The sequence below is a fragment of the Schistocerca piceifrons genome, chromosome 2 (genome assembly GCF_021461385.2).
Source record: "Schistocerca piceifrons isolate TAMUIC-IGC-003096 chromosome 2, iqSchPice1.1, whole genome shotgun sequence".
NCBI lineage: Eukaryota > Metazoa > Arthropoda > Insecta > Orthoptera > Acrididae > Schistocerca > Schistocerca piceifrons.
This window is the reverse complement of record NC_060139.1, coordinates 563,262,868-563,334,956: the sequence shown is the minus strand read 5'-3', so window position 1 is coordinate 563,334,956 and position 72,089 is coordinate 563,262,868. Positions and strand designations below refer to the sequence as shown.

Sequence of the window (72,089 nt, the reverse complement as noted above, 5' to 3'; positions counted from 1 at the left end):
GTTCGGTGGCAGGAGGAACAAGACTTTTGGTCAGGCGAATACAGGGTTATAAATACAAAGTCAAATAGGGGTAATGCAGGAGTAGGTTTAATAATGAATAAAAAAAATAGGAATGTGGTTAAGCTACTACAAACAGCAAAGTGAACGCATTATTGTGGCCAAGATAGACACGAAGCCCACGCCTACTACAGTAGTACAAGTTTGTATGCCAACTAGTTCTGCAGATGATGAAGACATTGAAAAAATGTATGATGAAATAAAAGAAATTATTCAGATAGTGAAGGAAGACGAAAATTTAATAGTCATGGGTACCTGGAATTCAGTAGTAGGAAAACGGAGAGAAGGAAACGTAGTAGGTGAATATGGATTGGGGGTAAGAAATGAAAAAGGAAGCCGCCTGGTAGAATTTTGCACAGAGGACAACTTAATCATTGCTAGAACTTGGTTCAACAAAAATAAAAGAAGGTTGTATACATGGAAGAAGCCTGGAGATACTGGCAGATTTCAGATAGATTATATAATGGTAAGACAGAGATTTAGGAACCAGGTTTTAAATTGTAAGACATTTCCAGGGGCAGATGTGGACTCTGACCACAATCTATTGGTTATGAACTGTAGATTGAAACTGAAGAAACTGCAAAAAGGCGGGAATTCAAGAAATGGGACCTGGATAAACTGAAAGAACCAGAGGTTGTAGAGAGTTTCAGGGAGAGCGTAAGGGAACAAATGGCAGGAATGGGGGGAAAGAAATACAGTAGAAGAAGAATGGGTAGCTTTGAGGGATGAAGTAGTGAAGGCAGCTGAGGATCAAGTAGGTAAAAAGACAAGGGCTAGTAGAAATCCTTGGGTAACAGAAGAAATATTGAATTTAATTGATGAAAGGAGAAAATATAAAAATGCGGTAAATGAAGCAGGCAAAAAGGAATACAAACGTCTCATAAATGAGATCGACAGGAAGTGCAAAATGGCTAAGCAGGGATGGCTAGAGGATAAATGTAAGGATGTAGCGGCTTATCTCACTAGGGTAAGATAGATACTGCCTACAGGAAAATTAAAGAGACCTTTGGAGAAAAGAGATCCACTTGTATGAATATCAAGAGCTCAGATGGAAACCCAGTTCTAAGCAAAGAAGGGAGAGCAGAAAGGTGGAAGGAGTATATAGAGGGTCTATACAAGGGCGACATACTTGAGGACAATATTATGGAAATGGAAGAGGATGTAGATGAAGATGAAATGGGAGATATGATACTGCGTGAAGAGTTTGACAGAGCACTGAAAGACCTGAGTCGAAACAAGGCCCCAGGAGTAGACAACATTCCATTAGAACTACTGACGACCTTGGGAGAGCCAGTCCTGACAAAACTCTACCATCTGGTGAGCAAGATGTATGAGACAGGCGAAATTCCCTCAGACTTCAAGAAGAATATAATAATTCCAATCCCAAAGAAAGCAGGTGTTGACAGATGTGCAAATTACCGAACTATCAGTTTAATAAGTCACGGCTGCAAAATACTAACACGAATTCTTTACAGACGAATGGAAAAACTAGTAGAAGCCGACCTCGGCGAAGATCAGTTTGGATTCCGCAGAAATATTGGAACATGTGAGGCTTTACTGACCCTACGGCTTATCTCAGAAGCTAGATTAAGGAAAGGCAAACCTACGTTTCTAGCATTTGTAGACTTAGAGAAAGCTTTTGACAATGTTGACTGGAATACTCTCTTTCAAATTCTGAAGGTGGCAGGGGTAAAATATAGGGAGCGAAAGGCTATTTACAATTTGTAGAAAAACCAGATGGCAGTTACAAGAGTCGAGGGGCATGAAAGGGAAGCATCGGTTGGGAAGGGAGTGAGACAGGGTTGTAGCCTCTCCCTGATGTTATTCAATCTGTATATTGAGCAAGCAGTAAAGGAAACAAAAGAAAAATTCGGAGTAGGTATTAAAATCCATGGACAAGAAATAAAAACTTTGAGGTTCACCAATGACATTGTAATTCTGTCAGAGACAGCAAAGGACTTGGAAGAGCAGTTGAACGGAATGGATAGTGTCTTGGAAGGAGGATATAAGATGAACATCAACAAAAGCGAAACGAGGATAACGGAATGTAGTCGAATTAAGTCGGGTGATGTTGATGGTATTAGATTAGGAAATGAGACACTTAAAGTAGTAACGGAGTTTTGCTATTTGGGGAGCAAGACAACTGATGATGGTCGAAGTAGAGAGGATATAAAATGTAGACTGGCAATGGAAAGGAAAGCGTTTCTGAAGAAGAGAAATTTGTTACCATCGAGTACAGATTTAAGTGTCAGGAAGTCGTTTCTGAAAGTATTTGTACGGAGTGTAGCCATATATGGAAATGAAACATGGACGATAAATGGTTTGGACAAGAAGAGAATAGAAGATTTCGAAATGTGGTGCTACAGAAGAATGCTGAAGATTAGATGGGTAGATCACATAACTAATGAGGAGGTGTTGAATAGGATTGGGGAGAAGAGAAGTTTGTGGCACAACTTGACTAGAAGAAGGGATCGGTTGGTAGGATATGTCCTGAGGCATCAAGGGATCACAAATTTAGCATTGGAGGGCAGTGTGGAGGGTAAAAATCGTAGAGGGAGACCAAGAGATGAATACACCAAGCAGATTCAGAAGGATGTAGGTTGCAGTAGGTACTGGGAGATGAAGCAGCTTGCACAGGATAGAGTGGCATGGAGAGCTGCATCAAGCCAGTCTCAGGACTAAAGACCACAACAACAACAACATCTCATGCTTACATTTGTCTGTGATCTTGCGAAGGTGATCACTTAAGACAAATGTATTCAAGTATTTTCATTACTCTACATTAATAATTTTTTGGCGTTGCAATTTTTTTTCCATCAGTGTACATCAGTTTGTGTAAAGCTACTGATTTTCCTCTTCAACTACAGGGCTGACATTTTTATCTAATACTTCTATAAAAGCACTTACGTAATTTTCTACGGAAGATTATCAGTTGTCTGTATACAGGCAAAATCAAGCTCTGTTTCACACAAATATTGGATTTAAGCTGAATTTATGTCTGTGATACAAAATACTCTGATAACTTATTTAGTGAAGGCTTACAAGCAGCCTGCTTTCAATAGTTAATAAGTGAGTCACTAAATTAAATCATGCCATACTTCTCCTGATGATAATCGACACGAAAGGAGTCCCAAAACAGCCACCACATATGAAAACACCGAGAAAGGAAAGTATGTAACACAGCGCAGGAGAGTCAGAGTTGAAAAGAAGAATGCGGTATATTTTATATGTAGAGCTAATCACGAAAGACTTGTGGACATTCGACACTTGCAAGAAGCACATATGGAAATGTTTTGGCCACTCTAATGAGAATTCAACTGATGCTGGGTGTCAATTGTATACAGTGAATGCAACTATCATCCACCTCTTCAGGCCAGAACCAAACAAATAATCGAATCATTGGTGGATTTCATCTTCCATAAAGTTAGTGGCCAGTGTTTTCTGAGTTGGAGTTGCGGAAGGGATCCTTCTCATTCATAACCTTGCAAAGGGCAAAGCAACACTGGCAAATCATATGGAAGTCTTCTGAATCAAATGAATGAACAAAATACGTACGAAGAGATCTGAATTAGACAGTCAGTCACCTTTTATCAGGGCAGTGCATGCCTCTGACCAGGCCCGCAGAGACCCAGGACAGGTGCTAGTTAGTGGTAGGTCTCACAGGGTCACCCAACTCGACCACAAAAAAGTACTTCATGTGTTTGTTAATTTCTTTTATAAAGCCCTGTGAGTTGGCGATGAAACAATTATTGAGATGAAAGAAGCTCTATGCCATTTGCATGTAACAATATGTGGACAGCACAGAAATCACACATTAGAAAGGTATGTACTGTATGAAGCCAACACTGCATTCCACAGTATGATTTAGCCATGTACTGCTTCTCATGTATTGTAACACATAATGTACAGTCATAAAAGACTGTAACAGAACTGTGTTCACAACAGATTGTTAAGCTCATAAAGCAGCTTTCCTTGCTCTTTGCTGGGTAAATGCATCAATTCTATCAATGAAGTTTAATATACAACCAGAAGTCTTTTCTACGGCAGGTATGTTATGGATCTTAGAAGACTTAGACTACTGTTTATTTGTTCCAGTTTGCTAAACAATCTTGCTGCCTCAGTCACAGATACAGATACTGGCCAGTCATATTACAGTTAAAAAACTTCATCACACGGACGCTGCCATGCATTAACACTCAGACGCAGGTATCATGTGCCCATCTGATAGCAATGTCATCACCAAAGCACCTGGTTCCTAAGAAAGATAATAGGTTGTGTAGAGACTACCATAAGCTCAATGCATGTACTGTACTGCATGCAGATGAATTATAGGCTGTCTGTTAACCTTTTGCATGATGTAAGCTGTGACATATTCAAATATTTTCCTGCTTTAGTGGACATGTGTCCCAAGCGCACTGCAGAACATGGAAGTTGTGTGCGTAAAGCCCAGTCCCTCACATTCATGTCTTTGCACAGCAGCTCCACAGTGTGCAGCTCTTTTCTTTTGCTGACTGTCAAAAAGCTTTCCACCAGATACGTATGCACAAGGACGATATTCCAAAAACTGTCATCATCACGCCATTTGGCCTGTTTGAGTATTGCTTTATGCCTTATGGTCTGAAGAATGATCACCCATGACAAGTCACAACTTCGACACCATAGCGTTAACTTCCTCAGCCACATCCTCATTTCCAAAGAAGTCCATCTGACTGCGTAGCTTTCATTATTGGATTGCTTCACAAAAACTTATTGTAACATTAGATAGTTTCTTGGCATGGTGAGCTTTTCCTGGTGTCATATTGCTCACTCTGCCTCTATTCAGGGCTCTATGACAAATAGCCTGGCAGGCAAAAACACTTCCAGCACATGGAAGTGCAGTGGTCCGAAGGTATAACTCATGCTTCAATGACCTCAAGACAGCTCTTACAAACGCAATCACTCTATTCAGGGCTCTATGACAAATAGCCTGGCAGGCAAAAACACTTCCAGCACATGGAAGTGCAGTGGTCCGAAGGTATAACTCATGCTTCAATGACCTCAAGACAGCTCTTACAAACGCAATCACTCTCATGCATCCAAGCACTGATGTTTGCATCTCCATCACTACAGACAACAGCGAACCTTTGATCAGCGCTTTTTGGTAACAGCATGTTGGTGACACCTCACAGCCACTATACTTCTTTTCCAAAAAATGTTCCTCCTCACACTACAAATGGTCAGGCTTTGATAGAGAATTGTTAGTGATTTTCATGAGGACACAGAAGCGAGAGGTCACAATTTTCACCCATTACCAACTGCATGCAGATGTACTCCACAACCCTGCAGCTTACCTCCCCCACGACGTTTCCAGCAGTTGGACATCATCTGTCAATACACCACAGACATCCGCTGCATTGAAGAAGCTGACAACTTCGTGACTGACTTTATGTTGCATGTGCATGCATGCTATTTCCTCCTCACTCAACTTCAATGAACTAGATCACCTGCAAGCACAAGACCCCAACATCCAAAACTTATTACATGATACCTCTTCCTCTTTCACTGTCAACCACACCTCCTCTTCAGTTCTTTATTGCCAGTTTTGTGTGACACATCCATGGGTACACCTCGACCTGTGGTTTCCACATCCCTACGGCATAAGGTTTCGCATGTGAGCTGGTTCCATCCCCACATCAAGGCTACCATGCACCTTGTGAAGGAACTTTTGCCTGGCTGGGAATTAAATGTGACTGTCACGCTTGGACTCACGAGCATTTATGCTGTCAATGGAGCAAACTTGGTCGTCATGTCCAATCTCCTCCGGGATGTTTGGAGATCCCTAAAGGTCAGTTTTGTCATGTACGTCTCGAACTCATATGCCTACCCCCTTCTGATGGTTCTAGGTACATTCTATCCATGATCGACCATGGAAGGAGTGACACAGTCTGACATTTCAGCCGATTCAGTTGCATAAGCTTTTGTTAACAAAAGGGGCCACTGAGAGCCAGGGCTGGGCAAGATCTGTGACTGGACCTCATCTCCAAATATGGCAACCCAATTTCATTGTTATTTTAAAGAAGGTTTGACAAGATTTAAATATAATGTGATTTGGGAAATATTGGAGATGCACAAAAAATACTCATTGGGATGAAATATAGAATAAATATAATTTCTTACTAAACACTAAATATATCTTCACAAATGCAATGGGTTTGTGCATGACAGTGCATGCTACCAATATATTCTAAAAAGCCTTACACAAAAATGCGATGTATCAGGGTGTCATGTCTCAGGTTCTACGGATCACAGGGATAAGCCCTCGGCCTACCAACCAATTGTATACCTATTTGAAGAACTGACATACTGTATCTATCCTTCAGTGCAGGCTGAAATTTAAACATAACACATTTTCTCCAGCCCAGGCAAATTGGTTGGTTCCTTTGCATTAGGTATGGACTAAAGTGGACCTTAGGTAGCTAAAATTTTACCATATGTTCTTAAGATAATATTTTCCATGGACTTTGAAACTTTTTTCAATGCTATTGTCTGTTACCAATATCCAGAGGTTCAAAATTACTGTACTTGTGCAGAAAACTGCAAAAATCCATTTTCAGCTGCTTTTCCACCATAGGTCACAATTATCTAGATAACTAACCATAGCATTTGAGGCCAAATTTGAGCTGTACATTCTTTAGGCATTCTTGTGGAAATGACATTTCCTGTTGTTGAAAATATCTATCCTTTAGCAAGATGCACCCGAAAAACCACGATATGTGGTTACCAAAAGTACCAGTTGTGGGGCTGACCCCTATATAATTTATATTGATTGCAGACCGTCAGAAATTTTACATGTTCTAAAGCTGATTTTCTAGGGAAAATTCAAAACTTTTTTTGATTATGTTATCCATTACCAAGACCCAGAGGTTCAAAGTTGCCATCCTTATGCAGTAAAATATGCACATAATATCTGGTCTGAAGCATAAATGTGCTTATAACTGATGTTGTGAACACATGGCAAGGGTTCTAGGGTCATTGCAAGGGTTCTGGGTCATCAAACTATGTTTTTAGTCGGCATTTTTTCACCAAGAGGCCTTTGTAACTCACTGTCTCTGTATATCGAGCATTTCTCACCTATACAGATATATCCAGAGTGGTACTGCAGTAACAAAAAGCGGGCTAAAAAGGGTCTAACTTCAACATGCCTGAAAAGAACTTAAAATGACTGCAAAAATTATGTAAAATTGGAAAGACTGCAAATTAAGTAAAGACTTCCATAGCATTTTTATTCTTTTATGATACAAATTATAACTGGGTGTTTTCAATGAACTGCAGTCAATAAGCAAAGTATTGAGACAAAACGTACAGCAAACGATTTTGTGTTAACCTTATATTATGCGTAATTATTTGTTGTTTATATGTGTCAAGAATATGAATGTGTCAACGTACATAAATAAACTGTTAAACTTCATTGACCTATAACATTCGTTTTATGTAAGCTGCCTATGCTGCAGTAGCAGGAAAAAGAAGGGAACTAGCAGAAAAATGCTCCCGCTGGAATGCTTGAAGGCGAATGTGTTCCTCTTTAAAAGATTGACAGGAAAGTGAGGAACCAGCTGCCTCGATCCTCATTTCACCTTCCTCACCAAAAATGCTGGCAATTGAACATATTTGCTCATTTTTGTTCTGAAAGAGAATAACAGAGAGTCAGTGCCAGAGACAATGGGGGCGGGGAGAGAGAAAGCTACAGTAAAAGAGAAAGATACATTGATTAAGGGAATGGAGAGGGAGGAGATTCTGTTGGTGAGAGAGGGTCAAAAAAAAATTTAAAAATTTTTTTTAAAAAGTTGGGGGGGGGGGGGGGGGGGAAGAGAGAGGAGAAATGAATAAAAGAGATGAGTGGACACCATACATAGGCTTGGAGGGGGAGGGGGGTCTGGACCCTCACAGACCAGTGAACTTTTAACACATAAGGATACGTGCATTTTAAATGAAAATCTTAAACACGTGGGTTGGGTCTTTCACCACCCCCTTCATGTCTTCGTCATCGCTTTTGCTTCCACTGTTATTCTTACCACGGAAACAATGAACTACTGAAGTTAGTTTGTTACTATTGGTCACAAAACATCCTCTAAGAAATTTGTTTACTTAGTTTCCAGTACTAAAATACATGGCATTGTTTTTCTACAAAATGGAGAAAGACAGGCTTTCTAATTACAGAATTAACACAAAGTTAAATTTGCTGCCTCCAGTACATAAATTTTTTACCGAGCACATTTTCTGCATTCAGATTTCTGATTTCCAAACATATTCTGAATCAGACTGTGGTAACTACAAATTTAAATAACATTTATAAACTTAATCACAATTTTCACTGTATTTAATTATAATAATTTTACAGAAAGAAAACAGTTAGTTGCATACACACTATATGGCCTTGTTATGATCCCGCTCTAAATTTCACAATCGTTTTGCAATAAAGTCCTTCCAGAACTTTTGTTACAATATATAGCATCCTTCATCCCACTGCAAGTTCAAAACAACACATTATTGGACACAGCTTTATTAATCAAAATTATTAACTTCATGTCCTCAGTTATTTCAGGAAACCAGTCTTAATTATTGTAATACACCTTGTATAATGTTCTACAACAATTAGAATTATTTGAAATGCAGAAAACAGAACAAAAATTGTCATAAACCATGTCTCCAGTTTCCTACTGCAGCTCTGAAAGAATTAATTCACCAGTCAGACAAATCATGAATGAGTGTGCAAAGGTTAAATATATCGAGGAAGGATAGTAGTGTCAAGAGTAGGGTACTGAAAGAACAGTAATAAATTGATCTGAAGAATAGTGAAGAAGACATTTATCAGGAACCCAAGACCATCACAGCTTTGGAACTAGGTGATAGCTCACCTACTAAGCTAAACAGAAAACTGATATGAATGACAAACTTGGCTTCAGATGCTACTCAATAATGAATTATTGTAAAATGTATGTATGCCCCACTTAATTTTATTTTTTAAATTGGTTTAATTTACTTTCACTTTACTTTAAAACAAAAGGCTAAGTGTTATACTGACTTGTACATTAACAAAATGTCTGGTGCCAGTAACAAGCCTTATGGTGTTCTGTCCCCACTCATTCCCTGATATGTCCACACATTTAAGTAAGTAGGTATCAGCACCCCGGCAAGTAAACTGCCATGAGTCGTACAACATGTAGCATTATAATAGCCCACTTGCCTATAACACTGTCAATGACACTTAGTAAGCCTTTCATTCAGAAAATATTTGAATCACCGCATCAAGTCTAGTTCTCCTGCCCAATTATATTCAGTTGCCAATGTTCTCAGATACGTGGGATGTTGTTGATGCATAGCTGATTGGAGACCCCTTTTTAACATGAGTCACAGTGCTCAATGACCTTTCTGCTTCAACTACTCTCACTGGAAGAGTGTAAAAGATGAAACTAGCTTAAATTTTTGAGCCTGTCAACACATGGCTCACCCATTTCAGCTGCCCCTCATCCACATGTGCTTTATGTGGTGCCAACAAATTCAGCTCAATATATGTCACCCTCAGAGCAATGGGTCAGTTGAGCATTGGCACTACACTGTAAAAGTACCCTTACATGTCACGGCTGAACCTGGTCCTAAGTGCTATCTTGGGTGTTACTCAGTGTACATACCACTTTTAAGGGCGATCTCAACTCCTGGTTGGCCGAGCTCCTGTATTGTGAACATTTTGTACATCTGGCCAAGTTTGTCAAGGAGTCTGCTCCCCTTCATCTGGCCAAGTTTCCTGCACTAGTCAAGTGCATCTGCTCTTACATCACCCACATACCACTCACTCCATATGTCTCGTGTTTATCCGCATGGAAATCAATTTGTATGGGTTTGTTATGCTCCCCGATGACTTTGTTCACACAGATTTGCAGCCTCCATACTCGACATCACACAGAATACTTCACTGTACAGACGATACAACAGACATTTACCTGAATGGGAAGTGCCAAACTGTATCACTCAACAGAGTCAAACAGGTGAATATCTTGGCCTGTGGTCACCTACGTGCAGCTCATCAAGTGTGCCTTCAGATTCAAGTGCTGCATGTGATGTCTCCCCCCCCCCCCCCCCCCCCCCCCCACACACACACACACACAGTGGTCCTTCTTCTACGTGCCCTGGTCTAGAGGTTTCCCTGACCCTCCCGTTCAGTGCGCCCAAAGATATGTACGCTGCATGTGAAGTGCCTTCACCACCTCACACTCCATCCAGTGCAGCCACCTTCTGTGTCAATGTTTTGTTATACTACATATGGTACTATGCACTCTGCCTTACTGCCATCATACCCCTCACCTCGTACCCCACCTCTACAACATATGACCAAATGATTCCACTTTCCAATGTGGGTTGCCCCTTACATCCACCATGGACTATGTAATCCACCATGGATTATGTAATCTTGGTCTTCAGCATCGAGTCACAGCCATCTCCACAAGAAATGGTCCACTCATGTCTCCCCACAGAGCCAGCCACATAAGTGGTCACACAAACATTCAAGGACCCCAACCGGTCACCATGTCTGCCAGACGCCCTCTCCACATCCTCCCTTATCAGTGTAGTGTTGTTTACATTACTTAAATTAGTGTATTGTGTAATAACACCCCAATCTTGCAATCAAGTGATGAATCATTCTACGAGGGCGGTTCAGAAAGTAACCTCCGATTGGTCACAGTGCGGGTTGTGGGAGGAGTAGCGACACCATCTGTGCGTTCACGCACTCAACAGGTCGGTCGGCATCAAGCCGTGGTCGAGTGAACGTCGTACCTGCGCTAGTTTAGTTTTTGTGGCAGTTTGAAATGTGTGCTGCAATAGAAAACCCCGCCAAATGTGAAGTGCGTGCTGTCATAAGGTTTTTTACAGCCAAAGGATATTCTGCAGCAGCTATTCATCGTGAGCTTTGTGCCGTGTACGGACCAAGAGTTATGAGTGAAGGAGTTGTTCGTGAATGGGTACGTTTATTTAAAAGTGGACGAGAAAACGTTCATGATGAAGAGAGGAGTGGTAGACCATCATTGGTGACTGACGAACTCGTTCAGACAGTTGATGCAAAAGTTTGTGAAAATCGACGTTTCTCAATGTCGGGGTTGTCTACTGGTTTTCCACAGATTACTAAGACTCTCTTGTACGAGATAGTGACAGCAAGATTGGGTTACCGTAAGTTTTGTGCACGATGGGTGCCCAAAATTCTTACCGACCACCACAAAACTCAAAGAATGGCCTCTGCATTAGACTTTCTGTCACGTTATGAGGACGAAGGAGAACCATTGTTAAACAGAATCGTGACCAGTGAAAAACCTGGATTAAGTACGTGAACCCTGAGACAAAAGAACAATCAAAGATGTGGGCACATTCAAATTCGCCTACCAAACCAAGAAAAGCCTCGCAAGATTTTTCTGCCAGAAAACTGATGGCAACGGTGTTTTGGGATGCCAAAGGGGTGTTGTTGGTTGAATTCATGGAACGTGGTACGACCAGTAATCAAGACGTGTACTGTGAAACAATAAAAAAGTTACGACGGGCTATACAGAACAAACGCCGTGGTATGCTGACTTCCGGTATCGTTTTTTTGCACGATAACGCCCGTCCTCACTCTGCTCGCAGAACAACGGCCCTTCTTGAGTCCTTCAAGTCGGACGTTATCAACCATCCACCTTACAGCCCAGACCTGGCGCCAAGTGATTATCACCTCTTCATGCATTTGAAGAAATGGCTCGGGTCACAGCGGTTTGATGACGACGAAGAGCTCAAAGATGCGGTCACAGGCTGGCTCCAGGCACAAGCGGGTGATTTTTATGCAGAAGGAATTTCAAAGCTTGTGAAGAGATACGATAAGTGCCTCAATCGCTATGGAGACTATGTATAAAAATAGTGCAAAGATGTAGTTGTAAGATGTATATATTAAAATATTTTTATTTAACTTGGTGTATTTTTTTAAATCAACCGGAGGTTACTTTCTGAACGGCCCTCGTATTTTTCAGTGAGTATAGGACCCAACTTCCCACACATTAATGATATGTGACTTTTTTGTATGGTTCAGGTGCTCTAAATTCACTTGTGTCACTCCCGAATATTAGCACTACATAGCACTATGCTCTCATAATGGCCAATCGCATGCTGGGCAAGACAGGCTGTACAAACCACCGTCACAAGCAGTTCATAGTCAGACAAATATGAGTAACTTCAACAATTTTTAAAAAATACTTGCAGTGTGTCTTAGCATCTAAAATTTTGTCAGTGTGTTTCTTTCATTGTATTTTTCCTGCATACATAATCTGTGAAAAGAGATAATTATATTTCAAAAGATCCATTTTTTTTTAATTTTTGATGGCTCTCGTAAATCAAACAGCTTTACTCACAGTGAAATAAAATTTGTATCAGTGCGAGGATTGGAATCCTGGCACTGGCACAAATTTTATTATTTCTTCAGCCTACACTATTATCATAAATAGAGGTGAGACTCAATACATATCAGGAACATGAGCTTTATATGATTAATATATCACCTACACATGAGGTAGAGGCGAGATTAACTCCATTTTGCTAATTGTTAAGGCACTACTCCAATACTGAAGAGTCTTGGCAATACTGATGCGAGTTCAGAAGGGGAATAGCAATGGGCTGAAGTATTAACTGGAATTTGTGTTGGGGAGGGAGACTTGTAATTTGTGCAGCTGTGGTAGATGCAGTGCCAGTGTGGCGCAACAGTTAGCGCATCTGTCTACTAAGCTGGAGACCTGGGTTTGAATCGTATGCAGTGCAACTGCATTGCTATCTAAATGGGGCACTTTCACAGTCTCCCCTCCTCATTCTCAGACAGTGTGGTGCGGCAGTGGGGGAAGTGTACAACCAGGCGAGAGAGCTACGACACACAAACAAGAGCACTGCTCGCATGCCAAATTCTTGGCTGTCCCTACTTTATACATTCTGGCTTACTTCAAACTGACAGTGAATTTATACAAACATATGTGTGACAGAGTAGGATGCGAGTTAAGTCTGTGAATATTACAACCATTTTTGTAACAGGCAGCCAGCAGAAGCTGCTCTCTCCTGTCCCTCACTCAATGCCTCCCACCCAGTACTACCACATACTTTCAGTTCCAGATATTTATGTGAGATGGCCGCCTCCCTTTGTGCTTGGTTAAGCCCATATTGAAAGTCTTCTATATTCTTGTTTTCATAATGCCCATTCACCACTTTACACTTTATACTCGGTTTGTTGGTTTTTGACCTGTTTCCACATCAAGTTTTGTCAATGTGACTATACTAAACTATTTTGTGGTTAATACTTCAGACTGAGATTATAATGTCCTTTTTACTGATTTGTTTATACTTCACAGAGCACATCTGAAATTAGTTCTACATCTGTTCTCTGAGAATAAACTGTAGTTTCACCTGCCAAGACATATTCGTTTCAATCACATTTCTCACCAGGTACAGCACTAATGCAGTACAACACTGAAGCTGTTGGAAGACCGATTAACATGAAATCTTGCTAGTTACATTAACCCAAGGTTCCTGAATATATAAGTTGTGAAAAGAGATAATTAGATCTTCAAAGATAAACTTACTTCATTTTTGATGGCTCTCGTAAGTAAATAGCTTCACTCACAATATTTTAGTTTAGATTGCAGCAGGTACCACCTCAATAATATTCTGGGTAGTTGCATGTTGCAAATTGAAGTTATCTATGTTGCATTTCAATTACTGGAGACAAATTCTGCTCAAGGGGTTTTGTAGGAGATTATGGTTAAGGGTGGAGGTAATATGGTAGCAAGCTCAACACAAGGCTGTGACAGAGATTCAATTGGTTTGTAACAGAAAACCCATTCATTGGTGAGTCAACCCACACATTAACTATTTACAGAAATAAATTGAGGCCTAATTTATATAACATGTAACCCAAGCTACACTGGCAGATTCAAATTTAACTATCAATCTAGTGAATACTGGGAGTTCTTGGTTGCTTACGTGTGGCTATGGGACTGGGGACCTCATGGATTGGCCCTCTTCAGTTTTCTTCATACTTATAAGATTTTAAATTCAGTGACCAGAAATCAATTTCCTATAGCGATGATGATAATAATAATAATGATGATGATGATGATAACAACAACAACAACAATAATAATAATAATAACAATAATGATAATAATAATAACAATAACAATGAAAGCTCTAAATTTATTATAAATGAAAATGTTAACAAACACTGAATTATAATTTTTTAGTCAAAAAGTAACATATTTATATTTGTAATTACTAATTGCATGTAAATGCAAATATTCACAATTCACCTGTTCCGCACCAAGAAGTCCATTCCATATGGCCTCGCCACCCATGGTCATCACATCTGCAGTCACGAGCAGACCCTCTCAAAATATACCGAGGTCTCACTGAAGCCTTCACTGACCATAATTATCCTCCCAACAAATCTCCCACCACCTCCCAAAGTCCCGTCCGGCCACAGACGAGCATTCCCCTCATGACTCAGTTACCACCCAGGACTGGAGCAACTGGATTATATTCTCCACCATGGTTTCCTTTACCTCTCGTTGTGCCCTGAAATGAGGAATGTCCAGCCCACTGTCCTTCCCACCCATCCCGCAGTGGTATTCCGCCGTCCACCAAACCTACACAATATACTCGTCCATCCTCACACAACCTCTGCTCCCAATCCCTTACCTCATGGCTCATACCCCTGTAATAGACCTAGATACAAGACCTGTCCCATACATCCTCCCACCATTCATTCTTTGTCTTGATTTCCGTGTGCTTGTTACATCACAGAAACAGAAAGCATATTCTGTGAGTGACAAACTAAAAATTATTGATCATGTGAGGAATGGTGAACTAAACCAAGTTTACTACATGGGTGTGGTGTACCAATGGAACAATCAGAAGGTAGGTGAAACAAGAGAATAAACTTAGTAGCTTTGTAAACTCAGTTGAAATTGGTTGGTGAATGGACAGAAAAAGGATTGAATTAGGAAAAGACAGTGGACTTGATGAATGCTTTTATAGGTGGCTTTTAATATAGAGAAAAGCCCAAGCTGGAAAATTTGACTTTGATCCACATGTCAAGAAATATTTTATAGTTTCTGACAGATGGTATTCAATATGGAAATTTCATCATGGAATTCACCAAATGACCATTGCTTCACAGTTTCTTGAAATTCTACACAAAGTGATGGTAGATGAAAATTTGAATGATAAAGTGCTTAATTGTGACTAAATGGTGCTTTATTATCACTTTCTTCCAATGCTCAACACAAAAGAAAATATCAAGAAAGAGGGCACAACTGAAAATGAATACAGACAGAATAACCTCCTATTTCACACACAATTTAATGCAGACATGTTGCTCCTCTAATTCTGCCATCTTGGTGTTCACAAACTGTGTGACAACGTTTTTCTCAATACAGCACTGAACAATAACTAATAGACATACAACAATGAAACTTTCAGCAGTTACACATTAAACACAGGCGTGTGTAGAGAAGCCAACCGCATTTCGCTCCAACACAACACTGGCACGAAATTCCAATGTTCTGAAACTTTTTTGAACAGACCTTGTACAGAGAAAAAATTGGAATCAGAAACCACGTTTTGGATGCTTTGAGGAAATGAGAAGTCCTGTATGCCTGAAATGTTTACAAGAATACTAGGCAACATGAAATGAGTGGATGATGATTCAAGTCAGTAAGTTAAAGGTGCTCAGAAAATGAAGGAAAAATGAAGTGAATTAGTTTCAAGTTTCTTCGAAGTATCATTTTTAATCAATGTTGTGGAAGGAAAGTTTGTAGAAAAAGACATTTTCATGGAGATGAGAGTAATCTTCCAAATGTAATGTTGCAAACATCTTGTTGAGAAGAGCATAAATGTGTTAAAGGAACTACGTATATTCAAATAAAAGTCTAATTGTAATTGTTGGAGCCAAATAAGAAAGAGACCTACCATAGGAAAATAGACTCACTCCAGATCTCTCATAAAATTTGACAGGCACTGAAGTTTATTAGGTTGGTTGATTTGGGGGAGGGGACCAAAAACAGCAAGGTCATTGGTCCTGTCAGATGAGGGAAGGATGTCGGCCATGCCTGTTCAAAGGAACCATCCCGGCATTTGCCTGAAGCGATTTAGGGAAATTACGGAAAACCTAAATCAGGATGGTCGGACGCGGGTTCTAACCGTCGCCCTCAGGAATGCAAGTCCAGTGTGCTAACCACTGGGTCAACTCACTCGGTGAAGTTTATTAGATTGTGTACGTAAAGGTACAGGAGAATAGTATAACTACAAATGCAATAATGACCAAAACCACGAGATAACAATTTTTTTTACATCCAATCTATTGTCAGTGACACACTTTGCATCCTAAAACTTTCCTGCACTAAACTCAGCATAATAAAGTGTACAAATGAGTAAGATGATGCAGAAATAAAAACACTGGAGTTATATTCAATGAACTTTAGGTCTCAAAACCCCATACAGCTGCCCTGAATTACTTTTTAGGTGATTTCCTCAATCATTTGTGGTAAATGCCATGATGCTTCATCAACAAGCAATGATACACTTCCTAACCTGTTCTAATTTAGCCTGGTCTGAACTACTGCTGTATCTGCTATCACCAATGCTGAGAGGCCATTAAACTTTATCCCTACTTCAAATAGCACCTGGGGTTTCACACTTTTTCTAAATTATCAGATTGACCATTGATTCATGCACTGATAATCTAGTCTGTTTTGAGGCTGATCCAATGGCATATCTGGGGGGGGGGGAGGGGGGGTTCAAATGGTTCAAGCACTATGGGACTTAACATCTGAGGTCACCAGTCCCTTAGAACTTAGAACTAATCTAAGGACATTACACACATCCATGCCCGAGGCAGGATTCTAACCTGCGATCGTAGTGGTCGTGCGGTTCCAGACTGAAGCACCTAGAACCGCTACGCCACACCGGCTGGTGGAAGAGGAAGAGGAGGAGGAGGAGGAGGAGGAGGAATGGGGAGGGGGAGGTAGATAAGGTTAATGTGACATAGCTTCTGAGTTGACAAGTTCTTACAGTTGCTGATCATCTGCCAAGAATGTATTTGCTTACATGAGGGCTAAATAAGGATCAAGCCAGTATGCTCCACCTCTAATATAGGCAGCCATGGTCTGCCCTATCAACTTGTTCCTCAGTCAATTGTTCACCTCGATACATATTGGCAACAGCCAACAATTTTCGTGGTTTCAACTTCTCCCAACCTAATATTTATTGTGTAGCACTAGGCTTAATATAATTTCATATTCTGTCTTCTTTTTTGTATTTGTATTGGTCTGAGGAAACCTCAATGATTTCGATGTATTGGTCAAGTTTTACGAGGATGACCTTCTTGAGAATAGCGCATTCATCATTCATCACTGAATAATTACACAGTGAATATTTGTTTTGGAAAAAAAAGACACTGAATGACCAGTTATCAAAATATTAATTAATTGTGGGAAAGAGATGTTTCCGAACATACTTGAGCTTCTCAGAATAGTTGCAGTAATGTGTGTTACCGAAGCAATGGCAGATAGGAGGGATTAAAGACATAAAGTAGAAGTCTGCAATAACTCAGTTGTCGGGAGACATGCTTTAATGCTTTACTCCTGCATTATAGCATACCTGATTTATATCAAGAGTGAACTGTTTAATGACAAACTACACGTGGAAAGTTAAGAACAACACACAATACCACACCATACAACACTGTATTTAAAGAAACTTACCAGATAGGATACAGCAATTAGACAAACTTCATCACATGTTGATCAAACATAACATGAGTTTCAATCTGGTATTTGAAGTACACTATCAAATACAGTATGATAATTTACCACAATGCCTGCAAGCTGCAGAACATGATTATTCTCCTGCTTTAAAGGATTGTCAGTTAGCTTTCAGGGCAGGTCATTCCGCGCATTTCTTTGTTTTGTTTCATACTCTTCAGGTGCAACGACTCATTTGGTTTGGTTCACTTTATTGCTCCATCCATGTAATCACTTTATTTCATCCAATATTTCACACATACTGGGAACAGTATCTATACTTTTTTCTTCAGTTTCTTCACTCTCATCCTCGACTATTTCACTACTCTCATTTCAAACATCATTCTGACAACTACCCAATGGTTCAAGCCTTCCAGACCAATATTGTACTGTAAAACACGATATGCAAGTGGATTTCACTGCTGTTGAAATCTATGTCACTGAAACATTTGTTGCACTTTCTTCAATGGAACACTTGTTCCAGCAATTCCTAATTGTGGACCGATGTTTTGCCACTCCAGGCCTTCTGAATATGCAACACTAAAGATTCACACGTTTCAAGAACATTTCCATTTCTTCATCTGAATTTATTATTGCAGTGAGCAGTTCACAGCAATAATGACCCTTAAATGCTACCCTTGTACAAAATGTTGCTTTCCATCTTCACTACCTGTTTTTGTTGGTCTCTTCTTTACAGTTTTATTCACTGATTTTATAATGTTGAAAATTCTGGTATCAATGACAGTGATGATGACTCCCGTGTCTCTACCAGTTTGCTGTGCCTCGAAAAGCTCTTCATAAGAAATGCCTTTGCCAGGGGGGACATTCAAGCATTCCTTGCCTCTTGTAGTTGGTGCTACTATATCATGACTTGTACTTTTTGTCTTGTATTCTTTATATTTTATTTGAAACACTCGTCCACCAAGTTACGTGTGTTGCCATCCTCCAAGTTAGATGAGAAATGAGACAGAACGTTAGTGTCTAGTGGGCACACACCAGTCTTCGTAACACCATTTTTAAACTGCTACATCCAACCTCTTCCATCTTTTGCATAAGCTTGTTCAAAAGGGATGGGAAGGTCTCCTTTGGTACAGTAGTCCATTTCAGTCCTCTTGTTGTATCTTTCCAGTGATCTAAAACCATTCTCTACTGACATTTCAATGGTCTAAAGAAAGCAATGTCAAGAGATTGTAGAAGGTGTGTAGGGTTGAGAGGTAGAGCAACGAAAGCAATATTATTCTCTCTGCACAATCTTAAGACCTCTAAGTTTAGCTGTGAGCTCAAGTTCTCAACAAAATTTTCCTAGCATGCTGTTTCTTTAAAATTGGTCACAGCAGATGTGAAAACCGATCTCGTTTGCAATCGAACCGTCTAGATTTTCTTGTTACACCTGGCAAGGGCAGACCACTTTCTGTCCAGGTGCTCTTTAGTTTCTCCACTTTGTATAAAACATATGAGGTGCTATTGTCTTTCTGCATTACCACACATCATTAGCGATGTAAATGTCTTTTTGACATGTTGCAAATTCTTTCAGGATATTTAGCATCATGTTTGGTCATGGTTTTTTGCCCCAAGATCACCTACCAAGTTCATTTCGTCATAATTCCACACACGACAGAGGAATGCTTACTAGCGCCCTTGACAATTGATCGAAATACTCAATGCCTGTCGCCTCATGAACATCTGTTCTAGCCCTTGTGATGTTTTGGGTAAACTCGCTACTTATTTTTTTGACTGTGCCGTGCCACATTCTTTTGTCTGGCAATTTCTTTTGGAAGAATAATCCTCTGTGGTCACATTGGTCAAAATATGCTTTCACTGTGGGCCGCAAATCCAACAATGGGAGTGGGAAACAATAATCATACATTGTCACAGGATGTGCAGCCAACACATGCTCCTCTTCTTTACTAAATGCAGTATTTTCATCATCTGGTGCATTATGCTTCCTGTGCAATTTGTTCATGAAAGTATTTCACTGAATACCATATTTGTTAACTGCTGCACGAACTGAGATTTTCTCACATATTTCTTGAAGAGCATTTTCGAACAAATCATCAGTGTAGGGACAACAACTTGAGAGTTTTTATACGCTCGTGGCATTTTCTGCAACAATACCATACATGGAAAATCAGTATTATTGACACGGTGATTTGTAAAAAAAAAAAGTGGGTGGGGGCCTCTGGCATTATGACCTTCCAAGAGGGGGTGTTGCTGAATTGAAACTTTTAACTCTTTCCTGCCCATTTTAAATGTGTGAATATATTTGTACTGGTAAAAAATTCAGTTATATCGTCCCACATCCCGAAGTCTGTGGTTCTCATTCCCCCCCTCAGAGGTATAGGTATAGGGTACCTGTGCATACCATCACAAAGTAAAGATGGCACACAGTCACCCCTGCATCTTTCAATTTTTAACAACACTACCTAATGTGCAAAAACAACGAAAGATCATTAATACTGTGGCATCAGACAAATGAATAATGTAGCAAACCATTTACTAATGTCAGTTTGCTGATATTCTTCCTCCTGTGAGATGCAAACAAAATTTTCCGACAGGCGCAGGCATGCTCACACAGCAAAATACTCAAGAGTGCTGTGAACAATTTGGTGGGACCATCGAAACTAGGATGCAAATTATGAATAAACCTGCACATAGCAACACTATCCAGCAAAATTTTAGGCACTTCAGCATTTCTGATGGGGACTTTCTGAATTGCTAAGACACACTTGTTCGAAAAAAACTGCAGAAGTCACCCGTCTGGCATACAGTCACCCTGGTTTATGGTAGGCTTTTGCCTGTAGATGAGCAACAACTTCATTCAGTTACAAAGGAAAGTAGTGTGCAGCAGGTTGTTAATAAAAATTGAACAGACAGGTTGGAAACTACATTGAGAAGAAACATTGGCCAAGAATGTACAATACTGTGCCCACTGCTTCGCTCGCGTAGACTGTATGGCCGGCAGAGATTTATTTAATCAAATTTTTATGTTGCTCATAATTTGCAACACCTCCCAAGCTTTTCACATTAATTAGGCCATATAAGCACAGTATTTTCTGACTGTATTTCTGACCAAAAAGTGATTCTGATAGCTGGAGTCCAAAGTTTTTGTTAATCATGCCGTTTGCACTCTTGTGGGGATATTTACACAGCAACTTTCAACCCTTAACATGTTTCTTTACATCCAACCAAGAAGTGAAATACCAATTTTCATAAATTTAGCTTTAAATTTTTTTAATGTAATGAAGTATTTTCTTAAAAATTTTCGTCCTCTATTGCAGTCCCTTAGAGGTTGAATTTCCAGAAACACTGAAATATTTTTTTTTTTTTTTTTTCTGGGCTGGTCACACTACAGTCTGCAGCTACTTCGGCGCCTCCGATGCCATCACCTGTACCCACACCATCACCGACGGCACCGCCACTTCGTGCCTTCAATCCTGATGTTGAACGCTGGCCAGAATACATCGCCCAGCTCGAGGCACACTTCACAGCTTACAGTGTACCAGGTACAGAGCAGCTTGCTTTTTTCATTGCCAATGCGGGTGTTGTGTTGTACCGTGTGCTCGTGAAATTGTTTCCCACCACCCTCCCGGAAACTAAAACTTACGATGAAGTGATTGAAGCTTTGAACTCCCACTTCCGTGACAGTGTAAATGTGGTTGCTGCACGTTAGAAATTCTTTTGCCTCCAGCGTGGCCCTACTCAGTCGAATAAATCTTGGTTAGCGGACCTTCAGGGACTAACTTCTGATTGTGACTTTAATTGCTCGTGTGGACTCTCATACGCAGATATAATGATTAGAGACGCTATAGTGCAGAATGTGTCGGATCACCGCATCCGCGAACACATCCTTATATTTAAAAACCCGTCTTTGCTGGAAGTAGTGGACTTGCTAGACAGAAAAGATACCTTAAACATGGCTACTTCCACGTTCGACGTGACTCCGGGTATGTGTACTGTTAGCGGGACACAACACGTGCCCTCCCAGCCAGCCGCGCGCCGCTCATAAACATGGTTCAAGCCAGGCACCCACTAAGAAACTGAAATCGTGTCCGAACTGCTTTCGTGCCCGCCCACGGGACAGTTGCGGATCCCTTCAAGCACAGTGTTATTTTTGTAACAAGAAAGGACATGTGCAAGATGTGTGTAGTAAGAGAAACTCTGATTCACAATATGTCTCTTGTTAGCATGACTCGCGTGGGCGTCACCGCAACAGACACCGCCGTGACCGTGATTCACATCAGCCTATGGACATTAATGCCATTTATTCAAAGCCTTCTGCTTCACGTGCTTCGACAGCTTGTCGTGTGAATCAAGTTTTACCTGACGCTTCCTCTCACATTCAGCGGGATGCGAGGAAACTTTTTGTGACTTTGAACGTTTATGGATGTTCTGTTCACATGCAGCTGGACATTGGTGCGTCAGTTTCTTTACTGAACAAATCAACGTATGACTTGCTTGGTTCGCCCCTGCTTCGCCATTCGCATTCCACGCTGACTGCATTTACTGGACAGGAAATCTCAGTGCTCAGCGTGTGTAGTTTGCCACGACCCGTACAATGTCTTTCCATGTGCTCCACTCTAGTGATGCTACAAATATTTTTAGCATGGACACATTTGAACTCTTTGCCCTCGCAATTCAGGACAATTTACTTTGCATCAACGCTAGTAACCATGCAGACAGTGTTGTCGCACTATGCGATGATTTTGGTGAACTCTTTTCTGATGGACTGCGCCACAGACTTTCCAGCGCATGCCATATCTATTTTTCAGCGCACACACCCTGTACCGCACGCACTGTGCGATGCTGTAGCTGCTGAACTTACGCATTTGCAAGACTGTGGTGTCATTGAACCTGTTTCTGCTTCGCCATGGGCTTTGCCTATAGTGTGTGTGAAGAAACCCAATGGTCCTCTCTGTATTTGTGCTGACTTTAAGTCTACAGTAAATCCCCAGACAGTGGTAGCTACATTTTCCTTACCGCGTCCTGAGGACATTTTTGTTAAGCTTAGCGCGGGAAAATTCTTTTCCACGACCGACTTGCAGGACGCATACTTTCAGATCCCGCTTGACGAACAGCCACAGTGCTATTTTGTGATCGACACCCACCTTGGCTTTTCCAAGTTTCGCTGCCTTCCATTCGGTTGTGCTTCAGCTCCTGCTATTTTTCAGTCTTATTTGCAACAGTTGTGTGCCATTGTCCCTGGTTGTGCCAATCATCTGGATGATATAGTTGTATCAGGTTGCAACCCTGACGAACATTTGCAGAATTTGCGTACCTTATTTACTGTACTTTTGCAGGCAGGACTAAAGCGTAACAGGGACAAGTGCAAATTTTTCAAACTATGATTCAGTATTTTGGACATATGAGTAATGGACAGGGCATCCACCCCTCGCCGTCACATCTCAGTGTGATTAGAAACTTGCCAGCGTCCAGGAACTTGAAAGAACTTCCAACTGTGTTGGGCAAACTCACTCACTATATTCGGTTTACACCAAATGCAGTGCAGATTGCAGCGCCTTTGCATTGCCTTCGGCGTAAGAACATTCCTTTTGTTTGGTCTTCGGAATTTGACGCTGCTTTCCACAAGCTCAAATCTGCTTTGCTGAGTGATCGCTGTTTGATTCCTTTCGATCCCTCCAAACCAGTTGTTTTGGCTGTTGAATCTTCTCACGGCATTGGAGCGGTTCTCTCACACCGCATTAATTCTGTCGATCGCCTGATCGCTTTTGCATCTAAGTTGCTCAATTCTGCCCAGCAAACTATTCTCAAATTGAGAAAGAAGCTTTGGCCATTGTATATGGCGTAAGTAAGTTTCATAATTTTTTGTAAGGTCGAAAGTTATATTTGGTCACTGAGCATAAGCCTTTGACGTCGTCGTTCCACCCGCCAAAGCCAGTTCCAGCCCATACTGCACAAAAGTTGCAACGTTGGTCTTTGTTTTTGTCCAACTACAATTATGAAATTTTGTTTCAGCCTACGGCCCAGCATGGCAATGCTCATGCTTTGTCTCGTCTGCCTATCGGTCCTGACGAAGTGTTCAATTCTTCCAGATTGTCATGCATCTTTATTGATTCGCAAGATAAGGACTTAGCTGGTGGTTTTCCGGTTGATTTCCAACGCATTGCTGCCGCAACAGCTGCCGATGCTTCTTTGTAGTTTCTTTTGCAGTATATTCATACTTAATGGCCTCCATTTGCTATGCAGATTCGAGATCCACTTGTTCGACATTACTCTGCGCAATGTCACAACTTCTCCGTACACCACGGTGTTATCTTGTTACGAATTGACAATGATCAGTCTCGTGTGGTTGTACCTCGTTCGTTGCAGTCAGAAATCTTCCGCTTGCTACACGCTGGTCATTGGGGTATCGTACGGACGAAACAATTAGCGTGTCGTCACTGCACTTGGGTCGGCATTGATGAGCAAATTGAGAATTTGCTTGCTAACGGTTGATCTTGTGCAGAGCATCAATCTACTCCCTGCCAGCAGTTATTTCTGTGGCCACCTCCTACTGCACCTTGGCAGCGCGTTCATATTAATTTTGCGGGTCCTTTCTGGGACACCCGCCGGTTGATTGTCATTGATGCATACAGCAACTTTCCTTTTGTTGTGCCTATGTCTTCTACAACATCTGTGAGTACTATTCAAGCTTTGACGTCTATTTTCTGCATTGAGGGCCTTCCTGAACTTACTGTCTTCGACAATGGCGCCCAATTTGTGTCCTCAGAGTTTGGAGCGTTCTGTGCTGCTAATGGCATTCGCCATCTGACCTCAGCCCCGTTCCACCCTCAGTCGAACGGTGAGGCTGAACGCTTTGTGAGTACGTTTAAGTCGCAGATGAGCAAGTTGCGCACCACATACTCTTGCGAGTGCACGCTCTAGACTTTCCTTGCTTCCTATCGCACTCAGCCGCACGGCACCCATTCCCCATCAGAATTGCTGCATGGCCGCGCCCATCGGTCGCTCCTGCAGCTATTGCACTAACCGCTGCACATCGTTCTGGCTTGGCGCCGTATGATTTGGTGTTCTATTGCGTTTTCACTGGCAGGCAGCGCTGGGAGCAGGGGCGCATTCTTCGCCAGCTTGGCCACGCCTTATTTGTCATTTCTGGCCCCTCCGGCACTGTCAAGCCACACCAGAAACAGATTCGTTTGTGCCATCCTCGGTTTTTGGCCACTGGTTGTTTTCCGGCAGAATTGGAGGCTTTGTGGCTTCCAATGCCACAGCCCACGACTCCACCGATGGCGCCTCCGCCGGGCGCGCCTCCAGTCGTTGCCGCTGCCGGTCCGGTCACCTGCTCCGAATGGACGCCTCCCGCCACTGCCGCCACCGTGTTCCTCCGCAGTGTCAGAACCGATGGACACTGAGGCTGCCGTTACGCCGCTGCCGCCACCCATGGTGGTCGTTGCTCCGTCTCCTCATCCGAGCATACCCAGTAGCGGTGCGCGGCCAGGGCAGGTTTTCCATGGGGCATTTTCCTCGCACCCTCGCAAGAAATTTGGGGTCGCGGGTGGACAGCGCACCCCAGCAGTTCAGCTGTCCGCCACCTCAGCTGCGCCGCCCCTGGGTCCCTCCACCCACCGTTGAAAGCCATACTCAACGACGGCGCGTCGTTTCAGGAGGGAGGGATGTGGTATCAATAGTAACGATGCCACATAGTTTCAAAGGTTGGCACTACCACGAGACACCGACGGCAGCGCCCTCTAGATGGTGCTGTGCAGCTCGACGAGCTCCGCAACTGCTTCATCCCATTTCATTAGGCGCAGCCAGCCAGGACACTTTGCTTCAGCTTGGCACCTCATTCGAAGTTATGTATTCTTATTGCTTGAGTAAAGGGAATTTAAATTCATACAGCAGTACCGACGTGTTTTACTTTTTCCTGATCCAAACTACGCGCCGCCTTCCAGGTGGGATACAAAACCCTTCCTGAATGATGCCTACAGTAAAAGATCCACACCTTCTTCAAATTTCAAGTTTTTATCCTTAGCGGTTTGGGCTGGGCAATGATGAGTCAGTCAGTCACTCAGGACATTCCTTCATATACAGAGATAACATTAGAAGTGACCTTTAAAAACAAAGTATAGCAGTCTCACACAGAAACATAGTTTTCATTGAGGTTCTGCAGTTTCTGGATCAATCCTGTACAAATAAAGCCATTATGTGTGTTAGCCAGGAACTGAGCATGTTGCTGCTGTTTTAGGTGAGACTTAAGGTACGTTTATTCTGCCAGCTTGCTGCTCGCCATCATGGCCCAGCGATGATGAATCAAACCCACTGCATCTTGATGGTGGACTAAATCTGCACCATTACTGCATTTCCTGCTGCTAGCTACGATCCTCACCAGGAGACAATATCAAGTTAGATTGTATTTCGTGCTGCAATCATTGTCATATGTCCTCAAACTTGAGCCGTGATAGGTTGCTTCAGCATCATTCCTACGCTTGTAGTATGTAGGTAAGTGAACAGCTGCAGGGTAATTAGTCCTAGTGAGCAGTAAGCAGAGAGGCCGCAGCATAAATACAAGGCTCCCAGCTAGCAGTGAGGTTTAATGTGCCAGCAGTGAGCAGCAAGGTGCCAGCAGTGAGCAGCAAGGTGCCAGCATTGGTATTGTGCTAGTTGCTGCTACTGAGAGGTGGAGATACACAAGACAAGGCTTACAACTTAACAGGAGCATTGAGGGGAGATATCTTAGTAGTAAATATGAAGTGGGGGTCCCAATGTTACGAATGGTAAAATTTCTGTAGTTCCCAGTGTGGGAAGTGAGCTGATTTACTTTTTTTTTTTTAAAAAAAACCTAAATACTTATTCACACATACTGCTGCAAAAGTGATCTAGATAAATTAACTATTATACTCCAATTAAATTTGCTTTGTGACTGATGCTTCAGTGAAGTGAGTGGTAGGAGCCAGGCATCAGCCAATCACAGCTGTTTTGAAGACTCCATGTACTCGCTGCATTTCCTGCTCTGAGAGCACGAGCAGCACGGCCTCGCAGGTGATGCTGGCGTCAGGATCTGGGAGGGGGGGTCATGCCACACGTGTGGGAGTGGCAAGGAAAAAGTGCAAAACATGCAGTAATTTTTGATTTGCAGCAGTAAAAAAACAAATATTCTTATTCAAATAAGGCAAAAGTATATCCACTGCTAAAGTTGGTCTTTGGTAAAAATTTTAGTTTATGTACAAAAATATTGAAAAGAAAAATGTCAGGTTTGTAATATCTATCATACAATCATATAAACTAATTGGTTAAAAGCTTCGATTCTTTCGCAAGTCATAGCTTTCCTTTAGTGGTGATAAGTTATTCTGATGTTTTGAAATTAAAAGACCTACAGCAGTTAATTCAGAGAACTTGCAGTGAATAATGTAGTTGCTTTACATTCACAGAACTATAGATCTTATGTTACTACACACGAAAAGCAGCCATTATACCGAAATTCTTTTAACGGTGGAAGGACAGCCACATCTCACTGTACTGTGGTATAAATATAATATGCTTACTGTTATGCAGAAAATAATGTTCTCATTGTAATGTGGTCATAAAGTTAATAGCTCACATTTCACTATAATACTTTTATCAATGTATATTTCCACATCCATGTGCACAGAAAGCTGAAAATTTATATATATAATCTTTCCTAGGTTTTAGCTTCTGATCAACACATTAAAATGCAATGGGAATATGTCCCAGTTAAAGGCATACAGAAATAGGATCTGTGAATTGTTCTGCAACTCTTGATATCAAAGAGCCATCAAACACTAGAGAAGATCTTCAGTAATAGTTATGGTCAAGGCCTCTTATCATTTGTTTATCCTTGATAAGGCATCTACATTAACTTTCAGAAAACAGACATTATCGACTGGCTACAGTGAAAAACAGTCCCATACCAGATGACCACAGGAATTACTGCATCTCGTGGCTCAGAGTAAACCACCGTTACCTCTTATGTTGTAGATGACCTGATATAGGGTTCTCAAGACTTCCATCATGTCACTGCCATTTCAATTCCACTCAACTCATTCAGGCTTAAGTTAAGGGGTAAGGTGGTAAGGAACAACAAAAAACGTATAAAAGATGCTATAAACAAAACACTGTCATCAGACAAACATAATATTGTGAAACACATAAAGGAAGGAATAATGAAAGCATGGGAACATGAATGTGTAATGGAAAAAATGTAGAATAACTTATTATTTCATTAAATTCTGACAATGATTCTAGTGGCTACACAGACGATAATTAAACTGATTCAGATGTAACTAGAGCACTTTTACATTAGCGGTATAGCGCGTTACCAAAAGTTCAGCTGTTTTTACCCCTTACAATTTTTTCTGCTTATCTGGATAATTTGTTACTTTGCGACTTGAAACGTGCTTCATTAAGCAAGCAGTGATACATGAACACAACAGAAGACTAAAATTAATGAATTTCTTGTCTGTTTACATGATCTAGGAGGTCCAAAGTAAGTTGATGTGTCCTAGCTCCACATAAAGAATTATTACAATATATAGACTTCCTAAGCAGAGAATATTTCAGGAACAAAATTAACTTTGAGGTTTTTTAAGAGAAAGAAATGTGCAGAAGACTTTCCTGAGGAACACAGGAAACAGCAACATAAAAGAATGACAATTATTAAGAAGAAACAACACTGGGCATAAAAAATCGTTAAGTGACTGGTGTACATGATCAACAGTTGGCCACATTCCCCATTCCCTCTTAAGGTTTAAATTCTGTGGTGGTGGTGGTGGTGGTGGTGAGGAGCTATAGATTCAATGTATGTTCTCATCAACAGAACAGAATGTGTTCAAGGTGTATACACGGACAAGAAGAAAAAATTCCTGCGTTTTTTCCAGTTTTCCCGGTTAAAAATACATTTTTGCCCTGGTGAAAATACACAATTTCCTGGGTTAAAATACTCTCTCTCTCTCTCTCTCTCTCTCTCTCTCTCTCTCTCTCTCTCTCTCTCTGTTAAGTGACAGTATACATTCCCCCAAGAACTGTAAAACTTATCAGTTCTCTGAATGGTAAAAGTTTTATACACCACTTCCTGGCACTTCAGGAAACGAAATCTAGCAAAAACTAACATGTTTTGGAGAAAGATCTCTATTCCACAGCAACACATATGCTGCATATTTTTATATTACAAAAGTACAAATACAAAGTAATTGGATAGATAAAAAATTTACTCACAAAGTGCCAGAAGTAGATCACACATACTTTATAGTGCCAGAAAATATAAATGTGAATTCCACCAAACACAGCACGTTAGTTTCCGAAGCACTGAAATCCAGATTGTGATGTGCTTTTGTCAGCCAATCATAGGTCATGTCATATTACCTCACCAGCAAACGAAAGCAGATATTCAGACCATAGGACACCTGATGCAGGCAGCCAATAGAGACATCACTCAGCTCCTTTACATGGGGCTCCAAAACCAGATTTTGTAAACAGATTTCCTAACACTGCTTCTGGGTGGTCATGTAAACACTTCAAAATCAAACCCGAAAATCCACTTCTAGTTTGCCAGCTTTCCCACTCTGCAACCGATTTTTGCTCCCATGTAAATACAACCGGCTCTGAAGTGTTTCTGGATTGTCAAGTTATATCTTGTTTTTAAAATATTCAACTAATATAGACGGGGTGAATTTCTGTGCAGCGAAAGAAAAGCAGAAATATTAAACTGGGCATGAAACTGTCAGGGCTAGCAAATCCACTTCAGACCTTAACATGTAAACATGGCATCAAAAAACGGTTTTCGAAATTCGGTTTTCATCTTTCACAAGATGGTCGCATGTAAACATAGTGACTGTTAAGAAGAGTGAACACACAAATAAGAAAAGTTCATGGTTTAAATTAATATACATATAGTACAGCTACAAAAAAAGCTAACCTTTCAAATATAATATTGGTCTTTTTTGTGTGTGTTGCCCTTTTAAGATATACCAAATACAAATGTGCCAATAAAATTTTAAACGATGACATAAATGTCTTGTCTTCTGGGCCTGAAGAGGCTGGTCCTCAAAGCATTAAGTTTTGAATGAGAGTCAAACGCTCCGTCATTTAAGAAACTCATTGCACATTCTCACACATAGCAGAATTCATCTTCCATAAAAGGAAATTTACTTTGAAAGTAACGCTTCTCAAACCACCATTTGCAATATTTTCCCACAACCTGTCAGAAAAATAGGTGACACCATGCTCATCGAAAGCAGTTGTCATGAAGTATTGCATAGCCTTCGACCTGAAGCCTCTGACACATTTTGATGACAGCGAACATTTATGTGCGCACCGTGTTTTGTTTCTGTAAATAGTGCATTTTCTTTGTGGTTTTTACATTGGTGTTTTTCTCTCATTTATGTTTTATTGCTGCAGTATTAGTCTACAGTACTGGACTTCAGTAAAATTCTTTGTTATAGTATCAGTTCTTACCAGCCAAAATTACAAAAATTTAAATAAAAACTAAGGCAGTGCCCGAATTCTAAAAGATTCCCAGATTTTTCTCAGTTTTCTCCTGGATGAAAAAGTTTCCAGGTTTTTCCCGGAATTCCCAGTTGTCCCGTGGCATGTCCACCCTGGTGTTTTATTACCAATTCCCCGATTAGTTTCTAACGGATAAGGGTAATTTGTTGAAGAGTGTCAATATTTCTCAGTCCATTCAGTCCATCAAGACTTCTGCTCGATCTTTGGCTCATCGGATGAATGTTTCCTCGATTTGTGCTAGTATGGTTGTGGATTATTATTATTATTATTATTATTATTATTACAAACACACAGGAAATTGTTTCTAGATTGTAAAAATATTGAACTGGCAATATATTCAGTCATCTGAAACAAGGAAAATTTTTTTGTGAACGATATTCATAGGCAGCAGAACTCAACATAAAGCATTGTTTTCTAATTATATTAATGTTCTTACTGTAACTATTTCATTCACAGACAATTTACCACTTCTCAGAGTTTGAAATGATAAAAGCTACTTGATTACACAAATTTTACTTTGTGCTAAACATTGTTGTCGCGGCTTTATGATTCAGGTACTTATTATAAGTAATATTGGAGTGTCCCTCAACACACTTTTGTTTAAAATGTTGAGAGTAGATTATAAAACTTTATTTGAAGCAAGCTATTGCAATATAAATCACATTCTGCACATCTCTAAATAAATATAGGGGGACATAAGCAGTCATGATTTTTAAGGAAAATGTCCGGAACAATTTTTCGTTAATGCAGAACACTTGAACTCTATACATTGTCTTGATGACACAGGCCATTAACAGTAGTCGGTAATACTACCACTCACCTATCAGGTGGTATCACACTGACAATTACAGGTATACAATACGTGATAAATCTGGGAAGTGGTCAGCCGTGGCCTTGGCAAGAGTTAGCATAAATAATGCACAGCAAATTATCTATTTATTTTAATCATCATTCTCAGAGCTATTTACATCAAGATCACCAGTGGAATCACCACTCTCCAATGTATCATCACCGTCGTCGTCGTCGTCACTATCATCATCATCATCATCATCATCAGTGTCCATAGATTCATCACCATTATTTTCATTTTCCTTCAATTCAGTGTCAGTTTCACTTTCTACTTTTGATTCTGTTTTAAGAGTTTCTCCCGCTATGTCCATTACAGAATTTTCATTCTTCAGTCCATACTTCTTCTTCATCCCACTTCCCCTTAGCTGTTGACTTTTAGCTAATTCAACAACCACCTCTTTTCCTTTGAACTTGTGTTTACTAGGATCTGCTACAACAGCAGCAGCTTGCTGTGCTGTAGTGAACTTGCATATAGCACGGCTGTAAAAATAGAATTAATTTGTTAACTTAAATGACATTTTCATGCACTCTCATTTTTCATTTTCTTAATAGTACTTAAAACACAGTACGCCTTGTTTATTCAGGCTTTTGTATAGGTTTATGTTTATGTTTATAGTATCTGAAACTTATTTATAATCAAAACAAATGTTGTCGAAAATTGCGACAGCTTGTGCAGCAACCCTTCTTGAGTGAGGTGTTCACATGCTTCTAACGCAGAAACATTGCTTTCAACAGAGAAAAGAGCATTACAGAAACTAAGTATACTTGGCTAAACAGGCTGAGATCGCTGATGCAGTCAACAAAATAAATGTTTTACTGTGACACAACGACGTGTGAAAGCATAATTCTTTGACTATACACTTCAGTTCCATTACAATATCTAGTGAATGTGAAAGGAGAGGCAATATTTCAGATCCTATTCATATTAATTTCAAAATCAATAACACAAAACAAATATCAGAGGCGAATGCTGGCCAAACCTCCACTGACTGCCTTGCTATCTTATGTACACAAAACAGGCTTTTCCTCTTGTAGGTGATGATAAATCTGTTTCATCCAACAGTGACGGGAGATTCTCACAGTAGAACTGTAAAGAGCTTCATTAAAACCCCTACACTACCTAGCATTTTCACTGTGTTCTGACATGTTTCAATATACTGCAATTTTTTTAAATTTTTTTCCTGCATCAAGTTTTAACATATAAGCTCACAAAAGCACTCAGAATTTTCTTTTATCACAGTGATCTTAATAGCACTCAGTCAACATCGCCAAAAACATCATTGTGCGTAGAGTGAGCAAAAACTTATGCAGCAGCAAACATCCTAATTTAACACAGTTTGGAAAAGATTATCTGACAACTGATATTCAAATGACTTCAGTAAACAGGAAATTAGGAAGCAGCATGATACAAAACCTCTGATAATCAACATTTTGATAACGAAGAACAATCTCGAAGTTGCCTTCATAGCAACACTGGCTACACTTACATAAACCTCCTCCCCCTTACCTGTTGGATTTCATGAATAGAAACACAAAGCCAACACCCATCATAGTAAAACAACGTTATACACCAACTGGAGAAGAGACTTAAGAAGACACTGAAAGAATGGATTATTAGATAAAAGGTATTATTCTGATAGTTAAGGGAGAAGAACATTTAATTACAACTGATGACTGGAATAAAATGGTAGAAAAAAGAAGATAAGGAAAGGTGTAACAAAATAGGGATTGGGGGAAAGGAATGAAAGAGGAACTCACCTGGTAAATTTTGGATAGAGTATGATTTTAATCATCGCTAAAACATGGTTTAACAATCATGAAAGAAAACAACCTGTGGACACTGGATGGTTTAATTTTGGTTGTATGAGGGTTTTTTTTTTTTTTTATTAATAAGTGCCATTTTAAAATTAAAATAAAACAAGGACATTTTGCTTAGAAATGTTATTTTTATGTGAAAGATTGGAGTTTTAATCTACCTTTCTATTTAATTCCCAACAATATTAAGGCACTTATTGTATTACACAACCACATTTCAGTACCATTCTCGTCGAAATCTGCCAACTGAGCATAACTTTCGGTAACAAGGGTTTCTTGTCAGAGGTTATTCTGAAGAACGGTAACCCTACATTTACAGCATTTATAGGGCTAGAGGAAACTTTTGACAAATTTAGCTGGACTACACTCTTTGAATTTTAGAAGGCAGCAAGGATAAAATACAGGGAGTGAAAGGTTTTTTATAACTTGTACAGAAACCACAATGCAACTGTACAAGTCAAGGGACATTACAGGGGAGCAGTAGTGGTGTGAGCCAGGGTTGCAGCATACCCCCAATGTCATCAAGCAATACAATGAGCAAGAAAGGAAATATAGGAGAAATTTAGAAAGGGAATTAAAATTTAGGGAGATAGAATAAAAACTTTGAGGTCTGCAGTTGTATCAAATGGAAAGTGTCTTGAAAGGAGGATATACAATGAACGTCAACAAAAGCAAAACATGGATGATGGAACATAGACAAATTAACCCAGGATATGCAGAAGTAGTTAGAATAAGAAATGAGACACTGGTAGTAATGGATCAGTTTAGTTCTTTGGGCAGCAAAATAAATGAAGATGGCAAGAGCAGGGAGGACATAAAATTCAGACTGGTAATAGTAAGAGAAGTATTTTAGAAAGACAGGAATTTGTAAACATGTAATATAAATTTAAGCATCAGAAAGTCTTTTCAGAAGGTATTTATCTGGAGTGTGGCCTCATACGAAAGTCAACTGGGGATGATAAGTACTTAAGATGAGAAGGGAACAGAAGCTCTTGAAATGTGGTGCTATAAAAGAATGGTGATGATTAGATGGGTAGATCAAACAAATAATGAGGTGGTACTAAATAAAATCACAAAGGAAAGAAATCTATGGCATGACTTCACTACAACAAGGGTTTAGTTGATAGGATACGTCTTGAGGTATCAAAGTATTACAGTCAATTTGGTCATGGAGAGAAATGGGAGTGGGTAAAAATGTAGAGAGAGGCTTAGGCATGGATCAGTGAACAGGCTCAAATGGATGTAGTTATTCAGCAATGACGAGACATGTGCAGCATAGACTATCACTGAGAGTTACAGCAAACCGATCTTTGGACTGAAAACTGCAACATTGTATCTTACCTGGATTTTGAAGCTTTGCTTCTGTACACCTTAGCCCAAATGCATCCAGGAAAAGTAGCTACAAGGTCCTTGTCTTCTGTTTTAAACGGCAACTTCTTTATCCATAGTCTGTTACACGAAAAACAAGAAGAGTAATAAGTCATGCTAATATGACAATACTAAAACACAGTAATTTAAAAATGAGATTGTAGATATTCAATTTTCTCTGACCACTGTATTTGAAACAATATACAAGCATGAAACCATATTCTAAGTAAAATTATACAAGTCATCACCTTCGGTCATTGCCACCACCAGCTGCAGGTTTCCCACTTCTTCTCCTCACATGTTTGCCAGCTGTAATGCGTGAGCTTTCAACTTCTTCTGTTTGAGGCACAATGCTATTATCATCAACGGATAGTTTATTTTTTGCTTTGTGTTTATTTCCAATTTTGTTCTCTTTTAAGGTCTTACTTTTTTCTTGAATAGGAGGTTTTTGTTCATTTTTTATATATTTAAGTTTTCTTGGCAGCTCCACGCTGAGATGTCCATTTTTATATTCTTTTTTGTTCAACTGTTTCAGAACTTCTGGAACAACAGATTGGCTCTCCAATACTATATGACAAAACCTATGGGAAAATATTTCTTACAATCAACTGACTGAAGAAATAAAAATAATCTTACAGAATCTTATCATTCTTTACAATTAATTGCTAACATCAGTAACTAATTAAACAGAAATAGTGCTAAAATATGGAATATGCATATGAATCTTGTGCAGTTTACAGCTACACACTGCAAAATACAACACACAGTAAGTGGATTTCATATTCTGATTCAAGGAGGTGAAACGAATAATCAGAATAGATCTACAACAATTAAGTAAAGTGTATGGTATTATTTCGGAATGATGTTTCGGTTCGTGGTCTTTGACCACCGAAAGACAACTTCCCCTACAATGAGCAGCATTTACTGTAAAAAATATCAAACACATACTGAAATATACAGTTTCCTCCAGGTTGTAAGGTTCATCCAACAGTAATTTATTCATTCTTCTTTCAACTGCTTTAAAACACTCATGATCATATAATTAGTCTACCCTTGGTAATGAAGTCAAGCCCTAAACATACACAGTTTTTCTACGATTTGAAAGAGCAGGTGGTCACGTCAGAAACATTTCCCCCATCATTGCCGACGCAATATGACAAAGAGGAAACAGAGGTAACATAAGAGATACACCACTTTCAGTTGGCTTTTCAGAGAGCTCTACCCAGTAATTGGTCCATGACAATGGATTGACAGTATCACCAGTAAGTGGTCACTGTCACTATGCTCATCATGCACTGACCACTGTGGCAATGCCACAGACTGGGAGAGAGATCATATCATCAATAGCCAAAAACTTGCCATGGGCAGCACAAAAGTAAGTAAGAGTACCCTCATTAAGACATAAATCATGGTCAGAAAAAGGACAATCAGAAGGCCCCTGCCAGAAGACATGTTACTTCCCCACAGATGGTGGTGCACACTGAAGCTCCTAAATACTCAAAAAAGGGAGAACGGGTGAGGGAATAATGTTGTCAGATTAAGGTTCATCATAAATAAGTGCCCTGCCTTAGGGTAAAAAGATGTTACAAGTGCTGGGGTCCTTCCCACTTGCACTGCTACTACTTCTAATGTGGTACAGTGGGAAATCCACTCACAACATCTGTGCAAACTAGAGCACAGACGCCTATAGATGCTCTTTTGGAACCAGTAGGTTTCCAACAGAATGCACAGTATAACTGATGACTTGGAAAACGGTAATCAGTGAAATCCATTTCTTGGAGAGCAACACTAATTACAGAACAAGAGAGCATTAGTTGTTCTTGTTCCAGCAGGTGACAGTAATTAGGGTGTTCTGGTTAGGCACAATGGGGCCAAGAAGGCATTTCACTGTCACTGCACTGTCACTGTCATCAGTGGGGATGGAACAAGAACAACAACAACACACAGGTTCAGATCCCAATGCCACAAGGAGATCTGGCAGCTCCAAGGTCACTGGGGTAGCCTCCTCTCAAGATTTCTTCTTTTTTACTTCCACAACTTTTGACAGCCAGGACTCATGCAAGAGCTGCAAGTTCCTATTCAGTACAGGAACTGAAGAGAAGCAGGCGAGGCCAGTGGCCCACAGTCCAGGGGTCTTTCAGCCATAGGCTTGTGCCTCCTTGCTGGTCCGTATATGTCTGCAGAGAGAGTTTGTGAAAGAGCACTCTGTCACTGGTAGATACCGACGGAGATGGTGCTTTTTCGCCTGGGTATGGGGAGTTGAGATCCCCAAAGATGGTGCTGTAGGAACTGTAACAGAGTGTGCCTATTTCTCTTCATGGTCTTATTTACTTGTGTGACTGCCAGTGGTTGGTGTAGTAGTAGTAGTAGATGGCTGCCAAGAATGGGAAGAAAGCCAATGTGCACTCTGTATGCATACCAGGTGGAGTCATTCCAGATGTGGAACGGGTGCTTCCAGATGCCATGACAAGCACAGGGTGCAGCCAACTGCAGGTGGTGGCCCATGTCAGTACCAATAATGTGTGTCACTTTGGATCGGGAGAGATTCTCTCTGGTTTCAAGCGGCTAACAAAACTGGTAAAGGCTTCCAAGCTTGCTTGTGAGATGAAAGCAGAGCCCACCATTCGCAGCATAGTTGACAGGACTGATTGCCAACCTCTGGTACAGAGCCAAGTCGAGGGTCTGAATCAGAAACTTAGATAGTTCTGTGATCATGTAGGCTCCAGATCCCTCGACTTGTGCCATAAGGTGGTTGGGTTTCAGGTTCCACTGAATGGGTCAGGAGTCCACTACACGCAGGAGGCAGCTACATGGGTAGCAGGGGCTGTGTGATGTGGACTGGGAAGTATTTTAGGTTAGAGGGTCTCGGAAAAACACAAAAGGGCTTCAGTATCAAAGGGTACAGGCCAAACACTGGAAGAACATAGATACCGGAACCATCAGTATAACAGTTGTAAATTGTCATAGCTGTGTTGGGAAAACACCAGAGCTCCAAGCACTAATAGAAAGCAGTGATGCTCAAATCGTTATAGGCACTGAAAGTTGGCTAAAGCCGGAGTTAAGTTCAGCCAAAAGTTCAGCCAAACTGCTCCAAGATGATAACCAATTCCACAAGCAAATTAGATACATGCTAAACAACTAATACACCAACACGGATAACTACACCATACCCATAAGTAGCATCCTCAGCCATAACAAAACTAAAACATTGAAAGCTACAGGATCAGATAATACTGATGCCCAAGTTCTCAAACAAATAAAAGTACAAACTGTTCCATTCACAATCAGATTCCAGAATGATTCCTTAACACCAGGTAGGGGGGCCTGCCGGCTGGAAATTAGCAGACCAATCTGTTTGGTTAAAAATACTTACAAAGGTACAGAAAAGGCTGCTTGGCGACAGGTTACACTCACATTGGGCACTTCAAAGACTTAATCATTGCAAGTTTGGCATAAAGAGAACGAAATGTACTGAAGAAGCATTTAACAAGGTGTCAAAAAAACAGACATACATAACATAAATATGCATTTGCAGCATTAACTGACATTGCAGGAGCATTTGATAATTTATGTTGGCCCACGTTATTTCCCCGGATTCTTGAACTACAGGAACCTCGGTACCCATGCCAAGTTTTATCAGTTTTTATAGAGGCAGAGTTGTAGAATGGATAGCTGGCACACGCAATGTAATAAAAACAACTAACAGGTGCCCACAGTGATCAACATGAGGGCCAGTAGGGATTTAGCAATCAAACATTTCTTGTGCCAACTGGAAGAAGGTGACAAAGTCAACGGAATGATGGCCTATGTGACTACATCCTAACTGTGGTGTCAGGAACTCAGCTGAGCTGGAGGAATTGGCAAATAGAGTCCTCTCTCAAGTATAGCAAAGGGGAGTGGACAACAAAGTAACATAGCCCCAAATTAAACTACACATATGCGCCTTAAAGGTCAACTTTCATTGTGCAGAAATCCTATAACTAAATTAGAAAACATCTCTATCAACAGACAAACAGTCACATGACACTTTGTAATCCAACTGGATGAATAGTGCAACTTCGCACAGCACATTCAGACAATTTCACATGATGCAAGCAACATTACGCACAAAATTGCCCATGTCTCACAGCTAACTAAATCGCTGCATGTGCTGACGACCTATCACAATGCCATTTTCATGTTCATCATAAGCTTCACAGCAAGATGTGCACAGAGAAACTCACAGGTGCCTTTGGCACTATACCAACCAATAATGTACTGGTGAATCTCAAAATTTACCCAGTAGAAATTACATTAAGATGTCATGCATCCTCAAATTAGTTATGTAAACAGGGTTTGACGAAAGTCAAACAAATCTTAGGCCAAAGGATAACAACTAAAGCCGAACTCATGAAGAGGAAAGTAGATACATGGCAGAACAAATGGGACAATAGTGAAATGGGTCAAAGATTCACCAACTTTTCCTGTGTATTCGCCAACACCCAACACTTGGTTATGTAAGTCCCAGTCAAGACACTGCACACTACCGAACAGTACACAGCCAATATCCAGTTTACCTGTACAGCTTCAAAAGGAAAGACAATATCAGTGCACACTCTACTGCAGAGTGAAAATCTCATTCTGGAAATGACATCTGTTGGTGCAGTCATATGGGAACACTCAGCCACACACTATTCCTCATGCACTTCTGTCATGGAATTATGGAACTCACAAAGACTAAAACAACTACAAGAACTTTTAAGATATCATGACTCATTGACAATAATGACAATGTTATGAACATTTCTGTTCCAAATTATGTTGAAAGATATGTTTTTCATGGTCAAACAAAACTGTTGACAACACAATCAGATCATAAAATCTATAAGAGTTCGATGTTCAAAGCATATGGCTGGAGAATTTTGTAACTGTCATTACCTAGACACTGCATTTGTGAAAAAGCAAACAAAAGTTTGTTTATAGTTTTGTCAAATCTGTAAGTTATTAGCTCTTGTCCCTTGCATCTGTCCATTGTATCTCCTGCTGACGTTGTGTGCTGTTGTTATTGAACTTGAAATAAACACGCGGTTACGGTTTGAAAGTGAACATAATGCTTTTATTAACACACACACAGAATGAATGTAACACAAGGGTATGCAAAACACAACCATGTTAATAGGAACGTCTATAAAAGCGTCCGTAACAACTGCAGCAAAGATAAATATGTAGCAGAGGCATTGATTCTAAATTCCAACACCCCCACTAGATGCAATGTATCTCAGTACTTCATTCTCGGAATCCAAATTCTAGTGTTAGATGCTGATGTCTGGTCCTAGGTAGTGGCTTTGTCGTCATATCTGCAAGCATTCCATTTGTGGAAATTTGCTCCACTGTGATTTCTCCTGTATCTATCTTTTCACTGATGAAATGATGCCTGGTGTCAATGTATTTAGTACGACCTTTGTATCCCCTTGTCTTTGACAGATCAATTGTACCTTTGTTGTCACAAAACAATCTTATCGGGCCCTCTTTTGGGAAAGGGGATATCTCTCTTTGCAGACATTGTAGCAAAAGTGCTTCCTGACACACAGAAGTTAAAGCCATATATTCTGCTTCTGTCGTCAAGAGAGCTACTGTTGGTTGATTTTTACTATTCCATGAAATTGCTGCACTTTGTGACATTAATAAAAAAATCCAGTTGTTGGTTTTCTATCTCCTATGTCCCCAGCCCAGTCAGCATCAATGTAACCTGTGATGTCATGATCTTCTTTGGAAAATTGTAGCTTGAACTCTGCAGTTCCCTTTATATACCTTAGGATTCGCTTTACAGCTTGCCAATGGATATTCTAGGGTTATTATTAAATCGACTCACAACTCCAATTGCATACACTAGATCTGGTCTAGTAACTAGTTGTGCATACATTAAGCTACCTATGGCTTCTTTATGTCAGACTTTCTTCATGGCATCTCTTTCTCTGTTTTTGGGCTCATTTCATGAGTTAATACATGGTTATTGTCATGCGGCGTGGATACTGAATTACAGTCTTCCATTTTATACTTTCGTAAAATCTGATTTATATAATGAGTCTGATCCAACCATAAAAGCCCAAGTTTACGATCTCTTGTCACTCGGATCCCTAGACAATTGGATACTTCTCCAAGGTCCTTTAGTTTAAGTTGTTCCTTTAGTTGTTCTTTAAATGCAATTTTCTGTTGCATATTGTTACAAAATATCAGCATGTCATCTACGTAAACAGCTACAATTAATACATCACTTCCTTGGTTTCTGTGATAAACACATGGATCAGTGGTGGACCTGCCGAAATTTAAACTTAGTAGAACTCTGTCCAGTTTGATATTCCAACAGTGACTTCCCTGTTTAAGTCCATACACTGCTTTCTTGAGTCTTTTAATACCTTCATATTTGACTGTATTTGTCACGTAGTCAACTGTGGGAGTTTTAACATAAATTTCTTCTTTCAAATCACCCTGCAAAAAAAGCTGTCAGCTCATCACAATGATCAATGTCCAAGTCGTATTTAGCAGCTAGACTAAACAAACATCTGAGTGAATTGTGTCGTATCACTGGTGGGTATGTTTCTTCATAGTCTAAACCTTTAACTTGTGAACATCCCTTAACTACAAGTCGAGCTTTATGGCAAATTATCTGTCCTTGTAAGTCTCTTTTTACCTTAAAGACGCAAATAGCATCAATCGCTTTTTTGCCTTGAGGTAGGATAGCTGATTCCCAAGTTTTATTTTCCGCATGTGACTTCAATTCTTCTTCTATTGTTTGAAACCATTTCTCTGAATCCTTGGATTGCAAAGCTTCTTCCAAAGTTGATGGCTCTGATTCTTGCGAATCTTCTTTAGTACAATAGGTCACATTATCATCCATCTTCTTCGGTATGGGTATTCTGGGAGATCTTCAGAGCACTTGTTGAGGCAGTTCCGATTCTTCTTCTATTTCCACTGAGCCTGTTTCTTCTGAAATGCTGTTAACTGATCTGTTGTCCCCCAAGTCATCTTGAATCATACTGTTCTCCTCCTTATTTGTAAATGGAATAGATATTTGATTTGGTTCCAGCAAATGATCACACATTCCTGGCTTGTTATGATTCTCTTGAATTATTTCTTCTTTTAATATCACATCTCTGGATTTAATGATTCTTTGTTGAACTGGATGCAACAACCGGTATGCCTTGCTGTTTACACAGTATCTGACGAGTATGCACTGAACACATTTCTTGTCCCATTTGCACCTAAAGGTTTTTGGTATGTGGACAAATGCCTTACTGCCGAATAATCTTAGATGTCGGTGGTCAGGTTTCTTTCCTGAGAAAGATTCTCTGGCATTACGTTGTTCAAAGCTTTTGTCAGTGATCTGTTAATGCGATAAACTGCGGTAAAGACTGCTTCTCCCCAAAAATTCACTTCAAATAACATACATCTTGCCTTTTCCACAATTGTTCTATTGTACCTTTCTGCAACACCATTTTGTTCTGGAGTGTAGGGAACAGTGGGTTCACGTTTAACTCCTCCTTTTCTTAAATTTTGTCAGCCTTTCATTTACATATTCTTTTCCATTATCAGTTCGCAAGATCTACAGCCTTTCGTCTATCTGACTCTCTATGAACTTTTTAAAATTGCATATAATGTCAGGTACTTGGTATTTATTTCTGACAGTAAACAAAATACTCTTTCTAGAGAAATCATCAATCAGAGTTAGAAAATATTTAGTTCCACCAATTGATGTGGTTTGCATTGGACCACACAAATCTGAATACACTAACTCCAAAATTCTTTTAGCTCTAGAAGTGGAGTGAGGAAAGAAAAATCTAGTTTGCTTACCTTCTAGGCACGTAACGCACGGAGTGTCGACGGCTCCTTTATATTTTATGCCATTAGCCAAACCATTTCGTAATTCTTCCATCGCATCTGAGTATAGGTGGCCTAATCTTCTGTGCCATAGATTTGCATCAATAGACAAAGATGCATATTTTGTTTCTGCACTGTGATCACTTCGTTGGTCCAGCCTATACATTCCGTTCATTAACGATGCTGTAGCTATCTCGAATGCGACAGCCTCTATTGTCAAAAATAACTGAGTGACCCTGTTGCACTATTTTGCTTACAGAAAGTAAATTTGTACTCATCTGACAAACATAATGTATATCCGTCCCCTTAGTATTTATTTTCTCTCAGCCTGCCACAGCTTTAATATACATCCAACCTGTCCCTTTAATGGGTAAATTTTCATCGTTGGCCCCGACCACTTGTGAACTGGGAACTGACGCTACAAAATTTGAATCACGTGGATGGTTTGACATGAGAGCTGACACGCCAGAATCCACAAACCAGTCCTTGTGTATAGCTTTAGTTGACAGTGGCATAATGAAAAATGTCTTCTAACTGGTTTCTTTAATTACTGATTTTTCGCTTGCCTTGTTTTTACTATGACTTTGTTTCACTATGTGTCCATATTTGTTGCAGTTGTAACATTCGGACCTCTGGGATTGTGGTGTGAGCTGATTCACTTGTCTTTTTTATTCGCCTGGAGAGCCACATCATTAACAGATGAGTTGCCACACAGTTCATCCTTTACTTCCTGTAGTAATTTGTTTTTAATGGAATCGCCCGTTATCGGCATGCTGGAGTTCTCTAAACCCATCATCATTGGTTTGCACTCATTAGGCAGCCCAGCTAACATACATTCTACCCAATCATCTTTCACTTCAAAGTTAACATCATTCAATTTATTTGACGTTGGAATTATTCTTGACACACATTCTTCCAAAGACAAACAGTTCTCTAAACGTGTTGTTAAAAGCTTTCTGAACATGCCTATTCTTCAATAAAGTCCTGAATCCTCTTAAGTTTGTTTTAATTTATCCCACGCTTCTTTTGCAGATGACGTGCTCTGCAGATGCACATAAATAGCAGGATTAACCGATAAGATTATTTTGACCCTTGCGGTGCATATCTTAACTTCATCTTTGATCTTGACTGTTATACACTGCCACAATTGTTCGTGCTGTAAATAAGTTTTCATTGCAAATTGCCATGTATTGTAATTTCCTCTTCCTTTCAGTTTTTCAATTAACGGCAACGAATTAGCACTGACTGAACTCATCATATCAGCGTTCTGTATCTGCGTCTTGATGTGATGAAAAAAACTTGGTTTTTATTCACTTCAAATAAACTGCTGGATGACTGTGCCTGGGCCCATAACCTGTTGTTATTGAGCTTGAAAGAAACACACAGTTATGGTTTGAAAGTGAACACACAAAATGCTTTTATTAACACGCACGGAACGAATGTAACACAAGGGTTAATAGGAACATCTATAAAAGCGTCCGTAGCAACTGCGGCAAACATAAATATGAAGCAAAGGCATCAATTCTAATTTCCAACATGTGCCATACCAGGTCAGTGTGCAGAAAGTCATCTTAGAATTTTACGCCTCACTGGAACTTGTTTCATAACAACTGTTATTGTATCTATTATTAAAAGACTTTGATAACAATAAATGATCTTCCTTTAACATAAGCAATCACTGTGCATGGAGCATGACAATACAATGAAGTCAGTGAAGTTTAACTAGCAAAGAAAACAAAGCCTGAACATTCAAAGTTCTACAATGAAACATTTATACTTATTACGAAAATACTTTTCTTTCTGTCAGAATATGGTATTTTACAGACTGTAAGATGCTATGGACTATATGACGTACCTTAATTTTTAAGGAATTCTTTTTACAAAATAACATACTTGCCACTTTTATTATTAGACTTCAAAGCCAGACTAAAAAAATTCTTAGTTTATAAAACTAAACTGATCTTTAAAATTCCTGAAAATCGGCATCACAACTATCCTCTTCTTTCTCCTCCTCCTCTTCATCATCGTTGTTGTCCTCTTCATACATAAGATGGTCTTCACTGCCATCGAGACTGTTATTTATGCCGCATTTCTTGAAAGATTTCAAAGTAATGTCTTCTCTCACTCTAGATCACAAATGTTTTATCCACTGACACACTTGTTTGATTTTAGGTAATTTTAAAGCTCCTGTTGGTGTGAATTCACATTGGGTTTCATCCATCATCCATCAGTTCCATTCCTATCTCGTATACAATTTACGTGGTTTATTTATTGAGACATCAAGAGGTTGCAGTTATGAAGTCCTTCCAGAAGAACAGCAAGCTTTTATTTTCCTGGCGCAATTTCCCTTTCACAGAATATTTCAAATGACTGCTAAAACTGGCGTAGCACAAGAAGAGAACTCTTATTCAATAAAGCACATTTCCTTCTCTCTCACACCATGTTAATCTATAATTTCATACTAGCCTGATTCATCCAATCCTTGTCATGTACATGAATAACACTTGACAGCATTTCAGAAGGGTTTGGCATTGTTTTGCGCTTGAAAATGATCACTGGATTAAGTTTAGTACCATCAGCACAACATGAAAGGACAACAGTGTAGGGAATTGTGTCATGTTCAGTTGTTTTTACTGTTACAGTTTCAGCACCTTTCATAGCAACAGTTGGTGTTATTTGGCACATCAAATGACAAATGAGTTTCATTCATATTCGCTATTTGACTTAGTTCCACCTTCGTTTTCTTTCGGTGGTGAATAATAAAGTGATGGAAAGTTAATATTTTCTCTTCACACTTATGGCGCATTTTCTGAGATATTTTTGTTCTGGTTCACAAGCTAAGGCCATGGCGCTTCATAAACCACCCAACCAAATCCCCCCCTTACAGTCTGTTAAGTTCCACTGTAGTGCTAGCTTCCAAGTGTTTATTTCAATCATTTTTATATTAATTCCAATGCCATTTTGACGGTGTCCTTGAATCCATATCAAATCATCATCTTCTAGTTTTGGACTTTTGCATTCAGTCATCTATTTGCACATTTAGTCTCACTCGTTTTATTCAGTTATTCTTTGCTAGCCCATCAATCGCTAATGGTTTTTCAACTGGTGGAGGGCCAAAATATCGCTCAGCTGCTCTGTTTCCATGTTCCTCTGCATATGCTACTACTTTCAAATTATAACCCACATCATATAAACACTGTTTATTTTTTGCATTATGAAACTAGCTATTAACAAAAATATTGTACTGTTACTGAAAACATAAATTACTTTTAGTTCAAGTTTACTGGCACCATGGACTGCAATGACACATTGTAGGCTAGACAGTGTTCTGGATTTGTGATGGCAGGGTGGGAAGGAGACAGTGTTAGCAAGCTTATGAATCTCCCCCCAACTCATGTTCGTCATATTGGTCCACTGCTGTTGCCAGCTGAATCCAATGTTGCCAGATAGAGGAAGGTTTCCCACAGCATCGAACATATGACCATTTTTAAGACTGGTGAGAATTTTAAATCATACAATGGTCAGTTTTATATTAATTTAAGGTATATGACACACCTAAATATTGGAGGCAATTTTTCGAAGGAAAAAGTGTGTTTCATAGTCCATAAAATATGGTAGTAAAATCACATTTACATGATGAATTATGAAATAGATGTTACGCTGCCAATCAAAGAAATGAAAATGACCCTGGCAATCACAATATACAGGCAGTAATGAAGACTCCTAAATTGTCAAGTGCTCTACAGACTTTGGCCTTGCGACAGAAACTATAACAATCCAAGTTGCCTTGCCTTGAATAGTATCACAAAGCCTTAACTCGGATACTAATTTGTTACAAAATGACACAATAAATCATTTTTGCTCAATGAGAAGTTGATGTCACCTGTGAACAACCTGCAATATTTTCATCTCTGTGACTAGTAACAGTATACTACTGCTTCACAATGGATTTGTTTGAACAAATCATTTAGCAGACCAAAAACAACTTATTTCACAGTGTTAATGAAATCTGCCACAGGCACATGTGACAATGTATGTGTAAAGTTCACACATTTTACAAAATAGACAAAGTTGCATCATTAAAACCCATCCATGGAAAATAAAGGACTATTCAAAGATATTGCATTCCCTTTAACAGACAGTGAGACAAATGTACTTCACACATTGTCATATTAGTGCTTCTATCAATATTATGAGAAGGGAAGTTGCCAATCATCATATAGCGGAGATGCTGAGTGTGGTTTCAGTTGCCTGAGACTGCAGTTGTGTTTGTGTGTGTGTGTGTGTGTGTGTGTGTGTGTGTGTGTGTGTGTGCGAGCATGTGTGTGCGCTGTCTATTATTGACAAAGGCCTTAACAGCCAAAAGCTATAATTGGAGAGTCTTTTTGTTGTGCCCATCTGCGACTCAGCATCTCCACTAAATGGTGAGTGGTAACTTTCCTTCTCATAATATTGTTACATTCCGTCCCGGATTTTCCATTGTTTGATTATTGCTTCTATCAATTTCAACTCAATTGCCATAAATGGGCCACTTTCCATGAGTCAACAGCTAATATGCTATATGTGAAGAAGGCAGATCAGCACATGTTGGCAAAAATTCTATGACCAAGACCAATATAGTCCATTATTAAGTTGCTGAAATATCAAGATTGTTATAAGGTTTCATTTGGTGACACACTGGAAAGATAAATATTTCTACTTCTATCCATTTAGCTTTAAATTTAATTAATGTGTAAATGTGTACAATAATGTATACTGAAGTGTATACTACAGAACTTGAAACAAACGGTTTTTATATTTCCACAAAAAAATAAGTTATTACCTTGCACTCTTTTGCCTGGGATAAGACACACGGACAATGTGTGGACTCAGCGCCTTCACTTTTTCCTCTGATGGAACCCTTTGGGGGAATTTGACATACAGCTTCTTGTATGCAAGTTCTGTGATTGTGTCTGCCATTTTTACAAAATACTCGCCCAAATTTCTTTGTTTAGAATTCACTGATGTAAAATTCTATTTTGAGTCTGAAATCAAAATTTCTTCAATGCTGTATCAAGACACATTATCAAAGAAAATCTTGTGAAAATACAAGTAAACAGAAAAACGTTTCAGTCACAGAGACATCATCAGACATAACGCCACACTAGTATGAACATCACTACATCATGTCTTCAAAATCATTTAATAACTTGTAAAAAAATTAATGACTCTAGGTACAATTTGTATCTTTCAGTAGAGTAATGAGATTTTGCGAATGCGACTGATGGGGTGATGCACAGTACCAGTTATATAACATTTTCATTTCAATGCATTTATGCTAACATCTATTTTTCAGTGACAGTGCTCATTATGGCTGATGTAAAGAAAGCAACAAACTTCATGTTTAAAAAAGATTGGGATAGAGTTCCACATACATAAATGTTTCAAATGAGAGTCAGAGGCAGCAAAAGGATACTCCTGTCGCACTTACTACAGCATTTTCTTCTGTCAGCCGGAGCATAGAGCACACAGACACAACACTCTCTCTCTCTCTCTCTCTCTCTCTCTCCTCTCCTCGTACTGGTCATCAAAAATTCTTTTTACTTTTAATGAGTGTGGCAGCAACCTATCAAGGCAACATACATCATCATCATCATCATCATCATCGTCATCATCAGTATACACTCTAATAATTGTGAAAATTGTAATACCGAAGAAACATATGTGACCAAAATGAATTTTATAGCAAAATTTAAGTACACAGTCTCCAATTGTGAGAATTCAGTTTCGTGTGAAGACAGACACATGGCTTCAAACAGAAACTGAATATGTTCCTGAGGAATCTCTCATTCATTCCTCCACACATAAGTGACACACATGAGTGACATATTGTCTGAACATGTAGGCCTGGAATGCAGTAGTCCTTGTTACACACTGAAGGTCTGCACATTCCTAGTCGTGTGACTGTGCATTGCTCTGTTGGAAGCTGGATTTTGGAGTTGTCTACAGGAGAGGCAGTTACTTCAACTCTAAAACCTCCACCACGTTGTGACTGCTGTTCAGTGTACATTAAAATACAAAGGATTTGTAATCACATGCCGTAGCCAAAGCCATCACAAGATGATCATTATCATAAGGTGCAATATGTATGTGGTCATCACTGCAGAAAAGGTTGAAGCAAACTAATCTACAACACTATAAACATTTACACTCACTGTACCAACAAGGTTTACTTAGTGGTATTGCTTTGCATTTTTTGTAGTTCTTGTATGATGTATGTACATAAAATGCACCAAATTTTTATTCAGTATTTACCTATTTTGCAATACATATTTTCTGAATTTACCAGTTTCAGTTGTGACACTGAGAAGTGCATTAAATACAGCACAAACATAAATATAGGGCAATGCTAAAGCCTAATGTATTTTCAAAAACCTTTGCCATGTAGCCACATTCATAGGTTTCGCAATCTCTCAACGAATCCTATCTGAACTAGACCTTAGGCTACACTACAGAACAGTCTGTCACCACAACCACAACAAAGATTTCAGGGGACAGGGAGGGAAGCTGGGGCACTATCATTCTTGCCTAGTATGCTAGATGGCATTCACGTGTCCACTGTGGCCTGTGCCATTTTGTGGCTCCAGACAGTAAAAGATGACACAATGGTATGCTTTCCATTGGTCAACTCCGGCATTCATTTGATACCAGTCCTCAGCTTTTTTTTTTTGAGCCGTGACATAATGTAATTACACGGTGAAGCTTGAAGCGCCCACTTATATTATTTTATCTATGGTAGTCTTACTAACTGTGGCTGAAAACTGTGACTGCTATTTACATGAACTGTGAATTATATGTGCAATTTACATTTATTTTTAATTGTACGTGAACAAAATTTATTTTTAGAAATGATATTGTTGTTCTGTGTGCGATGTCCTTTTCATGACTTAGTGTTATGCTATATGACAATCGTATCCGTTCTTTTATTTCCATGCTGTATTAGCTTGTGTCTTATATTGTATATGATCTGCTGTATAAGGCTTATTTGATGGTTGGTTATTGTCTATGATCATGCTGCGTTATATTTTGCAATACAGATCCAAAATTAATATCCAATAGCCGAATGTTGTGGATTGAATGGGGATGTTGAACAACTATTAAATTTTTGCAGATGTTGACGAGTGTCATTGGGGAATACCGTAAATGTCACATGCGTGACAATAAAATGAGATTGACAAAGGTGTCTTTTGTCAATGATCTTCTGACGGCTATAAGTGGAGGCATATTAGGCACAATTTGTGATAGTACATCATGCATGGAACATGGTTTGTGAGATCGACACTCAGTCTATATGTTGTTGTTACGCTAACATACTATTTTTGTTATCAGTTTTCAGTTAAATACCGCATGCATGAAACAGGTGACTCTTTAAAGTACAGTATTTGACTGGTTTTTGTTCTGTAGAGATGTATGTGGGGAATTCATTAAATACACTCCTGGAAATGGAAAAAAGAACACATTGACACCGGTGTGTCAGACCCACCATACTTGCTCCGGACACTGCGAGAGGGCTGTACAAGCAACGATCACATGCACGGCACAGCGGACACACCAGGAACCGCGGTGTTGGCCGTCGAATGGCGCTAGCTGCGCAGCATTTGTGCACCGCCGCCGTCAGTGTCAGCCAGTTTGCCGTGGCATACGGAGCTCCATCGCAGTCTTTAACACTGGTAGCATGCCGCGACAGCGTGGACGTGAACCGTATGTGCATTTGACGGACTTTGAGCGAGGGCGTATAGTGGGCATGCGGGAGGCCGGGTGGACGTACCGCCGAATTGCTCAACACGTGGGGCGTGAGGTCTCCACAGTACATCGATGTTGTCGCCAATGGTCGGCGGAAGGTGCACGTGCCCGTCGACCTGGGACCGGACCGCAGCGACGCACGGATGCACGCCAAGACCGTAGGATCCTACGCAGTGCCGTAGGGGACCGCACCGCCACTTCCCAGCAAATTAGGGACACTGTTGCTCCTGGGGTATCGGCGAGGACCATTCGCAACCGTCTCCATGAAGCTGGGCTACGGTCCCGCACACCGTTAGGCCGTCTTCCGCTCACGCCCCAACATCGTGCAGCCCGCCTCCAGTGGTGTCGCGACAGGCGTGAATGGAGAGACGAATGGAGACGTGTCGTCTTCAGCGATGAGAGTCGCTTCTGCCTTGGTGCCAATGATGGTCGTATGCGTGTTTGGCGCCGTGCAGGTGAGCGCCACAATCAGGACTGCATACGATCGAGGCACACAGGGCCAACACCCGGCATCATGGTGTGGGGAGCGATCTCCTACACTGGCCGTACACCACTGGTGATCGTCGAGGGGACACTGAATAGTGCACGGTACATCCAAACCGTCATCGAACCGATCGTTCTACCATTCCTAGACCGGCAAGGGAACTTGCTGTTCCAACAGGACAATGCACGTCCGCATGTATGCCGTGCCACCCAACGTGCTCTAGAAGGTGTAAGTCAACTACCCTGGCCAGCAAGATCTCCGGATCTGTCCCCCATTGAGCATGTTTGGGACTGGATGAAGCGTCGTCTCACGCGGTCTGCACGTCCAGCACGAACGCTGGTCCAACTGAGGCGCCAGGTGGAAATGGCATGGCAAGCCGTTCCACAGGACTACATCCAGCATCTCTACGATCGTCTCCATGGGAGAATAGCAGCCTGCATTGCTGCGAAAGGTGGATATACACTGTACTAGTGCCGACATTGCGCATGCTCTGTTGCCTGTGTCTATGTGCCTGTGGTTCTGTCAGTGTGATCATGTGATGTATCTGACCCCAGGAATATATCAATAAAGTTTCCCCTTCCTGGGACAATGAATTCACGGTGTTCTTATTTCAATTTCCAGGAGTGTATATGTGATCATCAGCAGATGGAGGTGGGGGGGGGGGGGGGGGGGCAGGGATGACAATGATAGATGAGTTGAGCTTTATTGAGAGGAAGAGCAGTAAGGGGCATAATTTTTTTTTTTATGTTTGGGGCAATTGTTTCTGGAGGGACTTGTGATAAGTGTTTTCCAGGTTGTTGAAAATCATAATACGCAAGTATTCGAGTATTGAGCTTAATAATGGTGAAATATGTAGCAGAGTGGTGCACAATCATGTTAGATGTGTTTGCTTTTAATAAGGTGTTAGGCAGTAACGGATATAATAATTGTGGAGTGAATCATAACATTAAATTTAAAGATTACAAGGCTGAGACCTGTACTAATACTACTGAAATATATTTGGGGGGGGGGGGGGGGGTCGATCTGTTGCAGGAGTAAAAGGAAGTACTCTGTTTTCAGGCTCATTCTCATGAGTGCTGTTGTCAAAAAGAATTCTGCATGTGTGTGTATTTTTCCTGTTTTTATGAAGTTAATAGCAGGGTGCATATGCCCAGCCTTGTAAATTAAAAGCAGGCGGGTGGGAGTTTTTTGTGGTGTGGGAAGGGGATTGCATGGTATTGCTCTTTTTGTGTGTTTCTTTTTGGGTGGGGAGGATGAAAGGTCCAATTCATGTGGGATTTGGTGTCTGGTAAGCTTGATGCTAGATCTTATACAAGTCGTTTTTATTGTGTAAATTGCGACCTCTCTGTATCGGTGTTTTAAGCTGTGCTATGTGAGTCAACATCAGTTGACCTCTACTGCCTTTCGTTAACTTTTTATGATTTCTAGTTACGTGTACTGCCTTGTTTTTTGTAGAATCATCTGTTTTAGGATTTTTGTATTGGTATCGGTCTTTGTAGTTAAGCTATACAGTGCAAGTGATGTTTTCGATACCAGTTGCAATGTGTCTGCTCTTACAGTGGATTTTTTTGCTTTTTTGAACTATTGTTTCATTTGGTTTCTGTTGTGCATTTTGTATATTTTACGATTAAAAAGATTTGAGGGTGTTATGTTAGAGTATAGTTTGTCCCCGCCCAAAACCCTCATTTTCCTGCGGTAGTCTCGTAAGCTCCAATATTTATTACGAATTTGTATGATCCTGTAATTGTATTTTCACACAATGGAAACATTTTAAGCTTATTGGTTGCCATTATGAAATAACAGCTGTGTGGCATCTTGGGCATTGTGTGACAAAATTGGTCAAAGTTGAGGATCATATTGAATGCTCTACTGTATCCCTTACCATAGTAGATGGTGCCAAACAGTTGACACAGATGTGCCACACTAATTTGAGTGAAATCAACACTGTGGATGAGCTGGATGGGCTGTTGTAGCCATGTGGACATAATGGCATTGAATTCACGACTGGAACAGGAATAAAACCTAACATATGCTATGACGGTAAGTACTCTGCCATGCACTTTTCACTGGTTTGCAAAGTACGTATGTAGATGGCAATTATCCCATGCAAACCATTATCTGTACAGTGGTGCACACAGTTTCATAAGTGTGGTAAAAAGAAATTGTTTTGTAAACAATCCTCTGAAGGGTACATTCTTGGCCCAGCGATCCTCCAGTTTTTTCACCCCATCAGAAAAATAAGTCCTGTCAAACTCTGCAAAATACTTATTGACTGCAACTACCACTTCCTCATTTGATGAAAACTACTTCATAGCACACCAAAGTTTCAAGTTAGGGAACAGGAAAAAGTCGCTTGGGGCTAAGTCTCACGAAGAGGGCAGATAAGGAACCATTTCAAAGCCTAATTCATGTACTTTCGTCATTGTTATTGCTGATGTATGGGATGGTGCATTATCCTGGTGAAAGAGTACTTTTTGCATGCCAACCTTGGTGGTTTTCCAGCCACCACATGTCAAACAGTCCAACGACGAAGCATAATGGGTCCAGTTCTTGGTCTCCCTTTTTCCAAGTAACCTTTGAGGATTATTCCTTCAGAATAAAAACCAGTGGCCATCACCTTACCAACTGACAAAATGGTCTTTCCCTTCTTCAGTGCACTTTCACTAGCCTCTGTCCACTGGTTTGACTGCCATTTTGATTCTGGTGTATAGTGATGGCTCCAGGTATCAACAGTCACAAAACGGCACAAAAGTCTGGCAGATTGCAACCAAAGCATCACCAGAATTGTGTTGAAACACTGCACTGGATGCACTTTTCAACTGTGAACAATGACAGCACTAACCTCACACATAGCTTATTCATAGCTGCAGATCGAGCAATGTAATGCAGTGGTTAGCACACTGGACTCACATTCGGGAGGATGATGGTTCAAACCCACATCTGTCCACCCCGATTTAGGTTTTCTGTGATTTCCCTAAATCGTTTCAGGCAAATGTCAGGACGATTCCTTTGAAAAGGCATGGTCGACTTCCTTACCAAACTTCCTAATCTGATGGAACCAATGGCCTTGCTGTTTGGTTCCCTCCCTTGAATCAATCAATAAATCAACCAACCAACCACAGCTGCAGGATACTATGCACTCAGTTGAGATGCCTACAGTCTCAGCAATCTCACAAATTTCTGTTTGGCGGCCTTGCATTACCATATCACAGATTTTTTCCGTGGTTTCCTTTGTGGTGACCTCAACTGGACAGCTAGAGCACTCTTCATCTTCGGTGCTTGTCCACCCAGATTTAAATTCATTAATCCAAAAGTACATGGCCTTCAATGATGGTGCAGAGTCCACATGAACTTCTCCAATTCTGATTTGTCCGGCAGTCCAAACCTTAAAATGAAAACGCTTAGAATGTAAGAGAATGCTGCTGGCCCTGCAAGTACACTATTATTTACTGGACTGTAAATAATCATACTTTCTGTGTGTTGCAGTTTTCACAAATAGCATATTTGTATCCCTGCTGGCCTTGGTTTCTGAACTCATCTATTAAGAATATTACGATTTTTTTTTTATTAATTTACATTGCATTGCAAACCTTCAAAATGCTTTCCATTACAGTTTGCAAAAATAAAGTGAAGCTTTAATACCACTTTGCCAATTCACAACCAAACTGTCACCTTTCAAACTAACACAGACCTGGTGTTACTACAACCTAAATACCAAAAAAATTATAGATATACAGGTACATAGATTTGTTCTCTTCTGCACATATGATGTCACACAACACATCACTACACCAAGAGACAAAGTTAACATCCAGTATATTCAGCAGACCTGGAAATTCTCTATACTTTGAAACCAACATTAAATCAAATGCAACATTTCCTCACAGATGGGCACTTACACCACACCATGGGAATTTAGCCTGTTCTTTGTCAGGAACCATAGAAAATTAACATACAATAACTCACGATGGACTGCACTACTGCCTCTTACAATATACTCACTAAATTATATGTGCAGTCACTGGAGAGGAGTGAAATAGTACTTTTGTGATGGCACAGAAGTAAGTCTACAAAAAGACTTAGTTCTCCTAGTGGTCATGTCAGAATGCTAATACTATGAAAACTCTACTACCCACTACCTTTGTTTCACAAGCTATAGAGAGACATTCGATTTACAATTGAATCTTGAATCTTAAGATGACCAAACAGAATGCTGAATAGTAACCCTACTTTCTATTCTATAAGTATGATCCCGAGTTGTTACACGGTTAAAGCACATAATTTAAACAATTGCTCACAGAAGCACTCAGAGAAATCATTTTATCATAGTGGTCACAATGCCACTCAGTCAACACCGCCGAAAACATCACTGTGCTTCAAGTGAGTATCTTATGAATTCACTGACGTACCTCTGCATCATTTAAAAAGAAATACGTAAAAACAGTCATCATACAGGAGGAATAATGATGCAGTTCGCAAACAAACACCATTTTCTCATCATATACTTGCCAGCACAATGTTCGGAAGCTAGTTTTTACCTGTTGCAATCTAATTTCACATACAAATTTGAATTATTGCTTCTGGTGTAGCACACTGCCCCATCTCAGCACCTTGTGATATTACATGAGATCATGTAAAGTTAAGACAATAATAGAGACAAAAAACACACAAACAAATTTCAAGCTTTCGCAACCTATGGTTGCTTCATTAGGAAAGAGGGAAGGAGAGGGAAAGACGAAAGGATGTGGGTTTTAAGGGAGAGGGTAAGGAGTCATTCCAATCCCGGGAGCGGAAAGACTTACCTTAGGGGGAAAAAAGGACAGGTATACACTCGCGCGCACACACACACACACACACACACACACACACACACACACACACACACAGGCAGGCAGACATGTCGCGCGTGCGAATGTATACCTGTACTTTTTTCCCCCGTAAGATAAGTCTTTCCGCTCCCGGGATTGGAATGACTCCTTACCCTTTCTCTTAAAACCCACATCCTTTCGTCTTTCCCTCTCCTTCTCACTTTCCTGATGAAGCAACTGTGGGTTGCGAAAGCTTGAAATTTGTCTTTGTGTTTGTGTGTTTTTTGTCTCTATCAACATACCAATGCTTTCGTTTGGTAAGTTACAGCATCTTTGTTTTTAGATATATTTTTGCCACGTGGAATATTTCCCCCTATTATATTCATAAGATAATAATAGGTTATACATATCAGATAATATGGGATGAGGATGCTTTTGTCAAAATAGTGGCTTTTCTGCTAACTTTACAATGTCAAATAAAAGGACTGTCTAGCAACTTAACAACAGTTAGTTACTGATACAATGCACATAATTTGCTTCTAACAGTTGCTTCTCTTTATTCTCTACACCTCGATTCATTCAACTTATGTTTCTTCTTAATGGTGGGATATACGGAACAAAATGAATGAATGAATGACTGTAGAAACTGAATATATTTACAGTATGATAGTGGCCACCGCAAAGGGCCATGATAAGCAATTTCCTATTTGCTGATAGGTCAACTTTAAGCATCTTCAACAGAGAAGCATTATTTCCTTCTGTGGCTGTCACTGTAAATCCTGACCATGAAGCGTATGTGTAGAGCATTTAAAATTAGTTGCAACTTTCGATGTTTGGCTGACCAGCGGTGGACATGACACCATTGCCCAGATAACACCAATGGCAAACCAGCTTTCCCTACAACGCTGCCAGTGGCTTGGCTGATAATGTGCCCCTGTTGCAACATTTCCTCTTCGTGGGCATTCACACCAAACCATGGAAATTCAGCCTGTTCTTTGTCAGAAACTGTAGAAAATTAACAGATAATAAGATCACAATGTACTGCACTACTCACTAAATGATATATGCTGTCACTGGAGATGAGTGAAACAGTATTTTTGTGATGGAGTAGACATAAGTCTACAAAAAAACTTAGTTCTCCTAGTGGATATGACAGAACGCTAATGCTATGCAACTCTGTTACCTGCTACCTATAGCTGAATCTGAATCTTAAGATGACCAACCAGAGTGATGAGTAGTAGTCCTACTTTCTGTTATATACAGTATGATCCCAAGTTGTTGTCGTTAAAGCATATAATTTAAAAACTGCTCACAGAAGCACTCAGAGAAATCATTTTACCATAGTGGTCACAATACCACTCAGTCAACATCGCCAAAAACATCACTGTGCTTCAAGAGAGCAATCTTATGAATTCGAAGACATACCTCTGCAAGATTTAAAAAGAAATACAAAAAAACTGACATTCACCATACCAGGAATAATGATGCAATTCGCAAACAAACGCCATTTTCTCATCATACATTTACCAGCACAATGTTTGAAGGCTAGTTTTTATCTGCATAGAAATACTTTGTTGCAACCTAATTTCATGCATACAAATTTGTATTATTGCTTGTGGCATAGCACACTGCCACATCTTGGCATCTTGTGACATTATGTTATCCACAAAAAGGCAATGTAATCATGTAAAGTTAAGGTAATAATAGCTATATTGTGAAAAGGAAAGTTGCTACTCACCATATAGCAGAGATGCTGAGTCACAGATAGGCACAACAAAAAGACTGTCACAAATATAGCTTTCAACCAGTAAGGCCTTTGTCAAAGTTACATGACAAACACACACGAACACACTCATGCAAACACAACTCACACACACATGACTGCGCAGTCTCATGGAGGCCACACTGCAAGCAGCAGCACTAGTGCGTAATGGGAGTGGCGACTGGTTGGGGTAAGGAGGAGGCTGGGACGGGATGGAAAGGTGGAAGGATAGTGGGTGGGGTGGCGGACAGTGACAGGCTGTTTGAGAGGGCGCAGGGGATGAGGTGGAAAGAGGGTAGGGCAGATATGTGAAGCCGGGAGGTGTGGGGATACAGGAAAGGAGAGAAGTAAAAAGACTGAGTGCAATGGAGGAATGAGGGCTGTGTAGTGCTGGAATGGGAACAGAGAAGGGGTTGGATGAGAGAGGACAACGACTAATGAAGGTCGAGGTCAGGAAGGTTACAGGCATGTAGGATATTTCCACCTGCGCAATTCCTGAAAAGCTGGTGTTGGTTAGAAGGATCGATATGGCACAGGCTGTGAAGCAGCCATTGAAATGAAGGATGTCATGTTTGGCTGTGTGCTCAGCAATAAGGTGGTCCACTTGTTTCTTGGCTACAGTTTGTCAGTGGCCATTCATGCGGACAGACAGCTTGTTGGTTGTCATGCCTACATACAATGCAGCACAGTGGTTGCAACTTAAATAGTAGATCACATGGCTGATTTCAAAAGTAGCCCTGCTTTTGATGGGATAGGTGATGTTTGTGACCAGACTGAAGTAGGTTGTGATGGGAGGATGTATAGGACAAGTCTTGCATCTAGGTCTATTGCAGGGGTATCAGCCATGAGGTCTTTCCTCATTTCAGGGCACGACGAGAGGTAGTCGAAACCCTGGTGGAGAATGTAATGCAGTTGCTCCAGTCCTGGGTGGTACTGAGTTACAAAAGGAATGCTCCTATGTGGCCAGACAGTGGGACTTTCTGATGTGGTGGGAGACTGGAAATATAAGGCAAATCTCCCATGCCTCATCTTATAAAAATAATCTTACAACTTCTTCATTTATATTGCTACAAATCCCACAGATGTTCTCATTTCACCAGTATTGATGGCTCTAAATAATTACATTATTTGACTGAAAAAATCTGTAGTTGGTTGAATATCATGGTAGATGTGGAAGTTGCGCATTTTAATCATACAGCAAAAAAGTCTTGTCTTTGTGTGCTATCATTTGCCAAAATCCTATTTCAGTATCTCAAACCATTTATGAGATATGAGGAATTTATGAATATTTCATTCTAGCTTTTTCACTGACTCACGAGTTCGTGACAGCACACTTTACATACATTCCATTTTCTGAAGACTGGAAACAGTCATTGACATCCTTCCAAGTTTAAAGAATAATTCAATATATTATCTACATTTAACACACGCCAAAACATGTAACCTAACATGCATCAAACACAAATTCATAGCAAAACCTATTTTTCACTGCAAACTAAGAATTTCTTGCTGTAGTTTACCCACTACAGAAATAACTAACAATAACTAGGGCCATAAACGAAATGATAGGCAGTTCATCATGAAGCTGATGAATTAAACTATAAGGTGTGTGAGAATGAGAGTTTATTACCGAATTGTTTCTTTAAAATCATTTGAGAAAGACTGCAGATCGGTTGGTTTGGATGACTTGCTGTTCACGAAGTCAAGTGAGCCTGCCAGGTTCCACACTGAGTAGGTCTGGCATTATAGCATGGTCACCTGCTGACGTACCCAGCACATGCTCGCAACTACACTTCCAGTTATGAAGTTCAGTTACATACCATCAAACAAAATTATTTTCTGTAGACACAGATCTACAATCAAACTGAAGATCCTTTTACAGGAGCAGCTTTCTTGTCTCAATCAACTACTTGTGGTAAGTAAGTCTACAACAAGGTTTTTGGTGTTTTATTTCTATACCCAGTCTCATCTTATGGACTGGTCGTTTTCTTTCACATGGCAGTTCAAAAATTGTGTACTTTGTCAGCGCTGTAAAAATGAGGTTAAGAGAGACCATTGTTTTTACAAAAAAGTCAAAATATACAAAGAGAATGTGGGAACGAGAATGATAAAAAGAGTTTGCTAACGACACAGCAAAATTCATAGTGGGTGTTCTTGACAAAGGTTGCTGTTAATACTCAACACTGATGAGAATTGAAACAATAATAAAAATGTCTTTTTTTTCCCTTTTATGTATGTCATAACATCAAAAATTATTTTCTTTGTTAAATAGATCTGACTTTTTAAGTGTTGAAACGGTCTTCATTGAAAATGTTTATGCATCTTGTGTTTTTATTTATATGTAATGTTGGTGTTCTACCTATCCAAGGATTATAAACATAAATACCTCTGTGTTTTCAAATATTCTCTCTCTTTCTTGTGGAAGGACACTAGCGGGAAAAATTGCTGGATACTGAGCAATATTCACAATGTCTCGTGAAAACAAAACAAACAACAAAACAATGGCTTAAGAGAGACAAAAATCAACTGAATTCAGCGAGAATAGGTAAATTTCTTTAGTTAGCATACAGAGCCACAGTCCCCTATTTCTGCTTATGTGAAGTCTGCAGCATACTCAAGATGTCAGAACTCTACACTTGGCAACACTATTGATCACTGACATCACTGGCACAATGAGTGGTTGATCTGTGCTATAACATTTTAATTGTGCACAACAGTTAAACTGTCCTATATAGAACTGTCCATATTCCAATCGACATTCAAATGACAATATAGGTAGTGAGGTATCCATCCATACCACCAGAGACTCAAGACAGAAATTTAAAAAAAAAAGAACTTTTTTTATCTTTGAATGGGAAATCATGAGAATGATTCTGAATCAATTCATGAAGAGAGCATGTGCAGATGAAGAAAGAACCAAGAGCTACACAACCTGACGAAATAACTCAACTTCATGGAGAAAATGAAAAACAAGGAGGTGTAAAAAAAGTACTAAAATCTGTTAAAATTCAGCTAAAACTTTCTTCATGAGCAATGCATCTACACAGCTAAAAACTACTTAATGGTTAATAATGAAAGGGGAAAGCTACAACACCAGATTACATTACAATAAATGTAACCCTTTTACAAGACAACCATGTGCATAAAACCTGTAGTGCATGATAGCAATGTCTTATTATTTTCCACAGCTGAACACCTCACTCATCATAGTAGGATAGGCATAGCAGCATGTTCATGGATCCACATGTTCATTTGTGTGTACAGTGATAAACTATGTTTCAGATCATAATTTACCTGATGCAAACTGTGTATACATGAAAGAACACTGTATAACAGGAACCAACAGAATGAGGCAGTGCAGTTACAAAAGCAATGACATATATTCTAGAGGATGGAGTTTGCTATGTATGGCCACCCTGAATCATTTCAGGCAAATGCCAGATGGTTCCTTCATAGAGGCCACAGCCGGCCACCTGCCTTATCCTAACAAAAGCACACAGGAATTTTTGTATATTATTAGATAATTATATTCATTGCATAACAATACCAATATTGTTTCAGATGGATGGATGGATGAATAAATAAATCAAATCAAATCTATCCTGCCATGGCACATTGCTAGGGGGCAACACACTTTCTGGGCCAAAGTTGTGCTTATGGGAAAATCTAATGGTAATCGTCCAATTGAAAGAACAAGGAAGAAATTACTGGATGAGCTGCAGAAGGTGTTTCAGCAGCTGGGTATGCATGAGAAATACACCCAAAATCCAAGACTGCCATCTGTGGCAGAACATTGTAAGGTTGGCACATGATCTTTAGGATTGTAAACAGTGATCTGTATGTATGATTGTCATGAGGGGAAAAAAGTGTGACCATCTATTATACGTGGCACCTGGTCACAAGATATGTTGCATACAACTAGCAAATCTATGAAAACATAATTACAGCTTGAATGGCAAGAACCATTACACATTAAAATGAATATTCTACACAATAAATTGCTGCACATAACAATACTGAATGATGTTCTGACCATCTTCAGAGTAAAACTTTACTGTAGAAAACTTTTTAAAAAAATTACGGGTCATTCCACACCAAGTGGTCTAAAACTGAAAAAAGTTCCCACCATCATGGTCTCCAATTTTCGTCAAATTTTAACTGTAGCTTTAGTCAAGTGTTGAAGTAAGTTTCCCAAGATTTCAGGCCTCTAGCTGCAATAGCTGCTGATCTAGACCCCCTTGTCTGAAGTGTACTTAGTCCGTGTGCATGCAACATAAAAAAAATGTCATATTTGGAGTCTAATAAAATCGAAACTAATTCATAAGAATGGTTAGTAAGATGCGACCCTGTACAGTTTTTTTTGCTGATTCCAACGAAATTATGTATAACATTACTCATGCAAACCCAGATCAAATAACTCGACTCAAAGTATACTTCAAAATTTGTCGTGACACAACGCGACAAATTTTGACCAATATTAAGACTGCAATGATTTCCTTGCAGTTGAAGATATGGACTTGAACTTTTGGCCAAGCTTCATGCTTGTGCTAGACATAATGCAGCCGGATTTGCAATGATCCAGGCCATATGGTCGCCCTGCAGTATCTCTTCAAATTAGGCAGTGTCAGCACAAACGGTAAAATTTACCAAAGTTTCAAGCCAATTACTAAAAAATAGTTGGCCTGAATCTGCTTGTGAATAGTATCACCTAAAAGAGAAACTCTTGCTCTACAAGACTGACATTTGTTTTTTTTGCAACGCGACCATTAAGTACTCATTAACTCACATCAAAGTTGTTATATTTTGTATGCGCGATGCACTAATTTTTCTTCATTTCTAGGAATTTGAATCTTAATAGTCGCTTAGAATTACTGATATAATTGGATATTTCATTCGTGTTTTATTCAGTGATTGGCCAGTGAGAGATGTCAGAAGTTAATGAAGAAGAAGAATCGTTGGCCCCCTGTTCAATTGGAAAAGATGCTGCTGCATCAAAGTGCCATGTTATCTTCTATGCTAAGAAGACTGGATTCAAAGCGTTTAGTGATTTCACAGAATGTGACCAGAAATTGCTTGTTTCGCGTTCAGAAGCCAAACTTGACGAAAATTCCATCATTTGCTTCCACCATGAAGCCCTCTTCCTACATGAATATCAAGCGATGCAAAAGAAATGTTGCAATCCATTCAAGAAGAGGAATCACAATGTAAAAGCTGGACTTAGACTGCTTGATAATGAAACAGCTGCCAAACTTTGCCTGTTAAAGAAAAAAGAAGTGATTGATATAAAACCTGGTCAGAAGCTTTGCCCTCGCTGCATGTCGGCACTGAACCAAAAGCTAGAAGATTCATCATCACTATCAACCCAATCTGAACAAGATTTCACAACGGATGAAACTGAACCAGCCATCAACAAAAGTTTATCATTTATTGGTGCTTCACCATTGAAAAGAAGACAACTAAGTAAAAGAGATAAGCAAAGCTATGCAAAAAGAAAGATCTTGGATGCACAAAGTTTAATTGGGAATCAAATTGCTGCTGCTGTAGGAATCAATTACGATGAACAGCCAAGTTCAAGTAAAAGTCGCCCATGCAATAATTGTGCAGATCTTGATAATCTTATAGAAGAGTTGAAAGAAAAATGTAAAGTGTCAAATCGTAGGACAAAAGTTCAAATATTGACCTTGGTTCCAAGAAGCTGGACAATTAAAGATACGACAACAGCATTTAATGTATCAGAAAGAATGGTAAAGCAAGCGAGAAAACTGAAGAATGAGCAAGGTGTTCTAGCTTTTCCAGCAAATCGGCAAGGAAGGAAGCTTTCAGATGAAGTTGTCCAGAAAGTACATGACTTTTTTCAAGATGACGAATTCAGCAGACTTTGTCCAGGGAAGAAAGACTGTGTGCCTGTGAGAATTTCAGGAACAAAGGTGTACAAGCAAAAGCGGTTGTTGCTTTGCAATTTGAAGGAAATGTACGTGTCTTATCAGAAGCAAAATGGACCAGAAATTGGCTTCTCAAAGTTTTGCGAGCTTAGACCAAAATGGTGTGTTACAGTTGGCTCTGCTGGAATGCACTCAGTTTGTGTCTGTACAATACACCAAAATGTCAAGCTTATGCTCACTGGTGCATCAATCAATGAAGACTACAAGGAAATTCTTAGCAAAGCTGTTTGCAGCTTGGAAAACAAGGATTGTATGCTTCATCGTTGTGAAAACTGCCCTGGTCCAGAAGGTGTAGAAGCAGTTATTGCAACATATTTTGAAGATAATGACCCTGAAGAACTGATTGAGTACAAACAATGGATTCATACCGACAGGGATACTTTAGAAACAAAGCAGCTTTCAACAGAAGAGTATGTTGAAGATATTGCAGCAAAAATTTGGAACCTGTCTTGTCATCACTACATTGCCAAGCATCAAAGCCAGCACCTGAAAGCTCTCAAAACTGATTTGAAAGAAGGCGAATTCATAATACTAATGGATTTTGCTGAAAACTATTCATTTATTGTTCAAGATGCAGTGCAAGGCTTTCACTGGGAAAACAGTCAAGCAACAGTTCATCCATTTGTAGTCTACTACTGTGAAAACGAAGAGGTGCAATGTGTGAATCTTTGTGTTATTAGTGACTGCCTTCGACACGATACGATTACTGTCCATGTTTACATTGGAAAAGTAATCAATTACCTGAAGATGCAATTTTCCAAAATAAGCCACATCCACTACTTCAGTGATGGTTCAGCTGCACAATATAAGAATTTCAAGAATTTTCTCAACTTATGCTATCACAAAGAAGATTTTGAAATAACAGCAGAATGGAATTTCTTTGGAACAAGCCATGGAAAGTCGCCTTGTGATGGCATTGGAGGCACAACAAAACGGTTGGCAGCAAGAGCAAGTTTGCAACGTCCATATGAAAACCAGATTCTAACACCCAAAGATCTTTTCAACTTCTGCAATGATAATATCAATGGAATCAAATTCTTTTTCATCAGCAAAGAGGAAGTTGAAGAAGAAAAAGCTTCTCAAGAAGAAAGATTCCTGCAAGGGCACACTCTAGCTGGCACAAGAGAAAACCACCATTTTTTGCCCATTGATATGACGACAATTAAGGTCAGTAGAGTTTCTAATGATGCGACATCTTTTTTGGCCAAAATTAGTGCTGCTGAAGTAGTAGTTCAAGTCATGGATCTTCAGCCTGGGCAGTATGTTGCTTGCATTTATGAAAAGAAATGGTGGATTGGAAACATCGTTGAAATCTCAGTCGAACAGAAAGATGCTTTCATAAGCTTTATGCATCCTCATGGTCCTGCAAGTTCATTTTATTGGCCCTTAAGACGTGATACTTGCTGGATTCCAGAACAACTTATCATTGGTGTTATTCCAGCTCCATCAGTGACATCATCTGGTCGGCAATACAGTTTTCCTGAAAGCATTCTCTTGCAAATCAACGATGCTTCCAGAATGATGAAGTAACTGAGGAAGACAGGCTTGGGAACCTGCATAAAGAAACCCACAATCAGGCTTGGGATCCTGTGGTAAAGACACCCTGTAATCAGGCTTGGGAACCTGCAGTAAAGATACCCACCCGTGGCTGTTACTGCATGGCTATCGGGCGTGGCCCCTATGGCGATGGGGATGCTGGTTTTATTGTGATAACCAGTAATGGCTCAGCCATCATGGACCAACGCAGGGCACTGCGCACACAAAATATAAGATACTTTGACCTGAGTAAATAAGCACTTAATGGAAGCGTTGCAAAAGAAAAATATATCCATCTTGTAGAGCAAGAGTTTCTCTTTCAGATGATACTATTCACAATTAAATCCAGGCTGACTATTTTGTAGTAATGGGCTTTGAACTTTGGTAAATAAGGCCATTTGCGCTGACACTGCCAAATTTGAAGAGATTTTGCAAGGCGACTATAAAGCCTGGGTAGTTGGAAATCCAGCTGTATTATGTCCAGCACAAAGATAAGACTTGGTAAAAAGTTCAAGTCCATATCTTTATCTGCAAGGAAATTATTGCAGTCTGAATATTGGTCAAAATTTGTCGCATTAAGTCACGACAGAATTAGGGGTACACTTTGAGTCGACTTGTTTGACCGGATTTTGCATCAGTAATCTTATAATTAATTTCGTTTGAATCAGCACAAAAAACTGTACAGGGTCTCATCTTACTAACCATTCTTATGAATTGGTTTCAATTTTATGAGACCCCAAAAATGGCATTTTGTCTGATGTCGCGCGCATGCGAACAAACTACCCTTCAGACAAGGGGGTGTAGATCAGCAAGTATTGCAGCTAGAGGCTTGAAATCTTGAGAAACTTAATTTAGCACTTGACTAGTGCTACAGATAAAATTTGAAGAAAATTGGAGACATGATGGTGGGAAGGTTTAGACCACTTGGCATGGAATGACCCTTACGATAACTGTGGCTTAACACAGCAACAAATAACTGGTTGCTGTATTCATATTATATTACTTATAATTCTTCTAAAGTCATGTTTGTAATTTATATTTTCAATGACGTGTATTAACAAGGTAACGTCACTGTATGCCAACCCTCAAAAAAATTTAAAAATGTTGATTGTAGTTGATTTGTATTAACATCAAACTTTTTAAAGTGGTACTGATTTGCAAGTAGGCACCAGAACTTGAAAATATCTTTCACCACATACATAGAAATACCAAGACACTTTCAAGAACTCGTACTACTAGGGTCGGGAGTAACTTTTCGACAACTATAAAAAAGAAGTCAACATTCGTTAATTATTGTTGACTTTTACTCTAAACTTACTTCTGAAAGAGATACTGATGTGTAAGTAGGATCTGTAAACTGAAAATTTTTCCTTCATTGCCTAAAACCACATCTATTACTTAGACAAAATTTTATGGGAGAAGGTTAAATGAAAATTTTGAAACATTTATGGAATATGCTAGAAGACTTGAAATCTTTTTTTCAAAACTTCTGAATATAAAATACCTGGCTACTACAATATTTTGAAAAGATAAGCACAAAGTACTCCCCCTCCCCTTCCCGGCCAAGGTATCGGGAGACTGAATATAGCACTGCACAAAACATGGCAGTAAGCCCCTAAATACGAAATAATAAAAATGTGAATGAAGAAACGGCTCAAGGGAGCACTGCAAAACAGAAGCATTGGAACAATGAAACAACATCCATGTTGTTTGTTGTTGTGGTCTTCAGTCCTGAGACTGGTTTGATGCAGCTCTCCATGCCACTCTATCCTGTGCAAGCTCCTTCATCTCCCAGTACCTACTGCAACCTACATCCTTCTGAATCTGCTTAGTGTATTCATCTCTTGGTCTCCCTCTACGATTTTTACCCTCCACGCTGCCCTCCAATGCTAAATTTGTGATCCCTTGATGCCTCAGGACATGCCCTACCAACCAATCCCTTCTAGTCAAGTTGTGCCATAAACTTCTCTTCTCCCCAATCCTATTCAATGCCTCCTCATTAGTTACGTGATCTACCCACCTAATCTCCAACATTCTTCTGTAGCATCCATGCAACGTTGAAAAGGAGATGTACCGAAGTGGGCCAATATACTATAATAATAATAATAATAATAATAATAATAATAATCCCCGTGGAGGCCCGGGAAAAGAATAGGCCTCCGGTATGTTCTGCCAGTCGTAAAAGGCGACGAAAAGAACAAACCAATAATAGGGCTAACCCCCCTTTTAGTGCGATTAGTTGGTTCAGGACAGAACTAAAGAAGCCTCGGACAAGCGCCGTCATGGTCGGGGACGACGCTTGAACCCTATGCCCGCCCACAATGGTAACGACACTGCTAGCCAACTGGAAAATGATTTAAATCCAAATAGAGGTGTTTTGCAGGATATGCTTCCTGCAACCACCCTAGAAGGAAAACAAAGACAGAGGATGAGATGGTCAGATGAAGTTAATCGACACCTCATGTTCTGTTATTACCAAGCAACAAACCTAGGAACCAACACAACTGGATACAGATCACAAGTATACACAACATTTATTACCAGATACCCAGAATTAAAATTTTTAACAGAACAACGACTAGCTGATCAGATCCGTGTAATAATAAAAAATAACAGGATACCCCAGTCAGAATTAGAAAACATCAAACAACAAGTACAACAAATACTGGAACAAAATAATGTGCAATCAGAAGAAGAAGAAAATACAGTAATGGACTCAAACATCCCAGAGCAAACAAACAAAGAACAACACACACCAATTAAACAATCAGAGGAAAACGAAATCTTAAGACAGCCACCAGAACAAGCACAAATAGAACACGAAGTGACACAGATGTTAGATATAGAAGAAAAATTTCAGCTAACATATATAGAATACAAAGACACAAATACAGACATTAGACCATTCTTGCATAGACCACCAAATAACCCACAAGTCCAAACAACAATAAAAACTATCAACACAATCATACACAACAAAATAAATGAAAACACAACTATGGAAGAGTTACAACTACTGGTTTATATAGGAGCACTCACTACACTAAATATACACACTAGGCAGAGATCAGAACCAACCAACACACAGAAGAAACCCACAAAACCAGCATGGCAACACAGGCTACAGATCAAAATAGAAAAACTGAGAAAAGACATCGGACAGCTAACACAATTTATAAGAAATGAAATCTCGAGAAAAAAATGAAAAAGGTTAGGTAAAATCTCACAACAAGAAGCGACAGAGCAATTAGACGAAAAGAAGCAGAAATTACAAGCATTAGCCAAACGACTCAGAAGATACAAAAAAAGTGAAAATAGAAGGAAACAAAACCAAACATTCAACACAAACCAAAAGAAATTTTACCAGACAATAGATAACACATACATTAAAATAGACAATCCACCAAACATAACAGACATGGAACACTTCTGGAGCAACATATGGTCAAACCCGGTACAACATAACAGGCATGCACGATGGATACAAGCAGAAACAGACACATACAAGATGATACCACAAATGCCTGAAGTGATAATTTTGCAACATGAAGTCACCCAAGCAATTAATTCTACTCACAATTGGAAAGCCCCTGGAAATGATAAAATACCAAATTTCTGGTTAAAGAAGTTCACCTCAACACATTCACACCTAACTAAATTATTTAACAGTTACATTGCAGACCCATACACATTCCCTGATACACTTACACATGGAATAACATATCCGAAACCTAAAGAACAAGCAGACACAGCGAACCCAGCTAAATATCGCCCCATAACATGCCTACCAACAATATACAAAATATTAACTTCAGTCATTAAACAGAAATTAATGACACATACAACACAGAACAAAATTATAAATGAAGAGCAAAAAGGCTGTTGCAAAGGAGCACGAGGATGTAAAGAGCAACTGATAATAGATGCAGAGGTGACATATCAAGCTAAAACTAAACAAAGGTCGCTACACTACGCATACATTGATTACCAAAAAGCTTTTGGTAGTGTTACTACAAATATTGGAAATATACAAAGTAGATCCTAAATTGATACAGTTCCTAAACATAGTAATGAAAAATTGGAAAACCACACTTAATATCCAAACAAATTCAAATAATATCACATCACAGCCAATACAGATTAAGCGTGGAATATAGCAAGGAGACTCATTAAGTCCTTTCTGGTTCTGCCTTGCTCTGAACCCACTATCCAACATGCTAAATAATACAAATTATGGATACAATATTACTGGAACATACCCACACAAAATCACACATTTGCTATACATGGATGATCTAAAACTACTGGCAGCAACAAATCAACAACTCAACCAATTACTAAAGATAACAGAAGGATTCAGCAATGATATAAGTATGGCTTTTGGAACAGACAAATATAAGAAAAATAGCATAGTCAAGGGAAAACACACTAAACAAGAAGATTACATATTGGATAACCACAGCGACTGCATAGAAGCGATGGAAAAAATGGATGCCTATAAATATCTAGGATACAGACAAAAAATAGGAATAGATAATACAAATATTAAAGAAGAACTAAAAGAAAAATATAGACAAAGACTAACAAAAATACTGAAAACAGAATTGACAGCAAGAAACAAGACAAAAGCTATAAATACTTATGCCATACCAATATTGACCTACTAATTTGGAGTAGTGAAATGGAGTAACACAGACCTAGAAGCACTCAATACACTTACACGATCACAATGCCACAAATATAGAATACATCACATACATTCAGCAACAGAAAGATTCACATTAAGCAGAAAAGAAGGAGGAAGGGGATTTATCGACATAAAAAACCTACATTATGGACAGGTAGACAATTTAAGAAAATTCTTTCTAGAACGAGCAGAAACTAGCAAAATACACAAAGCAATCACTCATATAAATACATCGGCTACACCACCTCAATTTCATAACCACTTCTACAACCCTTTAGATCACATAACATCAACAGATGCGAAGAAAGTAAATTGGAAAAAGAAAACCCTACATGGCAAGCACCCGTATCATCTAACACAGCCACACATCGATCAAGACGCATCCAACACATGGCTAAGAAAAGGCAATATATACAGTGAGACAGAAGGATTCATGATTGCAATCCAGGATCAAACAATAAACACCAGGTATTACAGCAAGCATATTATTAAAGATCCCAATACCACAACGGATAAATGCAGACTTTGTAAACAACAAATAGAAACAGTAGAACACATCACAAGCGGATATACAATACTAGCAAATACAGAATACCCCAGAAGACATGACAATGTCGCAAAAATAATACATCAACAGCTTGCCTTACAACATAAACTTTTAAAACAACACGTTCCTACATACAAGTATACACCACAAAATGTACTGGAGAATGATGAATACAAATTATACTGGAACAGAACCATTATAACAGATAAAACAACGCCACATAACAAACCTGACATCATACTCACCAATAAAAAGAAGAAATTAACACAACTAATCGAAATATCCATACCCAATACAACAAATATACAAAAGAAAACAGGAGAAAAAATTGAAAAATACATCCAACTGGCTGAGGAAGTCAAAGACATGTGGCATCAGGATAAAGTTGACATCATACCAATTATACTATCAACTACAGGAGTCATACCACACAATATCCACCAGTACATCAATGCAATACAGCTACATCCAAACATATATATACAACTACAGAAATCCGTAATTATTGATACATGTTCAATTACCCGAAAGTTCCTAAATGCAATGTAACACATACTGTACAGTTAAAAGGAAGTGACACTTGATCAAGGTCCGCGTCATTCCATTTTTAACAGGACTTAACGCCTGAGAAAGTGAAGATAATAATAAAAATAATAATAATAATAATAATAATAATAATAATAATAATAATACAATAAAGTTATCTTCAGAGTTTGGCTAAGGCCAGTCATAGATTTACAGCATGAATAATCGCAGAAGAAGATGAGAGTCAATGCTGCAGAGAGCAAGCCTATACAAATTATGGCATATTAGATTACATGTAATTTCGTAACAATTTATCCACAGCGAGGAGATCCTCCAGGACGTAGAACATGTCAGAAAAACAAGAATAACGTATTTGGAATGAAAAACAAATACAAGTATGCTAATGTAACCTTCTCAGATCACAAGTGTAATGACTAAATAGTTGTGGAATGAGTCCAACAAATTTTTAAACCTATTTCCAGAATGAAATTTTCACTCTGCGGCGCAGTGTGTGCTAATATGAAACTTCCCGGCAGATAAAAACTGTGTACCGGGCCGAGATTCGAACACGGGTCCCGAGTTCGAGTCTCGGTCCGGCAAACAGTTTTAATCTGCCAGGAAGTTTCATATTTCCATTTATGAGGTAATAAATGCTAAAAAGATAACTCGTTTTACTACACTAACAGTGTGACCACAAGTAATAAGGCGCGTACTTAAATCATTTCTGAAGCTGTTCACACTCGATATCAGTTAATTAACAAAGCACTCGATACCTACTTTCTTGTTTGAATTATTGTAAGTTGTTTTTTAAGCCAAGTTATACAGTAACACGGTAGTAAACAACGTGCAATAGTTAACGTTGCACAAATTAGTGCACCTTTGTTTCCAACTACGTCAGCTCCAGACTATCGAAATTAAAGGCCGTAAAATCTTACCAATTCATATAACGCGGTTTATAGTCACCCATGTACACGTATTATTAAAAAAAATATATATACATTCACCCCTCAGCACACGTAAACAAACACATCAACCATGCACAACCGTGAATTCATATTCGGCACAGAACCACAGAGAATCAATCAGTCAAAGATCACTTGTTTCACGGGGTACTCTAAAACTTTGGAATCTAATTTACCGCGCGTCAACGGAAACTGAAAACTGGCAATGTACAGTGTGCACCTTCATCAACAGTCATGCCAGCCAATAACGATTATCAGCGAAGAATGTAACCAGGCCTAAATACTTTTTAAAAAGTTTTATCGCAATGCTATAACCGGTTTTGGGATACCATGCCTAGCTTCAGATAGTAAATGTATCCAAATACATGTACATTTTTATCAGCACCAAGTCGTCGTTCCTGCATCGCACAAGTATATTTCAACTTTTAGTGCCATTTTATAGAATGTTTTAAGAGTGAAAATGTGGTAGTTTGCCTACATTTAATTATGTAGTATGTGAAACAGATGTGTACACTTACTACTACATATTTTCCAATGGATGATACTGTCTTTTAGCTTGATCTTCAGAGAAACATCTCTGGGTTAGGTGTTGCATGCGGAAGCCGCTCTTTCTTGGTGTTACACAATTTTTGCAACTTGACTGACCATAAACTGACGCTCAAGTGTTCATCTTCAGCACGCCACTTTTGTAGTTGTCACAAATTCAACTAAGTGAGCAAATCGGAGCAATTCGGGCGATTATTTACATGTATAACGCAACTTACGAATTTTCCTTCTTGTGAGACCGTGAATGACAGACA

General features: G+C 39.6%; 1 protein-coding gene across 2 annotated transcripts; it reads right to left on the bottom strand.

The window, feature by feature from the left end:
- Positions 1–30,973: 30,973 nt before the first annotated feature.
- LOC124777162 (RNA-binding protein 28-like) lies at positions 30,974–71,397 on the bottom strand. Of its 2 annotated transcripts, XM_047252469.1 has the most exons (5): positions 71,263–71,397; positions 47,077–47,278; positions 34,646–34,978; positions 34,371–34,478; positions 30,974–31,694 (listed from the first exon to the last, which is right to left on the bottom strand). In XM_047252469.1, the coding sequence occupies exons 2-5, from the start codon at positions 47,211–47,213 to the stop codon at positions 31,307–31,309; spliced, it is 966 nt and encodes a 321-aa protein (XP_047108425.1). In that variant the 5' UTR covers positions 47,214–47,278; positions 71,263–71,397; the 3' UTR covers positions 30,974–31,306. The 2 variants fall into 2 exon arrangements, with proteins under 2 accessions (XP_047108425.1, XP_047108426.1); XM_047252470.1 differs by lacking the exon at positions 71,263–71,397 and having other exon boundaries at positions 47,077–47,297.
- Positions 71,398–72,089: the final 692 nt, after the last annotated feature.

What these genes read in the sequence shown, in the direction of transcription:
- LOC124777162 (XM_047252469.1), bottom strand. Translation starts at nt 47,213, where the DNA reads ATGGCAGACACAATCACAGAACTTGCATACAAGAAGCTGTATGTCAAA. An exon ending in CCCAGGCAAAAGAGTGCAAG is followed by an intron (nt 34,979 to 47,076) that starts GTAATAACTTAT and finishes ATTTTCCCATAG; the next exon opens with GTTTTGTCATATAGTATTGG. An exon ending in GGTGGTGGCAATGACCGAAG is followed by an intron (nt 34,479 to 34,645) that starts GTGATGACTTGT and finishes TTCGTGTAACAG; the next exon opens with ACTATGGATAAAGAAGTTGC.